This window comes from Curcuma longa, chromosome 3 (assembly GCF_044706935.1).
Source record: "Curcuma longa cultivar G26 ecotype Majalengka, Jawa Barat chromosome 3, ITB_CL_G26_1.1, whole genome shotgun sequence".
NCBI lineage: Eukaryota > Viridiplantae > Streptophyta > Magnoliopsida > Zingiberales > Zingiberaceae > Curcuma > Curcuma longa.
The window spans coordinates 375,423-433,531 of NC_133863.1; the positions used below are offsets into that span (position 1 = coordinate 375,423).

The 58,109-nt window shown below is 35.3% G+C and overlaps 8 protein-coding genes, 1 non-coding gene and 1 pseudogene across 9 annotated transcripts; 4 read left to right on the plus strand and 6 right to left on the minus strand.

The window, feature by feature from the left end:
• Window positions 1-344: 344 nt before the first annotated feature.
• On the minus strand, window positions 345-6,898 carry LOC141823352 (uncharacterized). Its single transcript, XM_074710625.1, has 6 exons — window positions 6,677-6,898; window positions 6,445-6,567; window positions 5,711-5,831; window positions 2,615-2,743; window positions 627-736; window positions 345-537 (listed from the first exon to the last, which is right to left on the minus strand). The coding sequence occupies exons 1-6, from the start codon at window positions 6,697-6,699 to the stop codon at window positions 345-347; spliced, it is 699 nt and encodes a 232-aa protein (XP_074566726.1). The 5' UTR covers window positions 6,700-6,898.
• A 53-nt stretch (window positions 6,899-6,951) lies between these two features.
• LOC141823351 (amino acid transporter AVT1C-like) lies at window positions 6,952-14,012 on the minus strand. Its single transcript, XM_074710624.1, has 13 exons — window positions 13,957-14,012; window positions 13,615-13,845; window positions 10,865-11,190; window positions 10,448-10,662; window positions 10,332-10,355; window positions 8,917-9,097; window positions 8,602-8,821; window positions 8,390-8,525; window positions 8,189-8,208; window positions 7,860-8,005; window positions 7,678-7,721; window positions 7,518-7,580; window positions 6,952-7,197 (listed from the first exon to the last, which is right to left on the minus strand). The coding sequence occupies exons 2-13, from the start codon at window positions 13,836-13,838 to the stop codon at window positions 7,099-7,101; spliced, it is 1,698 nt and encodes a 565-aa protein (XP_074566725.1). The 5' UTR covers window positions 13,839-13,845; window positions 13,957-14,012; the 3' UTR covers window positions 6,952-7,098.
• A 3,628-nt stretch (window positions 14,013-17,640) lies between these two features.
• LOC141823914 (uncharacterized) lies at window positions 17,641-21,775 on the plus strand. Its single transcript, XM_074711120.1, has 5 exons — window positions 17,641-17,773; window positions 19,868-20,061; window positions 20,850-20,934; window positions 21,335-21,400; window positions 21,489-21,775. Exons 1-5 carry the CDS (start codon window positions 17,690-17,692, stop codon window positions 21,579-21,581), a joined length of 522 nt encoding a protein of 173 aa, XP_074567221.1. The 5' UTR covers window positions 17,641-17,689; the 3' UTR covers window positions 21,582-21,775.
• A 321-nt stretch (window positions 21,776-22,096) lies between these two features.
• LOC141823915 (uncharacterized) lies at window positions 22,097-23,356 on the minus strand (annotated as a pseudogene).
• Window positions 23,357-28,228: 4,872 nt separating this feature from the next.
• Window positions 28,229-33,532, plus strand: LOC141825307 (uncharacterized). The gene is made up of 7 exons (XM_074712697.1): window positions 28,229-28,379; window positions 29,404-29,511; window positions 30,774-30,962; window positions 31,094-31,180; window positions 31,534-31,680; window positions 32,353-32,476; window positions 32,731-33,532. The coding sequence occupies exons 1-7, from the start codon at window positions 28,290-28,292 to the stop codon at window positions 33,396-33,398; spliced, it is 1,413 nt and encodes a 470-aa protein (XP_074568798.1). The 5' UTR covers window positions 28,229-28,289; the 3' UTR covers window positions 33,399-33,532.
• Window positions 33,533-38,469: 4,937 nt separating this feature from the next.
• On the plus strand, window positions 38,470-41,513 carry LOC141825308 (putative serine/threonine-protein kinase PBL21). The gene is made up of 5 exons (XM_074712698.1): window positions 38,470-38,994; window positions 39,078-39,244; window positions 39,325-39,514; window positions 40,453-40,841; window positions 40,934-41,513. Exons 1-5 carry the CDS (start codon window positions 38,886-38,888, stop codon window positions 41,243-41,245), a joined length of 1,167 nt encoding a protein of 388 aa, XP_074568799.1. The 5' UTR covers window positions 38,470-38,885; the 3' UTR covers window positions 41,246-41,513.
• A 185-nt stretch (window positions 41,514-41,698) lies between these two features.
• On the minus strand, window positions 41,699-43,709 carry LOC141825310 (chitin elicitor-binding protein-like). Its single transcript, XM_074712700.1, has 4 exons — window positions 43,030-43,709; window positions 42,846-42,963; window positions 42,567-42,763; window positions 41,699-42,048 (listed from the first exon to the last, which is right to left on the minus strand). The coding sequence occupies exons 1-4, from the start codon at window positions 43,673-43,675 to the stop codon at window positions 41,948-41,950; spliced, it is 1,062 nt and encodes a 353-aa protein (XP_074568801.1). The 5' UTR covers window positions 43,676-43,709; the 3' UTR covers window positions 41,699-41,947.
• Window positions 43,710-45,323: 1,614 nt separating this feature from the next.
• LOC141825309 (thiol-disulfide oxidoreductase LTO1) lies at window positions 45,324-49,031 on the minus strand. Its single transcript, XM_074712699.1, has 7 exons — window positions 48,900-49,031; window positions 48,564-48,810; window positions 48,025-48,281; window positions 47,829-47,941; window positions 46,353-46,500; window positions 45,667-45,804; window positions 45,324-45,568 (listed from the first exon to the last, which is right to left on the minus strand). The coding sequence occupies exons 1-7, from the start codon at window positions 48,978-48,980 to the stop codon at window positions 45,491-45,493; spliced, it is 1,062 nt and encodes a 353-aa protein (XP_074568800.1). The 5' UTR covers window positions 48,981-49,031; the 3' UTR covers window positions 45,324-45,490.
• A 3,984-nt stretch (window positions 49,032-53,015) lies between these two features.
• Window positions 53,016-53,119, plus strand: LOC141825772 (small nucleolar RNA snoR99). Its single transcript, XR_012601528.1, has one exon. It is a non-coding gene; the product is annotated as a small nucleolar RNA snoR99 (small nucleolar RNA).
• A 636-nt stretch (window positions 53,120-53,755) lies between these two features.
• On the minus strand, window positions 53,756-57,821 carry LOC141825327 (TOM1-like protein 6). The gene is given in 10 exon segments (XM_074712715.1): window positions 53,756-54,590; window positions 54,673-54,740; window positions 54,743-54,887; window positions 54,999-55,084; window positions 55,163-55,244; window positions 55,320-55,489; window positions 55,891-56,004; window positions 56,441-56,539; window positions 56,818-56,896; window positions 57,604-57,821. Coding segments are annotated over 10 exon segments (1,674 nt in total). The 5' UTR covers window positions 57,753-57,821; the 3' UTR covers window positions 53,756-53,908.
• Window positions 57,822-58,109: the final 288 nt, after the last annotated feature.

Genomic DNA, 58,109 nt, shown 5'->3' on the forward strand with positions numbered 1-58,109 from the left:
TCAGTTTAATATGTTAATTAATTCTAGAATATTTCCTAATTCCATTAGTAAGTTCTATTTTTGCTAAGACCATAATTTCCATTGATTCACTGCAGCATCTCAAACCGCTATCAATTCTGTGGTATGTATAGAACTTAAATCCCCAGTCAATTTGACGAGATCACATATGGACACAATATTGCAGTATGTTAACCAGTTATCCCTGACACATCAAACAGATTCTGGTCTCCCAATACTTCAACTTTTCCCAATATGATATCTTACACAACACCGTAGCAAATTGTTTATCACATTACCCAGATTTGTTTCACCACAGAAAATAGATAGAAGGTAGTAAGTAGTGTTTATCTAACCTCCATCTTTTGAAGCATGTCTTTCAATTTTTCACGTCTCCGTTTTCTAGCATTGTCATCGCCATCTCCCATTTCCTCTGCAGCAAGCTTGTCACTCTCAGCAACAAGTTCACCATTGCAGTTTTCACAGTGAAAATACTCATCGGTGAGGCTTACAAGTTGTAGTGCATCAAAAGCTGAATACCTGAATAAAAATCAACAATCCCACAGTAGAGCACCGAAAAACAGATTGATTTAGGGCGTTCTATACAGAGATAGTTGTTAACTAATTACCTTCTCCCGCAATTGGGGCATATGTATTCCTGAATGGTATTCCTGCTGTCTAATTCATCCTTTATCTTTTTCTTCATCCGATGCATTCGATATCTTACAACATCATAGATCTACATGTCATAGAAGCAGGAGATACAGATTTGAAAAACAGGAAAATCACCTTGACATACTGAGAAGTTACAGGAAAAATGAAACGTCTACAAATTGTACAGCAATATGAGGTCAAGCTTGAGGCACTGCAAAGTGCATGTGCAGCACACAGATGATTAGCCAAGCAATCTTGCTATCCATATTAAAAAGAAATTAAAATAATGCTACATATAAAAATACTCCAAAACAAGTACAATGGAATATTTAAGTTGACAGCAAATAATTAACAAAGTAATGCATTAAAAGAATTCAAATTATTCATTTTTATCCAATCATCAGAATGAAAATTTTACCTCTATCCCATAACATAGAAGATTTATAAGAAAATCATCCATATGTGAGAAATTTGGTGTCTAACAGATAATATATAGAACAATGGATATAAATGGTAGGGTTAATGGTCAAAACTCATGATTGTATATTGATTCTTAAAAGGAAATAACTTATGTAGCAAAATCCTAATATAATATACAATGTATTCTTCTTTACCAGAATCCTCAGCATTTCTTGCTATATCAGGGCTAGAGACTAGTTTGATCAAATAATCCTTTATGTAACTATACCTGACTCAATCAATTTAATATGGACTCACTTATGTATTCAATCTCATAACAGCTGCAAATATAAGGATTAATTTCAATTTGGCCCCTATATGTTTTACTTGATCTCAACTTGACACACAAAAAATTCTAACTGAGCCTCAGTTAATAAAAATGATCCAATTTGGCCCCTTTCAACCCTAAAATCAAAATGGGATCCAACCCTTAAATCCATCAAATATGTACACTTGAACCACATGTGTGCATAACCAGCACCATAAACAAGGATATTTTGGTCTTCTAATCAGAAATCATTTTTCCAACACTAGCTTGCTTTGTTGCGATTAGATGAAATTTCGTTGAGAAGGGAAGATTTTGCATTTGGTAGACCATAACAATGACAGTTTGTATGCCAATTAGGCACATACAGAATTTAGCATATTTAAAAAAAATTGATGGACATTGTTGATGAATATAATCACTGATATACATGTATTTAAAAAATAAATAAATATGGACATGCCAAAACATATAGAATATGAACAATCTGAATACATGTATTATATTCTATATATTTTTATATGTTTAAATTGAAAAGTAAAGAAATAAGATTATAATATATATATATATATATATATATATATATATATATATTATTGAATGAATATAAATGGCTCTTGGAGTATCGATCTTGTTCAGCAACATTATGCACATTCACAACCCAACATCTAATTCACATAAACCATATTCATTAGTGAACAACTATGGACCTAAACTGGAGTCTCGTATTAATGGCCAACCTAGACCCATATTTTACCACCTAGATAAGCTATTAATTTAATATAGTGCATAATGGAAAATAAGACATGCAATGTGCTCCTTCACTGGAGATGATTACAGGGTAGAATGGATGCCTTTTCTATAACAGGGGTCAGAAAAATGCCAATAAAAATTCCAAAATGAGAATCCTAAAGTTACTTGACACCTATCAAGAAACGCATTGTGTAATGTAGAAACACATGAAAAACCAACCCAATAGATGAATAAATTCAAAGGTAGAGAAAAGTTATATGAGGCAATGTTCATTAAAATAGCAAACTCATTTTTTCCATCCCAATGATGTGATCATAGACCATGGGCAGTTAGAATAGAACAAAGGAAGTAAAGGTTTGTAAAATACCTACATTTAGAAACCTAGCAATCTTAGACTAGCAAAGCAATTGGTAGACATTAGATGATTATATCCTATGGAATGAATCAATAATTGATACAAGAAGCAGCATAGATATCGCAAACAACCTGTGCATAATCCAAACAACAGTACGAATGAGTGTGCAACTTCGTCTTCTCTTCAACATCTTTAGCTATTTGTTGGCCATCACCTGTGGCAGCAACAGCTGAACTAAATATTTTCGCCCCTTTAGCTGACTGCAGAATTTGAATGCATAAGCCAAGTTTATTTGAATGGCAGAGTGTCAAAAATGTATCTCTAACATTGTAGATTTTTTTTTCTATGAAGCACAGAATCTTATGTCAAAATTCTTCAAAGAAAGAGAAGATCTTCTTAAGGTGAAAATTTGCCAGAAAATTATATTCATTGTTGTTAAAGCTGCTACAATAGCTTTGTACTCATCATATTGAGGTGGAATTAGTTTAAAAAAAACATTTCACGGACTAACCTTTCAGCTCCCACTGCTAAAACATAGTCATTATTATTAATTTCCACTGACTTGCATATGGCACATATATCGAAGTACATAGGTTCTCTGAACCTTTTGCTATGCATTAATCCCATATATCAAGATTAGCAATGCTCGTATTCAAAAAGAAACTGCCAACTGAGTAGTGACATCAAAACTTACAGATAAAACCTTGACATTAGATTGAAACAATATATAAAGATTTCCACGGTAAATATTTATGACAAAGAATAACACTGAACATAATTTAAGATTCCTTAAACATTGAACTAATTGACCTATTTTGTACATATGGATATACAAGAAATAAAATTGAGCTAAGATGACTTCATGATGACATGACAATATGTAGCAAAAATGGTAAGGGAATCACTGATAAAGCAATGATAATCCAGTACATCATCATGATAAATCAAGATAAAATTGAGGAGAATCAGACATACCAGGGGCACAATCTCCTTCATAACATCCTCACACAATCAAGGAGTTTCAGAAGATAGATGATCCAGGTTACATAAAAATTTTCAGAATGTCGCTTAACATCATATTGGATGATCCACTTAGTCCAATGGTGAAAAGTCTATGTTCTTTTAATATTGCAGCTATGTGTGACATGTCTATCAATACAAAAGTTTAGAATTACTGCCTCCCAAAAGATGGAACAAGACAACCCTATCAATGATTTACAAGCTCTTACAAGATTACAATTTGTTGGATATAATTTTCTGGATGATGAACATGGTTCAAAGTAAACCCAAAGTAATACATGCAGGCATCTAATGATCGCATGTGATGGCACAACATTATAGCAGGAAACACATCAATCAAACAATAGGAATCATGCAAAGGAATTTGACTACTAAAGGATGAAATAGTGGTAAGAAATTCATGGATAGAATGAGGAGTTATGACACAAGGGGTGATGAGCAATCAATGAAGCTCTATCCCTTAGCATCAACACAAACTTTGGTAATGAAATTGTTTCCACCAAATGTTGTGTGGAAGAAGGATGATGATGTCAGACAGAATAGCGATTATTCTGGAGGCGGAAGATTATAGGAGAATTGTAGAGAAAATAAGCACGAGAAGTTGGAAAAACGAAGAGAAGCCACGACAGCGCAATCTTTAAGTTTTTTTGCCAAAAAAGAAAATTTTATTAATAATCAAAAGTTAGCCGAAAATAATTAAACATGTGTATAAATAGACCCTAAACCAAACCCTAACTTGAAAAAGTCAAATATACCCTAAAACTCTAAAAATAAAAAATTAATATAAATAATAAAAAACATGTTTGAAACCTCTGAAAAGGCACTAAACGATGTCTGATGGGGCCGAAAGTGGGTTGGTATGGATTCCACCCAGTACCGAATAAAGGTATCTGAAAGAGCTTCGATTAGAAACTGACCGCACCTCATTCTGATACCCGAGTCAAAAGTTATAATCTATTGAAATTCGACTCCTCATACGTAACCCCTGGATCAAATGATACTCCTAAATCAAGTTGGATTCAAATCCTCATGTTGGTGTGGTGAGGATTTAGTTGAGTTGTTGATGGTAGTGGTGTTTCTACGGCATCCCTAACAAGTGATGCCTCAACTTGTAGAGACAAGCACCTGATCTATACAAGTGTGTGGGCTCTGATTGGGCCCTACATTGTCAAGATCAGGATTGAAAATTACTTCTGGGCAAGGTATTTTATGATCATTGTGCACGAAATGGAGAGACTTAAGGACTAAGGAAGAACCATTGTTGATGAGGCCTGCCTGAGACAAACAGAAAGAAAGCAGCAGTCTCTCATTTGGACAGCAGGTACTTTTGCTCTGTGTAGGCAGCCACAGCCAGAGTCTCATAATTAGTTTGCTTGCATGGGAGTGCAGCACCACAAACTTGGTTTGAGGCTTGGTGCTTGAGGATGTTGCATACTTGTATTAAAGGCACAGAAACTGATCCAGCCAGTAGCTCCAGTGTTTGAAGATGTCAAACACATGTAGAAGATGTAGAGGAAGATAACAGTATTAATGGGAATCAATTGAGAAGTGAAACAAAAGGCAAATAGCAGAACTGTGGCTTCGATGTACTTAAAGATTGGTATAGGAAACAAAACATAACTCTGAAATTCCATAAACATTCAGATAAAGGCCCTATTTATGCAGGTAGATTCGGTGCAACAATGGTATGGACTCACTCTACAGAGTAGTAATTTAAGATGCTAATTCAACAACCTATGATGATAAATAAACTAGAACCGAGGGAAATCAAAGAGGGGCATAATCTACTTAACATTCATAAGTTAAATACCGATATCATGTACTCCCTTTTGAATTGGAGGTAGAAAGAATGGTAGTATTTATAACAACCCACAATTAGACATTAAGATAGCTTTGCAATGAGAAAAAAAAGTACAATTAGTACCAAAATGGCTCGTAATTATTTAACCAAAAAATTAATGAGAGCATAAATTGGGATTTTATAGCAACAGTAAATTAAATGGTAAGAAGCACGTCGAAGCTAGCATGAACCATCCATTTGTAAGTGCTCCTTCATATGGTCATTCTTAGTATAAATTAACTCAGATTATATGTAACAGATAGTGTACAAGATAGTGAGCTATCTCCAGGGGAAGAGGAATGCAAAAACAACATAGATCAATTGTGACAATAAACCTAACCAATCGAGTTATTCAACAAAATGGAACCTCTTTCCGGTGATCTCTCATGACCAGCTTCTCCTCTTCAAAATATCGTAAAATACGTCGAAGCTGCTTTGCATGAAGCTTCAATGTTTTTGCTAAATCTTCTTCCCTCACCCACTGGCGTCTGGTAAATACAAGGGTGAATATATGCCAATCTACATTTTGATCATAATTATTAATCCATAAAGGAAATCAATGGAACAACATAGACATTTATATGTGCTAGAAAGAAAAAATTTTGAAATTTTCCATCTCGAGGTAATAAACTATTTTCCTAGCATGCTTATCTTTTTTCCACTGTCACCTAAATTATGTTTCAAACACAAATATCAAAGAAGAGCCTAACACGTATCCAACACGAGCTAAAAGTAGTTGTGGGCAATCATTGAGTTTGGGAAGCAACAATGGCACACCTCCCAAAAATCTATTTAGACCTTGCTTTTTATGGAAGAGAGGATTTTCTTTCGAGACAACTCACTAACTTGAATCTATTGAAACCCACTTAGTACTTAGTACAAAGACTTGGGTTCAGCTGAAGTCAGCTGGTAAAGGGGGCTTGGACATTTCCAGCCAGCGACAAGAGTTCACACGAAGAAACTCATGCAAGAGCACCTGTTTCTACAATTGGAAATTTCATAGCTATACGCATGGCGTATCCGAACTCAACGAAGGAAGACACCTCTACTTCATCTGGGAACTCAACGAAGGCCAAACTTTCGACTAAGGTGAGCTCGTACCTGGTAAGGGCGTCGAGGACTATAACGGCCATGCCTCGGTTGTCGCCTCTGCCGTTCTTGGGCTGGTTGTCTCCCTTGAGAGAGACGTCGTCGTAGAACGCCCTCGCCGCGAGCTTCACCAGCCTGAACCCAGAACGTGAGGACCGGCATGAAGAGAAAGGCAAAAATAAAACCCTAATCTGCCATGGGAGGAAAAGGAGGAGGAGGAGGTAGAAAAGGTGGAAGAAGTGACCTGGTGAAGGGATCCAAGCTCATGGTGGAAGAAGTGGAGGGAGCTCAACGCAACGCAACGCAGCGCAGAAGCAGTCAGTCCACTTTAAGGCGGTGTCGTGTGGAGAAGGATCTGGTGCTCTGGTTCTTTCGAGTAATAAGAAAGAGGACTTCCTTCCCGATCCAAGAAAGGAAGCGAAGGTGTCTCGGCAGTCAAAGCTTGCTGGTGTTTTGACTAATATACCCCCGTGCTTTAAGAAATTAAGAAGCAAATGGAAAATTTTTCATTTTGCAGTCTAAATAAACGGAGCTACCAGAATTTATTCATCTCAATCCAGAATTTTAGAAAAGAAAAAGAAAACAATTAACTCAAAACTAATTAAATCACTCTGAATCGAATATACAATAATAACGTAGAGATTTAAGAACTCCGATCGTTTCTTGTCATTGGTTCAACTTGTCTATGATCTTCGATAACGATGAGATTGTGCCGCAAACGGAAGAGCTCACTCCGATTGTGATGATCAGAATGCACAATAAACCCTACGAACCAAGATATATTTGATATATAACTTCTCGTAGATAATTAAACGTAAGATGATGAAAAATTAATAACATTAAATCCGTACGTATTATATGAGTAATAATGAGTTTAGCAAAAGGAATAAACAATTTATGGACAAAATTGTTTAAAAATTATTTAAGCCTTAATTATTATTTTAATTTTTATTTGTTGATATATTGGTTATGTATATTTATGATATTATTTGCATCTATTTCAATAAAATAAATAAATAAATGTGATCGGCTTTAATCTTATTTGATTTTCTTAACAGTGCTAGTCGATCAAACAATAAGATTACCTGGGTCCTTGTAACTTTTCTTCGAAGTATGCTCAAAAAGCAAACGCATGGGAGAATCAAAGACTGCAACAGTAAAATAAAAAATAGGAAAAGTAAATCATTTTTTATGAACATTGTAAGCAACATGTTTTTGCTTCTAATAGAAACATTTATAACTTACCACCAGCATTGTAAGGGAAGACCCAACCAAAGCCATCACCAATCCTGATGACAACAAGATTATAAGTTCGACCGAGTATTTGAAAATATAAAACAAAGTTGGAGGAGATGAATTCTCATTTAGCCATTGAAGCAAATTTGCAAGATTTATAGTAAATTTACAGTATTTGATTACAAACTTACCGAAAAATGGAACGGAAAGGGCCACACACAATGTAGAAAGAACAAGTGCCGTTCTTATCATAATGGGATATAAAAACGTCTTCATGCGGTTTGGTGGAATCAATTCCTCCAAACTCATTGCAAAAGGGATGATAGTCAACGCATACGTATTCTTGAGTCAAGGAAAATAAAGATTCTTGTACAATATCAAGATAGATAACGCATCATGGTACTATAACAAAGTTGTATATATACTTTAGTATGATATTTGAAATAAATTATGTGCGAGTAGTAAAGAACAACAGCTCATGTTGTTCATCAGGTTATATGGAGTAGTAGTTGAAGGATATTTAGTAATTGGATTCACCACCTGTGCAAAAAAAGCCAAAGAGATAGCATTAGTTTCTAGCTAATTGTTCAGTAGTAAGTAGAAGTTTTGAAACTAATTAAACTAAAAGGCATTATTAAATTGGAGTAGAGCTCGTTTCACCCTAAAATGATCGATAGTAATGGACTTTCGTAGTCCATTACCGTTAAGGTGTAAGCATTACCGTAGTCCAAACAGCGATTTTGGAGGCGACGAGATTCTGTGGCATATTCAGTGTGAATTGTGACATGGTCGATTCCCCAAACATAGTGTAGCCCAATGCAGCCGCCCCGGCAAATAAGAGAGTGCAAGCTCCAAAACTACATATACATTGTACATATGTTACTAGAAATATGAGTAACAGTAAGTTGACATATTGAATTATGATTCACTCACCATGTAAAGAGCACAATTGGGAACTGAGTAGGTTTCTTCAACGAAGAATATATGTTTGGGAAAACAGCATGACCGGAGAAGCAGTAGCCGTATATGCCAATAGCAATAGGAATACCTTGTAGGTTTAGGGGAGTTCCCTTATTTTCGAAACCAACTTTATCAATTGCACCCTCCCAAAATAAGCTCATGACTACTAGCACGGACGCAATGACTCCTCCAACTGCCAAATGTTGACAAAGAAATAAACTTGAAGCGATTTTACTTCATTTATTCTGAAAGTTCATATTTTTCCTCAAAATACAGAAACATAGTCACCTGATATATAACTAAGAAGACTTAGATCTCGGAGCCATGTTGTGGGAAGAACAACAAGAGTGGTAAATATAGCAAAGAGTAGATGAGAGTCCATATGTATTCCACCTAAATCCAGATGAGCATTTGGAAACAATGATGACAAGTTATCCCTCTCTAATAGAATGTATTCAATACAGCAAGCCTACAAAATTTATAAATGATAACTGATTAATAATTGGAAATATCAATTTATTTAATAAAAAGTAAAAAATTAATGAATAAAACCTAACAAGATGTTTCTAATGTAATAAGAAAGCCCTGTGTCGATGTTTTCTTCCCTTATTGAGAATTGGCTGCATTAATGTGACGGGTGGTTTAGGATTCGTGTTATGTTACTCCTTTTTCCTATTCTAGATGGTGAGTTTCTATAAAACCTTCTTGTAGTTTTGGTGATCATTCTAAGGTGCTATTAAACTCATAACTTCATGTGATTGTGATAGCAATTCCTAAAGAATGAAAGAAAGAATAAAGTAGTGAATATTGAATAACTATTCTTATAATTGGTTCATATGGATATTATAAAGAAAAGTAAAGGAATATTTTCACAATGAAAAAACATCCTAGCAAATTTTTTTCTCCAAATCGTTTACGCCACACAATCTACCTAGTCTAGTGCAATGATCTAGCTTGTCTCTCTAATCCAACTTATTTATTAGTTAGCCTTCCTGGTTAGCCTAGTTAATCCATTTGGCTCACTCGGCTTCCCCTGCCAAACCAACCCAATCATTTGACTTAATCAATTCTACTAGCTCATTCGGCCAATTTTATCTGTTCACCTCAACTAGTTACTTGACCTATTTAGCTAGACCAACTTGACCAACCCATCATCTGACTTAACTAGCCCACTTGGTGCCCTACCCAACCAACACGTGCATCGCCCCAATTGAATTGCTTGGTCCAACCAACTTGATTAGCATACTGGCACAATTGGCCTTACTATGGCCTAAACCCACTTAGGTCATTTGGCCCAACCCGCATACCCAGCACATTCATTCTCAACTCCTATGTCCAACCATCTTGACCAATTCGTCCAGCCCATTTGACATGGTTACCATGCTCAGTAATCAACCCAACCCAAACCACTTTAGAGGATAGAATAAAGTAAGAAGTATATATTATTTGAAGAATGAAATAGTTAAGAGATATTCCTAAGATGGATAATAAATAGTTGTTCTTTGTGAATAAGGATACAATTCCACTAAAATTGATATTTCGAATTTATTTCAAAACCAAATATTACTTATTCTATGAAAATTCATACAAAACAAATAGCTATTCCTATAAACCATACTGTGAAGAAAGTTGATGGGAACAAGACTGTGAGTTCAAACGATTTTTTTAAATTAAAAGACAGTTTGAATTCAAGTGTAACTTACGTACAACTCGAGGTAGAGGACTATCTGCAATTAACAAAAAAAAAAAAAAAACTTAAGTATTATTAGGTTTGTTAAAAGATAAAAGGACACGAGAAATTAATATGCTTTATACATACAGAAATGACAAGGCGACCAGTGGTGCCAAATGCAGCCTGACCAATGTCGGGATAAGTTTCAAGTCCTTCTTCACTATCCAAGCAACAGCGCAACAGAATGCCAGTGTACCAGGAAAGCACAGCAAATATGAGAAGTATGAACAGGCTGAGCCATCCTCCTTCTTTGACAGCATAAGGAGTTGAAAGAATTCCAACCCCACATAGCACATTAATTCCTGAACGTAAGTTATACATAATTTTAGCACAATTGGTAATCCAACAGAGGGAGAAAAAGAGTAAGGCTTTGTCCAGCAATCTAAAAATATAAGATATCTGATAAGTATTATATGTCTCGCAAACAAGTCCAACTTTATCGGTATTACATTAATAGGAAGGCAATTCAAATTAATATGAAATTTAGGTTGAGTACACACTGACCGTTGAGCACCGCCTGTCCGTAGGAACAATTTTTGGCGATGGAAAATTCATGAGAGACCTTCTCTTGTATCTTCTCCAAGGATGGCTTCCTCGATGGCAGTAACAGTGTATGTGAGCTCTGCCTTCTTTCAATTTCATCATGTTGTTCTTGATCGGCAACAGTGGTTGGCAACAAAGGCTTTATAAGTGATGTAATGATTTCTGGTGTGTGCTTGGTTGATCGAAACGAGGAAGAAATGAAGGAACCGGACAATCTGCTAAGCGTGGGAGTCCCCAGAAATCCTATGGTTGGTGATGCTAGACTACTATACATGTCCATTGATTGCCTGGAACATTAAAGGGAAAATGGGTAGTAAACGTTAAATCTGAGCATTATCACACCACACATTATACAGCATTAGAAACAATCAGACTATGTTTAACTAATGTACATATATATAACCACCATTGATTAGAACTCAAGTAGTTGCAGTGAGATGCTAACAATTTTTAACTAACTACAGTTTTTTTTATCAATCTATATATTCAGAAGAAGCTGAAGCTTGCAGAATTTTTTTTAAGAAAAGAACAACCTGCAATAGTCACCTGAATCATCTCCATTGACTACAATGCTCGAGAACAAATTTATCACGTTCCAGATTTTCTTATTTATTCAAGTACTGCATCTGAAAGTGATAAACTAACACCATAGTATATTACTGATACTATGATTTTCTTTTCCCTTCTTTTGTACTGCATATTGTATTCTAAATCAAACCACTGTAGAATTTTAAAAAATCAAATAATTAAACTTGCTAATTTATAATAGGGGCTCTATTACATTACCGCTTTTAATGAAAAATAAGATAAAAATAATCATGTTTATGTGTAGACCAGGATATTAACTATTTAAGCATGATTCACAAATTCAAATGGTAGCCATAGAAGGCATCAAAATTTGCCCACTATTAAGTCGACTTATGTGACAATCAAGTAGAATTTAATTTAGCTCCCAGGGCTTGGTGTAATGGTAAGAGGCAAATTTTATTTAGTTCTCATGGTTTGATGTAGTAGTAAGAGGCAGGGTGCATTCCCAAACAATTAGGGTTCAATTCCCATGCAGTCAAGAGCCACCATACTTCCTAGATTTACGTGGTGGATGGAATGTGAGGTCGGACAGTCCATCCCAAGACTAGTTAGCCCACAAGAACTAGATACCCATTTAAAAAAAAAAAAAGAATTTCATTTAATAATGACGGGTGAGGTTGTATTTTTGTTACGGTGCAATTACACTACATTGAAAGCAAATAGAAAAAACTCTAAAAAGATATATACATTTTTCACTCTCTGTAATGTTGTTTTTGAAAAGTGGAATAAAAAACATTAATTCTCTAGTGCATCTACAATTGATCAACCAAATGGATTAAAAATATAAATGGTCCACTTGAACACTCACGTATATGGGCTAATCATGAGCTAGGTTCAACCATGTCATTGAAACATGTGGTCAGTTCTAGTATGACTTGGTTAGAGTACAACATGCGAATCTTGTCTAACAAGGTTCACGTTCCTTTCTTTCAATTTTGGAAAATAATATTTTTAATTAAAAAAATAATTATAACTCCAACAATGCTTATTTACCATCATATAATTTAAATATAAAAATATATGAAGATAATTCCCAAATTTTTACTATTTTTCTAGTTGCAATTTTTTAATTGATAAATATTTAAAAGTTATAGAAATAAATTCTTCAATCAATATTATATTTTTATTAATTAAATGTTAAAAAACATTTAAATATTTTAATATTAGATAATACATGCTCAACAGGCCCATGTTACGCAGGTGTTGGCCCATGTTTTGGCCATTTAGCGCCAGCACGAGCATGGCGCCAAAAGATCCAATTCAGGAGAGAAATGATTGTCCATGCAGCCGATGGGTAGGTCTGTCTCTTCCCACTTCTGCCCTAGCTACCTTTCAAGCTGGTCCTAACAATTTTCATGGCTGGTATAGCATCACTTCGTTTGAGCAAATTGGTAGACCTTCAACGATCACCACATATTGTTGCTCATTCCATCCACCGTATTAGAATATTTCATGATAAAATAAGTACAACAAGCCAAACAAACTACTGCTACAAGGCATTCCCACGGTTTGGTTCAATTATTGCTAAGCTATGCCATCAAACACAAACTACGCTACTGCTTTGGTCTCTAGATTTCGTTGTGATGCTTAGAAGTGTAATTCTCGTACACCAACAAAGATGGTAGATCAAACAAAATCCAAGCGTATAACAAAAAGGCTAGACTAAATTCTAACAAAATTATTGAAATATATTTAACTTGAGAAACTTGTATCTCAGAGAACAGTGAGATACTGCAGCATAGGAGAGATTAATTAGTTAATCTTAGAGAAAATCAAGCTTCTAGAAAAACTTCCATGAAAGAAAAAGAGAAAGTTAATTTTGGTATTATCGAACATAGCGTTTTAATGATGGAAACTAACATCGAATAGGAATGACTGTCCCGCAATCGCATCAATTGCATCAACAAACGAAATAAATATTCCTTGCCAATTATCAGGAAAAAACATCCAGGCTGATGATCTGTCGTATTGAAGAAGAAATACCCCAAAATACTAGGTCTCCATAAAACCTTACCTCAGGCCCCAACTGGATCCAGATCGTACGGCCGGGAAACAGGATCTCCCTGCCGTCAGATCTCGATCATGGGGCGGGCATGGGGCTATCCAAAAGGTGTCAGTGGTACCTGTAACTTTGGGGCCAATTGGTGGAGTACGAACTGGGCCGGCTCCGGGGCGCACTGCCGCTATCGCCGTCGTCGTCGGGAGAAGAAGACGAATCGGAACTCTCGGAGTCCTCTTCGGCGGCGGATGGAGGCTCACTTCGCCCTCCCTCCTCATTGACGCCATCCTCCGCCTCCTCCTCATCGCTCTCGATGAAGAGACTGCGATCGGACGCCAAGTTGCTCATCTCTCCCCTTCAATCCCACAAAAAGCCACACGCGCATCAGCCGAAGGGTAGATCTAAAAGCTCGCAAGGCACAAAAAGGAAGTGAAAGAGAGAGAGAAAGAGAGAGGATCGAACTTACTTGAAGTGGAATGGAACCTCTAGAGCTGCGGCGATCTGAGACGAAGCAGAAAGAAGTGTGGCGAAGCGAGAGCGAAGAGGAGAATATCCGATGTGCATTTATAGTGGTAGACGATCAAATTACACTTTGATCCCTCGACTATCAAAATGTGCACCGCCTCCCCAAGTTACAAAAAGAAAGCGTTCTCCTCCCTAGAGTTCCTAAATTTATTTAATTCCACCCTTTATTTTTTATTAGTGACTATCATGAAATGTATATGAAATTTTATATAATGGGTGTTGAGTGAAATTTTGATTAATTCCAGAGGGCAAAAAATAAAATTTCTCCTCGTTTAAACACAAGCAATAAGCTAAAAAATAATCTATATATTGATAAAATAATATAAATGGCATTTTAATTGATAAAAATATTGATGTTAAATACTAATTATATATAAAAAGGATGTAAAATACTAAATTTTAAGTCTATATTAAAATTGTTTAGTATTAATACTCTCAAAAATATTAAATTATGGTGGTATATTTGAGGATAAGGCTCTGTACTTTTTTAAATGACAAATTTTCGTCTATGAATATTTTAATAAATTATTTCATAAAACAATAATTTTGATGTGCAAATGGATCTTATCCAAATGATCACCATATATAATATTTATGCCAATTATTGTTATTATAATTGTTATTATTATTATGTTTATGGGGAGCCCGTCATGTGCTTTCTTTCATCATAATCAAAGGCTAATTATTGGAGTTTAAAGTATATGATTTATGTTCTATATATAATTAATTAATTAGGGAGAAAATTAAGAAAATGTCTCTTATTAGTGTCTCATATCCTAAAAAATAATTTTATTTTTTTTAGCAATTTTAGCCAAGTTGCTGAATAAATAATTATAAACAAAGTTATTTTAATTCTTTTAACAGTTAAAAATAATAATTTAGTCAAAAACTGATCAAATGTTATTACAGTCACTTTAATCCAAACTGTAGAATAATTAATCAATTTGAGGTGACTTATCCCAAATAAATATTATGTGATGTCGATATTCCAAATTTGAGTCTTTTTAGTAATAATAAAATCCTCTTGAGAGGTCTGTTGTGAGGTACTAATAGTGGTATCTTTTAAAAATTTCTTAGGAGGTTTTCTACTATGGAACCGTTTTGACAGTAGTACCGATCACTATAAAAATTTACCTGAATAATTTTTGTTGATGTAATTTATTTTAAATGGTAAATATGGAGATATCTATTACCTGAATAGTCTTCTTAACAATAAATAAAATCTCTCTTAAAAATGATAATCCCAGTAGCCACATTTCTGGGGTAGTCGGCCCGGTCCCACGAAAGTTTCCCACCGACCACCAGGGTAAATCGGGAAGCGCATACGGCGGCCAATTCAGATGCCCAGCATCCTTTGATTGCGTTCCCCATTTGGAGGAAAATTCCTACAAATACGCCGTAGCTAGGGATCGAACTGCAGGTCCCTGAGTTACAATCCGGATGTCCTACCGTTGCACCATTGCCCCGGGGACAATAAAATCTCCCTTAAAGGATCTATCTATGGGGTCATTTTGACGGCACCTGTTAAATCAAGCTAAGTTTTTAATTGTTCAAATATATTATTGATAAAGCAATTAAATCAAGTATATTTCCTAAGACAATCGTCAGTAATCAAACTTAATTTAATTTTTTTTATAATTTTAAATTTGTTTCATTTAAATATTATCAAATTTTCAATTAACTTCTAATTTTTTTATATTTTTAAATTTATTTACTTTGTTATTGAATTTGATTTTAAGAGCTTGTTTATTTTGTTTATTATATTAATTTTTAATTGATGAGCATAATTCATAAATTATTTATGAATATTAATGAATATTAATAAGTTTAATAGGTATAGAATATTTAATTCATTTACAATCTTAATTGGGCAAGGATATTTTTTAAATATAAAGTGTTTTTTTATAATTTTTCAATTTTCAAAATAAAATCAAGGTGCTTTTTTGATATTTTTTCACCCAAATAATTAAGATAGCCATGTTGAATTATAATATATAGCGCCGTGTTTCACGCGATTTTGTCGGAGGCCTTAAATATAATTTGTTTTTGCCGGGGAATAAAAGTAATATTTAATTATGTTTGCTCAGGTGTCATATTAATTCCATAATTATAATATGCTAATTATCAATCGACTAAATTATAGATATCCATGAACTAATAGTTGCAGGTTGTATCATTATTCTTCATTCATTTTCATTTTGATATTTCATATCTTTTCATGCAGTATAAAACTGGGAAGATTCGGTTGGAAATGATATTCTTGGATTCGTCTCTAAACATCATGAGCTCACTCACATTGGCGGAGTGAATTCCACTGGCATGCAATTGTAAGGGCCACCACCTCCCAGCTTTTTGACTTTTATTAAGTTTTTGATTAAAATTAATAATTAATTATTAAATATTTAAAATATGATCCTCCTATATTCTTGGAAACCTGCCTAACCATCATGAGCTCACAGAGACATAATTGAAAGGCACTAATTATAGTGATGGTGTAAAGGAAAATATTTAATTTAAATTATAAAAATTAATCAAAATCAATTTATAAATAAATTATAAAAAGTCGAACTCTAGTGAGCTGCTAGAAACTTTAGTTGAATTGAAATTTGATTCGGCTCGACTCATGTGTTCTATTTTGTATCATAGAATCTTTTTTCATGCCTAAATAATATATTTATATTATTATATACAATATTTTTTGTTATAAATATAAAACTGATTCCGCATTCACATGGAATAAGATTATATTAAACCAGGGTTCCAGAATCAGATACATTGAATCTGGACGACATTAGAATTTAGAAACAATAAATCCAGGATTGTTGAAAATTAATAAGAGCAACACGATATTAATCATGTAGAAATTTCTAAAAAACAATTAATTATAGAATAAAATAAATATAACTCGTATTAACCAATTCAATAATAATGTAAAAATATGATCAATCATTAATCCATCCACGCGATGTTAATCCAAAAATAAATTTTCTCAACTCGTATGTTAATTCAAATCTGTGATAGGCCGACTCAAGTGGATCGTGGGCCTAAGTGGGTCAGATTATCTGATTTTATCTTAAAATAGATTGATAAAATTTTTAAATAAATAAATTGATTGCGAACGGATAATTATCAAAATTTGGATTAAAAAAAAAGAAAATAAATAACGAAATTAATAATTAGAAGGGGACAAAAACATCACTGGCTGGTCGTCCAGGGTGGTTTTGTTCGTTTGTGCAGCGCACAGTGTTTTAAAATGTCATCCGGTCGATCCTCGAGCGGTTCCCTTTCAAGATTTTATTCCTTTTTTGTTCATGATAAGGATGATGTTATTAATGAATTTTATTTATTTTATTTTAAAAAAGGAATCAATATTTATTTATTTAAAAAATGAACATAAATGATAATGTTGACGTGATGTAAATCAAGAATATATTATTTTTTAATGAATAAAAAATAAAATAAAATAGTTCATGTGAAAATAAATTCAAAATGGGCCTCAAAGGAAGCCCACTTGGCTCAAAAATTTGAGCAGGAAGACCAAACCGGTCGAGTTTGTCAACCGACAACGGTTCAGTAACATGCGCCGGTTTAGACCGTTCTCGAACCGAAACAGGCAGATCTTCGTTATAGCGAGCAGAGACGGACTCGAGGCGGGGAGAGAAGCGTCGGAAGCCATGGCGAACCAGGGAGCCAAGAAGAGGAAGGAGGAGAACAAGAAGCATATGGCCAACCTCTGTCGCCTCATCATCGCCTCCAACGTACGTCGATCGCCACTTGCCCTATTATGCTTCCCCCTTTGCCCTTCTTATTCGTTTCTAGATCTAATATTTTATATAGGGGGTAGCTTTAAAATCAATTATGAATACCGGAATAAATGCTACGATTAAAGTCAATTAGAATTTAATTAGATCTACAAGATCGAGAGCTTTGGCATTAGTGAATTTTCGTCAAACACTAGTTAGCATATGATGTTCGTTCTAAATTTGCGCTGCTTCGAAGTATATCCTACCTTGGACTAATGGCAAGTAATGGCTAACAAAAATTTGCAACTTTGACATGATTCTTAGCTTGATTGGCAAAAAAGAGGAGAAATTTCAAACATCATTTTCTAGCTTTGTCATGAACTTACGTCTGCAAGTTTAAATTTGATTCTTATGATTGATTGCTAACAGGAAGTGAAGTTTGAGATATTTGCAAAACTTGTCTAAATGAACTGTCAGATATAAAACCTATCTTGTGATGCTGCTTATGGTTCTAGTGTACACATCTGATTTTATTAATGCAGAGCACCATCTGGGATTATTGCTGAAGATAATTGTAAAATTCATGAAACATTCTCAATTTGGTTTTTGTAGTTAGACATCATAATTCATAACCGGATGAAGACTATATCAATCATTTCAATTCACAAGTTATAGGAAAGTATAACTTCATTTATGATTCAGAGTTAGTTTGAAAACGTTCCCTCTTATGTAAGTTTGATCTAGTTTTTTTACTAGCATTCATGCTTGCAATTTTGGATTTTCTCCAGGCACGTAGCAGTTTATATTTGCTTAGAGAACAATTACAATCTCTTCTATCTTTCATGTATATATTTGAAAAGAAGAAAGAAGAGCATACTGATAGTTTTTAGCTATATGGCTAGCAAGACTAGTCATGCTCTATAAAGGTCACAGTGTAGGCCATTAAAGAAACAGTACATACAGTTGACATTGCAAGAATGAAAATGAGAGATGGATGTATAAACTTGTTGGGAAATATAAGATAAAATAACTTATTGTCAGCGATTAGGTAACCCTTGATAGATGATAAAATAAGAGAAATATGCTAAAATCATATCAATATATTTGAAGGGGTCTGTTCATTTAGACAACATAAATAATAACCGCTAAGGTGATGAAGGGAAACCAAAATATTCTACTTACATTTAAATGACTGGCATAACTAGTGATGTTGTTTTGTATAGAGCTCAATGGTGGGATAATATCCATATAGCACGCTCAAATAGTTGTGATATGGGCTTTTGTTGTTCTTCATGAAGATGAAACATAAAGTGAAGAATGGTTGCTTATAAAAATTGCATTAATTCAAGTTTCAGTAATGAAATAATGGTGACTGGTCATATTCATAGTTGGTTGAGCTTGCGACTTAGCAATTGAAATCTGTATAAAATCTGTATGTTGTGTGCCCATGAAAGACATGTAAATTGTACAAACATAATAACGCACTATTTATAGCTTTCAAATGATATTTGCTTTGTTGTATTTATAGCTTTCAAACAATATATGTAGTCTTTTTTGAATTGATTTCTTTTCGCATTTCAAAATTGATTGTTGGTGACGGACCATATGAAATTAAGATGACGAAATGCAATGAACATTCTTTGTGTGATATGCATAATATGCTCTTGATTCTGGACCATATCTTTTAGTTTCTTTATTTGCAAGAACGTGAAGCCTAGATATTTGCTCAGTTTTATTTCTGTAGATTGTCAGTAAGTAAATCAACAACTAAGAAAAAGAACTCAAGATATTTAACTAAAAGCTATAACTCTTAATGAATTTACTTCCAAGGAAATGCTGATGCATACTGTGGTTGGTGCAACGTAATTCATAAAAACCTGCAAGGATACATTACCTACTGTTAGGAAAAGTGATGTAACTCATTAAGGTCATTGCTTACCTCTAAAAGAGTAGCTGATGGGATAAATAGAATTCATGGTGATCCAAGTTTATTGTGATTGATGACTAGTTATGAATAATATGCTGGATAGTTGGATCACGTTCTATACTGGTTTTGTACAAATACAGTAAGTAAAGAGACAATATGCTAATAAAATGACTAGTTTGCAGGTCATTTATGTTTTGGTGCGGCTGGTTATATTTCACTCCACTTTTACTTGGAAGCATTGGATTGGTCTTCTTGTGACATCTATCGCTTATGGACTTCCATATAAACAACTTGAAAGTATGGCAAGGCCAACATACTCTGATGACGGTGAACTCCTAGATGGTGGCTATGATATGACCACTGGTGGCATCTGTGGGTATGTATGAGTTCTTTTACTGTATTTTGCTTTGACATTGAAGCTTGACTATGCTTTCTGTACCAAAATAGGAGTATTTTACTTCTATTGTATATGTTCATTCCCTTTATTTCTGAGATCACATTGTTTTCTGACCTTATATTTGTGAGGATCAACATTTCTATTAATAAGCCTGTTATTTCACTTTCATGCATAAGGATTATCCTCGATTAACTATCTTTCATGTTCCAAAAATGAACTGTTGGGCTCTTTGGGGGTCTGATTCTAGGAAATACCGATAGATGAAATTTTCCAATCCTTAATGGACCATGATAAAGTCAAGAATAGCAAAGAAAATAATGATAGAAGGAAACAACTCATTGCTATGATAAAAAGGAAGCACAACAGAACAATAATGTGCTTCTGCGTGTAGGTTGACCAGCACCAGAACTAGGTGCCAACTTCCCTTGTTGGTAAAGACTTTGAAATTTGTTGTCATGGTTTTTGGTTCAAAACCCACCTTCACCAAGATTGAGGTTTGCTTCCTTATATATATTATATATAAAACGAGACTGGCTGACACCATGTGGCACAGAACACTTATATGCACAGCTTAGTCTCATTGTTTTGGCATTAAACAATATAATTTGTTGGGATACTCTTGCACAACATATTGCTTTTCACAAACCAGAGGAAGCATAGTTGTGTGCTGGTATTGTATGTATATGTCCAATTTGACTTCTATTTGTTCAAATATACACTTGAAACAACTTGAATACTTGATATTGACTATTGCTTTTTTGTTGCAGTTACTTGCATGATGTGATCTACATAACTAGCTTTGTGCAGATAATGTCCATATTATCTGGTAAATTTTGGTGGACTTACTTAGCGGTAAGATTTGGAGAAACTCATTTTGTTATGCTTTCATATGACTGGTGGACTTAGTGTATGGATATCTATGTCCTTAATTTTTGTGAACTCGACTACTCAAATAACTATATTTTTCAGGTAATTAAGAGTATGCTCACTTCACAGAATAGAATTAACAATAAATAGAATAGGAAAGTGTTTCAGAATAACAATTCTGTCAGAATTGATATTGAATGTTCATTTTGTAACCAAACTCAAGAATTGCTATTCCATCAAAATTGATGTTCGTGCCAGCCAAACATGCTATAATAATATATGTCATGTGTCCTATTGTGTTACTAGGATTAGCATGCCTTGATATTTCAGATGAGCCAAAGCTTCTTTGATCCAGTTTTCTCTGAGTATTCTTTGTGAATCACAGATACCGGCATTTGGTGCATACAAGTTATCTGGTTTTCTAAAAGGAATATTGCCAGGGGGTTCAGAGGTACACAGAAATGCCACATAAATTCTCAAAGTTTTCTTGCTTGGGCATTAACTTTGAGGATCATCTTCGTTTCACTCATTGGCTGCAGGGAGAAGTAGAGGACGAGAAGAGCCGTAAGAAGAGGGAAAAGATGGAGAGAAAAGCTTCAAGAGGTAGAATTATCAAGACCAGGAATAGATAATATCATGTCTATTTAACTTTTACATGTACCCTTAAACACCAATAGAACCTCCATGAATCACAGGGCACTTTGATAGATAATCTTTTCCCTCTTTTGTCAAACATTCAATTGATGATAGAGATTACTGCAATATGTAACGCAAATTAACAAGAATTTAGTTTTTATATTCTCCTATGTTGGAGATTCAGTACAAAGTTTAAAGTCTTCAACTTGTCATTTACCTTATTTAGGGTTATAGACTAATTTCGTTAGAAGTTTAATATTATTTGATTGTTGGTTAGTTCAATTGTATTTGTGTTGAAATAGAGGCATTCAGTTCATTAGTTTTTGTTTACTACTCTGTCTTTCATCTTGTTTATTTGGATGGAATCTGAAGTAGAGAAATAATCAAATCTCATTAATACATTTCTGGTGCAATGAAAGTGAAGTTTCATCTGTTGTTGTTATCTTATGAAAGTAGTACTCATTGAAACAGTGGAGCTAAATCTGAATTTGAAGGTGAAAGCAACATGTAATAATTGAAGCACAACACTGTAGTTGATAATGTTTGATTAAACACACAATAATCTTTTCAGAACCTACAAACAAATCACTTTTCACAAATTTCTGTTTTGTGTTCATGTAAACAGACAGTCAACACATTTTACACACACTGAAACCCCCAACCAAAACACCACACAACACACACAAGGCACAATAACAAATTAGGGTTTGAGCAACTTGAATTTCAGCCCGCGAAGAACGTCCAGATCTTCTTCGGTGTGAGCCCAGTCGACCGATACTTTGTAGCCTTTGCCTCGACCTTGCCCACTTCTTCACTGCACTTCGCCTCGGCGACCTTCTTCTTCTCTTCCGCCTCTTTTTGAATCGAGGCAAGTTTGCTCTTCACCTTCTCTTCATATTCTATCTTCTTTTTTTCAAGTTCTGCCTGAGCAAATACATTGATTTTCAAATCATTAATTTTCTTTCAAGTAAACAAACAAAGATTGAGAAGAAAGCTCAAATACTTGTTTCTTTTTCTGTTCTGCTTCCACTTCTTCCTTCTTGGAGTTCTCCCAGGCAACAATTTCTGCTATCTTCTTCACAGCTCTGTTCAAAATTTTCACAAATATTTATTCAACTTAAACCTGTAAAATAAAATAAAATAAAATAAAACAACAAATTATTGTGCTTATTATAACTCACTTATTTTCTGCTTTAACTTTCTCATTTTCCTCCCATGCTTGGATCAGTGACAATCTCTTCTCACTTGCAACCTTTGATAGAGCAGCATCTGGACACAGCTAGCAACATAAAATTAATTTTGTTCTTGCACAAAAATAAAAAAAATTATATAAAATTTTCAGAAAATTTTACCTTTATCAGCTGCTTCAGATTCTGCTGAAGGTTCCCCAATCTCTGTTGCAAACAAAACTCACTAACTAATGCTAAAATGATTATATATAAATTGCTGTAAAATAATTAATTAATTCAGGTAGATGAATTAATGAATTTGTCTGTGAATTTATGTATATATATATAAAAACTGAAGAAGATTATAATAAAGAAAAACTGACGTTCAACGACGGGGAGAGAGCGTCGGGCTGCTCCTCCTCCGGCGCCGGGACGATGGCGGATTTCTCCTCCTCGACGTCCTTGACCAGTTCAGGCGGCGCCGCCTCCGCCTCGGCCGGCGGCGGCGGCGGTGGCGCCTGCTCCTCCTCCGCCATCTCTCGAACGACTTCTGCTGCGGATGCGACGAGAGTTGGTTGGCCTAAAAATTCCAGCAACGCAACAGAAGAGCAAGCATCAAGCCGCGATTTATAAAAATGGAGCTTGGAAATAGGAATTATTCTGATTTTTTTTATTATTTATTAATGGTATTAACGTACAAGAAAGTGCTACCGATTTCAGTGGCTCAACCGTTAGAATATTCAAAGGATGGATGCTATTAAATTGAAAAAAAATTAATAATTCAATTTTGATAAACTTTTAGTTTATTATTAAAGCCGTAAATAAATTAAGTCCAGCTTCGATAATATTTAAATTTATTTAATAAGATAATCAAATTAAATTTAAAATAAAAATTTATTTAATAAGATAAAATCAAATTTAAAATGATCAAATTATTAAAATAATCATTTAAGTTTATTTTATTTTATTTTTTTATGAATTTGAGCTCCTTTAGATACTATCAATATTGTTTAAAATTTTTATATTTTAAATTTATTTAGTTGGTTATTTAATTTAATAATATAAATTTATTTATTTATTTAATTTTTTGATAAAAATTTTATTAATGAATGTAATTTATAAATGTTATTTATGAATATTATAATGAATTGAACACATATATATTTAATATTATTTATTTTATTTAATAAATTATTTAAATTTATTTTTTTATTTAATTTTATATATATTAAATGAAGATAAATAAAGTTTTATTAAGTTAAATATTAAAATTTATTTATTTACTATTTTATTAATATATATATATATTATTATTATCTGTGATCTAAATTCTAACCGAACAAGGAAAAAATGATCTGGACCACACAAAGCGTGGACCCCACTCCTGGTGGAATCCGCCTACCAGTCGTATCGATAGCAGAACGTGGCCCCCGCTCCTGGTGTAAGCAGTCTACCAATCGCGTCGATAACTTCTACGCGCCGCAGTTATGCGTGGAATTGGATTCGGTTTAAGGATTTCACTCTAAGCAATAAATAAATAAATAAAATGAATAATTAATTTGTGTGTATTAATTAATAGAGTTTAAAGGTGGTTATTGAAATTTTAAAATTAAATAAAACATGCTTGCGTGGAGTGAACTCAGACTATGTCTTTGATGACTCAATCAACTTAGGATCAATTCAGTCCATTTTAATTTGTGAATCCGTCATAAGATATATCTCTAAAATTATTTTGGTACCAATTATTATAGGATCCTCTTGCAGATAAAATAATGAGAATAAATATTAGGAGTCCAGATATACGACTATTTTATATTTTGGACGATATCTTGAGGAGTAAGTTGTATGAATTAATTTATCGAGTTTATTCCTACTTGAGCTTAATTATATTTTATATTTTAAATTTGACTTTTTCAATAACTTATTTGAAAATTGTTAATTGCTAATCATTGTATCACTAAGTTTGTTTTGACTTCTTATTATTTAATTAATCCTTTAAAAATTATTTTAATCTTTTAATATCATGTGATCTATTTTCTCACAATTATAATTTTAATTATCTCATTCTAGCTTTGACACAAACCTTACCTTCTTCATTGTTGATTGGTTGGTTTAAATGAAGGGCGGGGCCCACACTTTGAGCCAATTGAATCTTTCATACATATTTATATTTATAGATAAACAAATAGAGTGACGAAGATTAAGGTTTTAGTTTATATAGAAAAATATATTTTTCTATATGTTTTTAAAGCTCATATAAAATTATACAACTATCTTTTAGTATTATTCTCATTATTTTTCTGTTATCTTTATATCATTTGCCTAAATTCAACGAGTTGTAGCTATGGAACTGTAGCTGTTACACAATTGTAGTAGTTACGAAATAATAATTGGTACAATATGAATTTTTTTAAGACTAAAATTGTTTCTCCGAAAATGATTTAAATAAAATTTTTAGGGCTAAAATTGAGCTATTATGGATTTCACTTAACAATTAATTGTAGATCTCTAAACATGTTTTGATTTAATATATTATATGCTATGTGGTTTAACTCGAGTTAAAAATTATGATTTTTCAAAATTTAAGATTTATCATTTACATTATAAAAACTACGATTTTGTAGCTACTATAACTGAGCTGTTATGTAGTCATAACAGCTACGGTTTCATAGCTGCTAGCTACAATGTGAATATTAAATCCTCACAAAATGCATAATATATCAAATCAGAAATTTATTTAGAGATCTACAATTAGTTATGAGGTGAAACTCAAATCAGCTCGATTTTATACTAAAAAAATATTATTTAAATCATTTTCAAAGGCTTTGAACAATATTAGTTTAAAATTTTTTTCTCTTTTTATATGACAGTTCACTAGTTTAGTTGTAATAATTATAAAATCGTAACTGTTACGACGCATCCAATTTAAACAAAAGATAGGATAATCATAACAATAATAATGAAGATGAGTTGTTATTTTAGAGGGATGAGATATTCTTTTGATGATAAAAAATTAATACATCTCATCCGATTTGATAAAAAAGGACGTCCTTTGACTTTAACCCCTCAACCCTTGAGCCCTCTTCTTCTCTCTTCGATAAACTCCTCCGTTCTTTACTTATAAATTCTTTGTCTTAGTTAATAAATCTTCTTCCTCTTCTTCTTCCTCTTGGAACCGGAGCTGCCTCACTTAGTAGTTTATCCGTTCCACCAACTCATATATATATCATCATAATCTTCTTTATAAAAAGACTCATAATCGTCTAGTAAGCAACCTTGTGGGTTGTTCACCTCTTCCCTCCCTCGAATACGCACTTCAACAAGCAACATATGCATCTACTTGCCCGGAAATACGATGTAACAGCAGAACGCCTTCGTAGTTTCTTAGATGATCAAATCCTAACTACGGTGAATTATCGGATAAATTTCTCTCAATGGACGCATGGTGGATATCTAAGAATGTTGACTTGTTTGATCATCCGTTGTGAAAATTTTTTTTTATGAGATCAGATCGATCACCTTGAGACTAATCAATCCGAAGAGCTGAATATTTGATGCCTAACTTTAAAACAGGCACACCTACTTAACCGATGGATATCCAAATTTAATAAAAAATTAAACACACTAAATGTAAAAATGAGTATCTATGATCTTGTGGTTACATCTATCTAATCGTATCTACTTCCGCTTTTGGTTGCTCGCCACTGTCTACTTTGTCGTTTAAAGTTAGGTTTAAGATTCTCACTCGACTAATTAATTAATCATTATTGATTAGAGTTCTTAAAGCTATGATTTAATTAAAGCTATTAATTATGGGGAAGAATTTTTTAGTAAAAGATTTAGATTCCAAGTGCATGATTTTAAGTATCCTGCTCTTAATTATGATTCGATTAATTCTAGAGGTTGATCGATTCTGATTTCACAAAATTTTTTCACTAACTATCAAGGTAAATTGAAAAGCGTAGGTGAGTTCGAACGAACGATCTAGTGTCACGAGATTTAAAATGCATGACTTTTTTTAACATCAGATATCCAACTCTTAGAATCGATTAATCCTAGAGTTGCTAGTCTGGTCTTACAGTAGTTTTCCTTGGCTACCATAATAAATCGAGAAATGCTCACGAAGACATATCTAGGCAGTCAACATTCTTAGGTTCACGTCTCATTTGAGGTAAAATTTCCTATAGTGTGCCGCAATTGAGACTCAAATTTAATTAAGATGCCTAATTATCTGTTGGAGGGTCTAACCACTGCACTGTAGTCATGAGGATATGATTGAGTGAATTAATAATTGAGTATTTTATTTCATTATTTGCGAGCCACTCGCAAACTGAATTCGAATTGAATTCTAATTATTTTTATAATTTTAATTTAAGTGGATTTAAATTAAAGTCTCAATAATTCAAACTAAATTTAAATTTAAATTATTTTAAATTATAATTTGATTCAACTCGAATATTTTTAATAAATGATTTAGATTCCAAGTGCATGATTTTATATATCCTATAAAATCTGATTAATCCTAGATATAACTAATTTGGTCTGATGAAAATTTTTCATTGACTATCAGAATAAATTAAGAAGCAATTTCGAGAGAACAATCTAGCATCACAAGATTCGAAGTGTATGATGTTTTTAAAATCAAGTAGCCATATCTTAGAAACAAGTAATCCTAGGATGATTAATCTAGTCTTACGAATATTTTTTTTAATCACCAGAGTAAATTAGAAAGGGCTCACGAAGACCTATCCACTACTCTAGACGGTCAATGTTCTTATGCCCACTTCTAATGAGAGGTAAAAGATCCAATACTATCACAGTTGAGGCTCAAATTTGAGATGAATAATTTTTACATGATTTTAATTTAAATATGTTTAAATTAAGATCTGAATAATTTAAATTAAATTAGAATTTAAATTATAATTTAATTTTACTAGAATCAAGATAATTCGAATAATCAAATTCAATTCTATTAGCGGTCCTATATGATCGGTCCCATGATCATTTGTGAGGAGATAAATCGAGAAATTACAAATCAAACTTGGATTTAAATTTTTATCTCTTCTAAAATTTTCGTCAAATTTAAATATCACATATATTTTTAAATTTATAATTCAAATATTAACTCCTAATGGACAAGGGAGCCAATCGATACGTGTGAGCTCTTTTGGGGTTACGTTGGGGGCGTTCTTGTAATAAAGTTTAACTGTAGTGGCAAAAGGGTCATTTCGTGCTGCCCTAGCCACCATCCACATTGTACGGCGCCACGTTGAGGACGATGAGATCGGGAGATTCTCTTCCTCGAGAAGGAAAAGGTGCGATTTTTGGCCCGTTCGATCTCCCACGGGAACGAATCTAAAGGAAATTGCTGCAGTGCCATGTGGAGCTTGGTGGCTACCTTGGGCTCGTGCTTCTCGCTTACACTCCACTGTCTGTCCCACCTCGCACCGCAAGGAGGAGAGAGAGAGGGGGAGACCGAGGGAAGGGAGGAGAGGACGACGGCGAGCGGCTGCCGGAAAGGGTATTTATCCCGGAATGGAGTCAGAGGAGCCTCCGGAGCTCGCGCTGGGAGAGGGAGGGACGTCTCAGGCGGAGATGGCGGAGGAAGAAGGAGAAAAGAACTTGGTAGATCAAGCTCGCCTTCTTTCCCCCCTTTTGATGTCTTCCCTTTGCGATTCCTTCCGTTATTTCTTGGAGTTAGTTGCTTCCGGAAAAAGATTGTTTTTTGCTCGATCTCCTGGTCGCTAATGAAGATTACGAAGCTTGTGGAGCTCTTTCCTAGCCCTAGTATTAATTTGGCGTATTAGTTTCGGAATGCGGGATTTGTTCCTTTATTTGGTACGAGATTACTTCGTTTTGACAAAGGCATGAAAAAAGGGATTTTGCTAGCTTTCAGGGTTAGCTTCCAGGGATTCCTTCCGTTTGGTATTAGCTTTTAAGGAAGTATGACGGTGTAAAGGCAATTTTGGGTTTTTGGAGATGGATATTTGAAAGCGTCTTGGAGATTTCTTTGAATTGTTTTTTTCCTTATCTTGTACTTGTATTATGGCACTGAGGTTGAAATCAGCCAATGTAGTATAGTTTTATCCCGAAATGGTTCTTAGTGATTTGGAATTACAGTAGAGTTGGTTCGAGTGGGGATCTTTGGGAGAAGAGTGTTGTATCTCTTTGCATTGAGCAGGGTAAGCCTTGATTCAATCTGTGCTCAAGCGTCTGTGTATAGACTTGGTAGGAAATTCTATGAAATAGCCTAGCTCTGGGTATGAAAATGTCTATCCTGCTATATTTGAATTTTTTTTTAGGTTAGTGCATCAGTGAAATAAGCAACCTGATCTCACATAGCCTATTGTACATTTGAGGTATTTGTTTTTCAGGCATCCTGACTTAGTAACTGCATCTATACCAGATTTTCTTTGCTATTTTTTTCTTATCCAATTATACAATTTCCCATTTGTTACAACTGTCACATCAGGTTCCAAAATGAAGTGTGATTGTGAGGTTGTAGAGTTTTCAAGTGCAAAATATGTCATCAGCGAACCTTTAGTTTATTTGTCTCTTTTTCAGACAACAGAAAACGATATGAAGCTTTAAGATGAGGTTTGTAATTTCAGTTATAAGACATATTATCACATGTTTTACGTGTATACAGAGTCAAAATGAAAAAGAGGAAAAGGATGATCCTGATTTGTTGCCTTCAGGTTGGGTTCTGGTGCTCAGAACTCAAAATGGTGGAAAGTGCGATGGGAAGCAGATAAAGGTATCTGATTTGAGTTTCATAAATGGTTACAGTACTGAATATTTATAACTTCACATCGATATTAGATCACTCCTGGAAGTTATTGCTAGTATCTGATTTGAGTTTCATAAATGGTTATATTACTGAATATTTTCAACCTCACATAGATATTAGATCACTTCTAGAACTTATTGCTATTCTAAATTACAATTTGCTAGGACCAAAGCATCCATTGAGGTTTTATGCAAATGCAACAAATTAATCCATGAAAACATTTTACTTGTTTTCCCCTTCTTAGCCACACAACTTAGCAAAAATGGAAGGTGATTGGAACTTAAAAGGGTGCACTTGATTGACAACTTTTAAGGGAAAGGAGACCTATCTTAGTCCGATATTTTGATAAGGAAACTTATCAAATAAAATATAAATGGAAAGAGTTTCTCAGTATTCATTCTTCTACTATTTTTATTCTACAGCGCAGGTCTATAAACAGAGAGAAAGATACTTTATTCTGATAATGAGAGAATGAAATATATTTTTATTTTTTACATTATGTGAGTAGTGAAATGTCTTATTTTCCAGTGTGTGATATCTATGTCATAGGTTGGCCTTGTACAGGGGCTAGTCTTTAGGTCACAAGTAGTGCTCGCTTTTAAAACAAAGATCCATTTGCTTCCTAAACTAATTCAATATGATGTAATGTTAAATGATGCTTTCTAGCTCAAGTTTTCAGTTATGACTATACTTTTGTCTATAAAAATTTAGATGGTATGAGCAGATTAGTTGGAGCTTCATACACAAGACTGCCCTTTATTGCTTTCAATTTTCCATTTTTTCCTATGGAGCAACTCAAATATAATATTCAACATTTAGTGAATGCTGACACCAAAATCCAATTCAACTGCATATATTGTTTGTCCTATTGACTTTGACACATTGAAAAATGAAACATACTTGAAAACCAAAAGCACTTTATTTATTTTTTTAATCAAAATTTTCGAAGACTGAATGCATGTCTCTGAGTGTCCAAATTGTGAGTATGCTAGTGAGTTGATATTAGAATCAATCAAAGATTTAATCGACATTTATTGAAGATGTGAGTGCTTCTTCATTTCTACTAACTCTATTTTGTGGAATAATGAGTATTTACATAAGAATTCCTTCTCTGTAGTTCTGCCATTACTTAAATGTGATAGTAAGATGGCAGATAGAATGGTTTTGTATTTAGGCAATGCTTTGTCTTTTTGCAGTATCTATAATCAGATTTCTCGTTCCTCTTGTAGAGCTATTACAATCCATCCACTGGATCAAGATTTTATTCAAAGAAAAAGTTATTTCAGCATCTTGGTGCATCAAAGATTTCAATTCCTACAACCAGAGAGACAAGGAGTACCACTTCTAGCTACAATAACAAAGTTAGCTCTCCAATCAATCAGGAGAAGAGTACCATCGAGGACAGCACCTTTGACAATGTTTGTGCTTTTTAATTTTATTGTACAATAGCTAATATGTTTGCATTGAAGTTGAATTTTCAAAGACAAGTTTGTCAAATTAGCATGGAAAAAAGTTATGCAACAGAAGCTTAACTTGCATCATATTGCAGGTTCTAACTGAATCTGATTTCAAAAGTTTGCCTAAAGGATGGATTACTGAGATCAGAACAACAAAACTTGGTAATTTGGAATACAAGGTACTAAATTGAAGTGAATGGTTGATGTGTTTAATCAAGTACGTTTCCTACTTGGATTAACCTTCAATATGTAGTTGAAAATGCTGGAGATCTTTTCACTGGTTTCTTCCTCTTTTTGAACTCATTTTTGTACTTTGAAAATTTCATCTTCTCCAATTTCTTTTCCCCGTTTCATATTTTGTAATTAGAAGTCAAAAGACTTCCTGAGGTGATGAAATTTTGTTTTTATTGCCTCTTTAGTGTTTGGCCATTCAGTTTTGTTATGTTTTAATTGCATTAAATCAGTTGGGATGGTTGTCTTATTATTACTATCATTTCATTTGTATCTTTGTTTCTATGCTGTACTTTTACAGGTCCACATTGATCCAGACAGTGGATATGAGTTTCGGTCCATGAAGGATGCTCATCGATATATACTAACTGGAGATATTCGAAAATGTATCCTGAAACCACAAAAAAGAAACTCAAATGAGCCACACACTGTAGAAAGGGACATACATGTAAGTTCAGTTCATTCCATATTTCTTTGACATATATCTGCACCTTAAGTTCTTGAAACTTTTATAAAAACATTTTGAACTAGGTCTCTTTCTTCATGTCAATCTAGTAAAAGAAAAGAAGAAAAAAAGTTGTCAATATTCCTTTTCTATACTTCATTGACAATGATGTGGAACTCACTATCTTAGTGGCGAACCTTATCAACTACTGATGTCCAGCTAACTATTTGTATTGTATGCTACCTTCGGCACACATTTCTTCTCCAATATGAGTGCATTTTCGTGTAGGAACTTAGTAGCGCGCAATTAGCTTCCTCCAATTATGCAAGAAAGTGGTTAAGTCAGACGATTTCCAAATGTGGGAAAAAGCGGACAGAGATTGTGAACTTTTGACTTTCACTGTCTGGTACACGCAGATTTGCTATGAAACTCTTGCCACAGTTAAACTTGGTAATTAGTCACCTAGATTTGGGACTAGCTTATACTTATACTACTTGTTAATGGCTACGCACTTTAGTTTTCAACTAGCTTCGAACAACCTACAAGAAATGATTAACCATCTTCCTGAGATTCTCTTAATTTTACAATTTATCTACATTAATGATTTAAGGTATTAGTAGATCCTTTGGGAGTTATTTTTGTTGTGTATCATGGTCTAATCTTTCTTCTTTGCAGTTTCCTACATCCAAAAGATTAGAATGGCAAAGCAATGGCACGAAAAGATGTCTCTTTTCAACTAAAAGTCCTGATTCCGGTGTGAAGATAAATACAGATATAGGCGAATCGCTTCATATTTCAGGTTTGGAAATTTTCCTTAAAACTAATAGGAAAAACTTTTGATAAATTTGTGTGATATTAACTCATCATGTAGTGCCGCTGTGCATGGCCAAAACCTTTCGGCCAAGTGGAATAAGTAACTCTTCAAAATTCCACACACTATTGTCAATTCAATGATGATTTTCTAAATTCTACCAGCAGGTGGGATTCTTTATACTGCAAATTTGTCGACTTTTTGAGTTTTTTTTTGTTTCTCTTTTGGCCTTCTTGTTGCAGGTGCTAGTTTACCACATCACAATTGCTTGGATGGAGAGAATTCAGAGGTAGAACACTCTCCTTCTCTCCAACAACAGAATGAAAACCTTCCAGTTTCAGTAAAATCAGAGCTGAAGAAACAAGCACAATCTCGCTCTACAAAGCGTAGACGAGCAAACGAGTTGCAGCCCACAATCTCAAAGGCATACGACCGAATCAAGAAACCACTCCGGGCATCTGTTAAACCTATCAAGAAGCCACTCCGAGCATCTAAACGATTGGCTGTTCTTAGAAACAATCAAATGACAAATCCTACTACAGCTGGAAAGTCTCGTAAAGCAAAACCAGATTGTTTCAGTCAGCTACATGAAAAACCAGCTACTACTATTTTCGATCAACCACCTCAACCGGATCAAAAAAAGCCGCAATCCATAGACCTCGCAGCAGCAAATGATACATCTACTATGCAACAGCTTCAGCTAGGAAGAAGCAGTGATGAAAAACCATATGGATCGACATTTTGCAGCTCCTGGTCGGATCCATGTCTCGAGTTTGCTTTCAAGATGCTTACAAGTGATGTTCCAATTTTTGAGGATACCGATACGGTTCAGGAATATTTTTCGCAGCTCACCACTACTAACAACTCAATTTCTAGTGATCCAACTTCCTTCAGTGAGTGTCCACCATGAAACTCTCTGATACTAGCTAGGTGTAGTTTTATGCCATCTCGACAAACCTATCTTGCAGTGCTAATCTTGTGTATTCTGTGATCTTTCCTGACCATTCTGTAAAACCTTTCTAGCCAGTAATTTATCGGCTTTCACTCGCCCATTTTTCGAGTTCTCGACTGTTTTGTTAGTGTATTTAAACCTATTTTACACAATTATTTACTTGAGATGATGAGTTTTTGTTTGTGTTCTTAAGTAGCTCTTTTGTAGAACAAGCCAAAAGCTGGTGGCACTTTTCATGTTCAGTCGACTCAAGTAGGGGTCCTATGTGGTTATTGTAAACACATAGGGTTAGCATTTGGTTAAAATCGAATCGAATTAAACTGAATAAATTGAAAATTGAATAAATTAATTTTTTTTGAATCAATCGAACCGATCAAATTTTTCAATAAAAATCGAACAAATTGAATTGATATTTTATCGGTTAATTCGATTTTTAATCGAATTAACTGAATTTTTTAAATATTATAAAAATTTTATTAATTAATTAGGGATTTATAAATTTGTTTACTTAAAATTTATAGAGTTATTTTTGATAATCTTGATTATTTGTCAAAGGTTATCAATGATAATCTTATTTGATTTATGTTATCAATGATTCTTGAGTAATATAGTATTACTGTCACGTTAGCAAAATGGGTTATAATTTTGGATTCTGATTATTTTGGTAGGATAAGATTTTTCATAATTCTAAAGTTAACAATAAATTTATCTAAAAAATATCCTTTAATATTTATCTTTTAAGACAAACCTATTCTTAAATGTGTATTAAATATCAAACTGTCTTCAACCCATTTTTGTTGATAAAGTTTAGTTCATCGTCCTCAAGTTTAAATTTTATTTCAAATAAAGTTTGAATCAAAATTATTTATATTTTCATTTTTTAAACTTTTATTTTTTTAATTCAAACTCAAATATTAATATTTTCATTGCACTCTTTCTTTAAGAAAGCATATTTTTAGAAAAGTTATTTCAAATAAAGTTTGAATTAAAATTATTTATATTTTTATTGTTTAAATTTTTATTTTTAAAATTCAAATTTAAATATTAATATTTTCATTGCACTTTTTGACGAAGTATATTTTTAAGTTCTATTTGGATGGGGTGAAAAAAGATTTATTAATGGAAGAGGAAATGAGGAGAAGAAAGGGAAAGAGAGAGGAAGAGAAGTATTTATGTTCTCTTCAATTGGAAGGAGTAAAAGGTTTATTAATATAACATGTGTTATCTTATTTGAGAAGAAAGAAAAGAGAATAAATATTAAATATATAAAATTATAAAAATATCCTTATTTCTTAAAATAAATTATGTGAAAAAAATATATATAGCTCATTAAACTTAATATAAAATTTTTCTGGCCAAAATTATCTTGTGAGACATACAATAATTTATTGATGTAAAAAAAGAATGAAAAAATCGTGCTCAATGAGAGAACAAACAAGGTAGGGTTGATTATCTTATAAATCACACAATTTATAAATTACCATGTGCAATTGAGAGCATAGAGGACCTACACAATTTAAGAAAATCTCTCTTTTTATAAATAAGAAAGATTAAAACTTACATTTCCCACCTTTTCTCTCACTCCTGTCCAAATAAGATTCATTATTCTCTTCCCCTTATTTAACTTTCCTTTCCTTTCCCTTTCCTCACATCTTCCCAAACAAAATATTAGAAAAGAGAAAAGGCAAGAACTGAAAAAGAAATATTTAAAGAAAATGATTTTTTTTTAAAAAAACTGAAGATAATATTACAATTTAATGAATCAAAAATTCAAGAAAAAAAAAACGAAGGAAATATCTGTTTTCGTCCCATAGTTTTGCAAAATTTCACGACGGTGTGAAATCAAAGAACTGCGAGTTAAAGGAAGAAACTCACCGCCGACAGACGCATCCCGGACGGCGGCGGAGGGCGGGAGAAATCAATGGCGGCGAGCGTCCGCCATTGATTCGTCGTCGATGCGGCCGACGGAAACTTCAGCGGAGGCGGAGGAGTTTTGAGGAGGACTCGACCCGGTGTTGGAGGAGTTGGTCGGGGAGTCACAGGACTGCTCCTCGATGGCGGCGACGACTTGCTGGAGGAGTTGCGGAGGGAGAGTGGCGGCGACGGCGGCGCGTGTCTTCGGGCTTCCTGTGAGCGCCTGCACGACGGCCTTGAAGTGCTCCTCATTGGCTTCGACGACCGACGGCAACTTCTCGTGGACGACGCGGGGGCCCGGAGGATTGACGGAGGCGGCAGCGCCGGACGGAGATTCACCGTCGAGCCGAGTTCGCTTCCTCGTATCGCCTAACATGATCGACAAAACGATGGACTCGCCGACGTCGATTCCTCTGGAAAGAACGCTAGCTGTTAATTAAGGCAAAAACACAAAATTTATCCTTTTCCGAATATTAAATTTTTTTGGGGGGATTTTATAAATATATAGAATTGCCTCGCATAACTATTCAAATCAAATTTAAAATAATAATAATAATAAATTTATTTATTGAAAAATTAAAGTAATATTAATTTTAGATTTTAAGTAATATCAAATGAATGGATGTAGTTTGACTTAGTCAGCTCAACTTTATATTTGTGTTATTATATATATATATATATATAATATTTTAGTTTGAAAAATCAATATAATTAATTGTAATAATAATATAAATATGGGACCTATCTGCATGCAATGTGTCATGTTGAATTTCATGCTACATTTTTTATGTAGTGTATCATTGCTCAAAAAATAATTTGGATGAGGTTGAATATGTCCTAGTTTCTTTAGGAAAGTAACAGATCGCGGATCAAATTTGGATCAAATTTTATATTTTTCATCTCCTAATCATTTATTATATCTATTATATATTATTATCTTCAACTCGTTATTTGGGAGGAGATGAGGGAAGGAGAGGAGAGGGTAAATAAGGTGAAGAAGCATTTTGATCTTTATCTGAGATGGAATGAGTTAAAAAAGGAGAAGGAGAAAAGGATAAACTTTACCCTTCTTTGCTCATGAATTGTTAAAATTTCTTATACTCCGATTTAAGAAATATAAAGAAGTAGAGGAGGAACTGTAAAATATTTTATTTCAATTTTATCTATATTTTAAAATATTAATTCTTAAATTAACTCATCTATTTAAATATTTCATCTTTGCGCCGTCACTTCCTCACACAATGCAAGTCATCACCGTCCAATGTCTAACCGCTCACACTCCATGATGTTGGTGTCAGCCCTCATCACCGCTAAATCTTTTCAAAAATAAGACTCAAGAGGATAAAGACAGATATCTCTAATCTTCTTCTTCTTTTTCTCCTATAAAGATATAGAGACTTATTTAAAAAACGTGCGTTGTCTATTTTTTATATGCAATACAGATAAAAATTTTTATATCTCAATTGTTTTTTAAGAAGTGAGAGTATTTGTATAACTTTACCTATTTAATCTTCATTCTCCTTTTTTTCTTAAAAAAAAAAGATAACACATACTATGTTAATGAATTTTTCATCCTTTCGAATAAGCAAAACATAAATATTTTATTTTATTTTATTTTTTATTAATGAACCTTTTCTTACCTTATTCAAATAAAATGTAAGACATGATACAATGACGTATAAAAAAAAATGATAAATCTATTTCCTTCAAATAGGGACTCAATTAAAGGATGGGGTGGTCGGTCCGGATTGACCGCCGTAAGTTTCCCGATTTAACCTGGTGGTCGATGGGAAACTTCGGGACCGCAAAACGACGGTACAATCCAGATGCCTACAATGATGTATAATATTCTAATATAAGAGTCAGGGTCGAATTTTTTTTTCATCTAATTGTTATTTTATTTCGATAATTAATTTTGAATTACAATCAGTACCCATTCAGTGCTGTTATTTAAAATTAACTTTAATGAAAAAATGTATATATTGTAAGGAATTTTTATATTATATTATATTTTATATAATAATGAAAAATAAAAATATTATATATTTTTTATGGACTTGAATAAGACACGAGCGAAGTGAAGCGAAGTCTTGGACACTGCCACGTCATCATATTAATTTCTTCCACGCGCATTCGCACGTCACGCAGGCCAAAGTGCATCGCTTTTTATGGTCCCCGACACCAGGCCCATTCGCACCCACGCCCACTAGGCGCAATAACCAGCCGTCCTTCCGGGTCCCGCGTAGGTCAAAGGGTGGGTGTGTTCGGAGTAGAAATTTTCGGTACCTGAAGCCAGAGAGTGAGAGGACGGGAAGGAGGTAGCCGTAAAAAGGTCAAGAAAAGGGAAAATAAATAATCATTTTATTAAGAAATGTCACTTTGCCCCATCATTTTGTATGTTTTTCAATTGACTTCCCAGAGTTTGAAAAATAACGAACCACATGCCTTTAAAGTTTGACCCTTTTGTTTCCATCTATGGTATCACTGTTTCTTATATTAGAGTAGAGGTGTGTTTCGATTTACTTTCTTATAGATGATCATGAGATCGATCATGTGGAATAGCTGAGGTGATAGATTTCATCTTTTTACAGAAGAGATGTGTAAATTCGTATGGATCGAATGAGTTCGGATCGGATCGAATCAAGAATATTATAAAAAAATTTCAATTCAAACCCGACTTAAATCCAAATTTGGATTATCTGACCAACTCAAATAATCCGATCGATCCGATTAAAATTTTTTTATATATACATAAAATATCTTAATTTTAAAAATAAAATTTAATTTAATCTCAAAAAATCCTTCAACTCTAAATTCATATCAACCCGTATCAATCCAGATCGATCCAAACCCAATCTAATCCAAAAATCCCCATTCAAATTTGAAAATCTCCTATCCTAATTCAATATTTTTTGAATCGACTCGGATCGGATTGACCGATCGACCTGGAAAATATCATATAGAAGGTTAATAACCAAAATTTATGGAGTAGAATGTAATTTTCTAAACTTTAGGGATTACGAAGTGAATTTTCTCTCAAAAATAGCGAAGAAAAAAAAGCGCTTCATTCAATGCACCGTGTCGCCTCTCTCACTTCGCCTCCAGTGCGGCTGCTTCTCTCCTCTGCGACGGAGAGGAAGAAGACAAGAAGAAGAGAAGATAAGTCTTCTCTGTCGTTGTTCGCAGCCTCCATCAGCGTCTCCGCCGCGTTCCCCCCTCTCCTCCATTCTCGGGATCGCCTCCCTTGTCGTTTTTCCCCCCAAACCCTTGTCGTTGTTTCCATGCGCTTTCTGCGGAACCCCTCGTTTCCACAGATGGAATTTCGCACCAATCCCAGATTTCGTTTCTGAATGTTCGTCCGTCCGGATTTGGAGTCTTCCCTGGTTAAGCAAAAAGTGATCTTTTGTTTGATACTGCGGCAAAGGAGGGGTTTTGGGGGATGGCAATGTGGGTTTTGTGATGGATTGTTATCTGCCTTGAGGGATCTTGTTAGTGCGGATCGAATCTAGGGATTTTGAATTTTGGGAGTAGATGAGTTGCTTCCCTTGTTTATGTCGTCGCAAGAGGGAGTCGAGCCGCTCCAGGATAGATAACAGCGACGGCGTCCGATCCAGTTCGGGACTGCATGGAGATTCCTCAGGTTGGTTGCTGCTACGCTTACGCTTCCATTGATGTTTTTCATATGGGGGTCTTTGGCGAAATTTGGTTTCTTTTGGGGTTTAGAGAGTAGGAACAGGGTGCAGCCATCGATGGGCGAGGAGAAGAGCAACTCTGCTCGGAGCTTCACTTTCCGAGAGCTCGCCGTCGCCACACAGAATTTCAAAGAAGTCAATTTGCTCGGTGAAGGGGGTTTCGGAAAAGTCTACAAGGGGCGGCTCCATTCCAACCAGGCAAATCTTCTCATACCCATTGTTCAAAGTAAATCTTTTTCTTGTTCCTGTGGTAAAGTACTCTTCTTGTTGATGAGCAGGTGGTAGCCATTAAGCAGCTAAACAGGGATGGAGTTCAGGGGAACAAAGAGTTCCTGGTGGAGGTTCTCATGCTCATTGTTCTTCGCCATCCCAACCTTGTGAGTTTGATTGGATACTGCGCCGATGGCGATGAAAGGCTCTTGATTTATGAGTACATGCCAAAAGGCAGCTTGGAAGATCATTTGTTTGGTAAGTCCCTCCATCCATAGAGTATATGTTTATTGCTATATAACTAATCTTAGGACAATTAGGATTGAATCGAAGCACAAAGCATTCAATATGTTAGATAAACATATAAGATATAATCTTAGGCTTATGTTGAGTCTATCAATACATGTAGTGATTCGAAATACAAAACGAGATAAGATTTTCCTCTGTAAAGTAATGGCATTGATGGTCTTAGGGCAAAAGGACTACAACAATTTGAAACAAGATGATTTCAAAATTTGGGGGTAAACTAAATGAAATTGCCCCTTAATTTATTGCTACTTTGCAATGTCTTGTTAACCGGCGTAAAAAGGATGTTACTAAATAACTAAGCAGATGCTCTCATGAGGATAACTAGGAAGGTTGTAGATATTGTGCAACTATCAGAAAATATGCACACTTTGACGAAAAAATGTTGAGGTTTCCATAAACTAGAGATTTAGCAAACTTGCATAGTTCATAATATGTTGCAGAGAGCTGCCAAAATGTTTCAGGAGCCCTTCTCTTTCAACAGAAAAGAGCTTTTGTGTGGTCTCTTAGTCATTCGACCTGATACCTCTCGATTCAGAGAGGAAATGCTTGTATCATTTTGAGCCTCCCCTTCTTGATCTCTACTAATTGGATATGGGGCTAGGTGAAGGGGAGCTTTATGGAGAAGGGATAAAAAGGTCGGATTAGTAACTAAAGGCTTTACTAAAATATATGTGATAGAATAGATTATGAGGAAGCCTTTGCCCTGGTAGCCAAGTGTTCCAGTTAGATGTTCCATGATGTCTTGTACCATAATGCAAATAGATGATCGATATATTTGTTCTATTTTGGAATTGTAGTTAGTTACTTTCTCCTTGTGAGTTTGTGACTGATACTTCACTCTTTGTGCATTACTATTGTTTCCATTCATTTTGAATGTTACATCCCAGATCCTCCTGGCAAGCCACCTCTCGACTGGAACACACGGATAAAGATCGCTGTAGGAGTTGCCAAAGGCTTGACATATTTACATGATGTCGTAAATCCACCTGTCATTTACCGCGACATGAAGGCTGCAAATGTGTTATTAGACGATGACTTTAACCCGAAACTCTCTGATTTTGGACTTGCAAAACTGGGACCTGTTGGGGACAACACACATGTTTCCACAAGGGTGATGGGGACATATGGCTATTGCGCTCCTGATTATGCGATGAGCGGTAAATTGACTCTTAAATCTGATGTCTATAGCTTCGGGGTGCTTCTATTGGAGCTTATCACCGGACGACGTGTTTATGATTCATCAAAATCTTCTTTTGAACAAAAACTATTGACTTGGGTATGTATGTGTTTTCTGTTGGAGATCATCTTTCCTATTGGTTAGTATTCATGATTTTTATGATAATGATTTGTTTATTGTGTTTCTTTCAGTCGAGACCTTTCCTCAGCGACCGAAGGAAATTCCACCGGTTGGCTGATCCCTTGCTCCAAGGCTGCTATCCTCCGCGATCCTTCCACCAATTGGTGGTCATCACCTCAATGTGTCTTCAAGAGCAGCCGCACTTTCGACCCATAATTGCCGATGTGGTTGTCGCTCTCAATCATGTCGCGTCTCAACCATACATAACCGAGTCCGTGTCCACAAGGACTAGCTCCCCGCCACCACCATCATCACCTTCGCCTTCAGTTACACCATCGAGAGACCGCAATGGCAGAAGAGGCTTAGGGTTCAGGCATGTATAGCTGAGTCCCAACATTGCAAGATGAGCTACTGGGCTATCCACACGACATCGAACGAACACCAAAAGCATCTCGTTCGGCATGGTCCTCACCTTCCCGTATGAGTTTTCGCTGACTGTTTCGCACCGATAATAAGATCATCATGTAACTAGTAGCTAGTCTTTGTATTAGCTAAGTAGTTAAAGCAAGATGGGCATTGCTTCTGTTCTATTCAGGGCTTTGTAGCAAATTCTATCTCAATGAGTATATTTGAGTGGATTCTTGCTAGTTATTTTCTTAAGAATCTCTTCACTTGTCGATATTGACGAGTAAAGAAGAGAGAAACGAAATGAGAAGCCTATTGCTTTCTCAACGAGAAATAGTCGTCGTCTCGTAAACTCAATGCTACTTCGTGAAGGAGCCTCTACGACGAACTCAAAGTTTATTCATGCAACTAAAAGAAAAGGCACTTATCAATGTGACAAAGCACTTGCTACCCTAACTTACCAACAAGAACTCACACATCTCATCGCAACTAAACATAAACAAAAACGATACAATACGTAGCGCGAGAAATAGTCATCTCGTAAACTCAATGCTACTTCGTCAACCGCAAGATGACGATACATTGAAGGTCCTCAATTTATTCATTTAACTAAAAGAAAAGGCACTCGTTAATGCGACCGAGCACTTATTACCCTAAGTACCAACAAGAACTCACACATCTCATTGGAAGTAAACATAAACGATATGTAGCACAAGAAGAGCAACTCCACTCCAGTTGATTCCTTTCATGCTTGCTCCTCCTCCTGCATCAGTTCCTCCATCTGCATCAATTTAGATCGAATGTTCAATAAGCTCTATATGTTTCGTAACCTATTCGATACCACAAACCATTAGGGTTTCGTAACGATGAAAATTTGGATAGTGAGAGAGTATTGGTGCAACAGTAATGTTGTTGGAGGTCACAGGTAAGACTGCGTATAATAGATCATTCTCTAAGATTTCGTATTGACTAGAACTTCGTACACTGGATTGTCCTTAAAGATGTCTAGGGAGAGTAGATAAGCTAAAAACTCAATTTTGGACGAAAGGGTAGGGTATTTTAAGAAAGAAATGCGTAATTTAATAAATAGCAATATGGTATAGGTGTTTTAAGTAGTTCAATTTGCCCAGAGGACGTAACAGACGGTGGACGCATGATATTACTGATGTAATAGTCATGTGTCTAACGTCTGTGTATCTAAATGAATTTCTCTTCATATCCATAGGACCGACTCTAAGGGCTCAGCGGATCTATTTTTTTGTTTTTTTAAAATAGTTCAATTTGGTAAATAACCGTTACCGTTGCAGTCTGTTCTAGTGACGGTGGCATTGACGGCCGAGATGGTGACGACGCCGGAGGAGCTGTTGGTGTATCCGGCGTAGGCGCAAGTGTTGGCGGCGCAGCCGGAGGTTGGGGTGGTGTCGCCGATGAAAACGTTGGGTCCGCACGTCACCGGCGACGGGCACAAGGATCTTTCTAATTGAGCGCACTCCAATCTGTGTATGGAGGCTGAATTAGTTAAACAGAGCACGATGTACGTGTGTGATCGATCGAGGAGATTATGGTGAAGAAAGTGACCGGTAGGTGGCGGCGCTGCAGGAGCAGGTGACGCAGCCGCCGGCGGTGAGGGCGTAGCTGTGGTTGGCGAGGCGGAGGCCGTAGTCGAGGGAGGAGTTGAAGATGGAAGAAGAGCAAGCTGCGAGCGGTTTGAAAGTGAGAAGAAGGGAAACTCTGAGGGGGCAAAATGAAATTTTCTACTGACCGCGGAGAGGCACGTCGAGGACCTGATAGGCCTGCAGCAGCGACGGGTCGAGGTTTCCGTTGAGCGCGATGATCGTCTCCGGCGTCGTCCCGAACTCCGCCGCGATCGCGTCCACCGAGCTCCCCGGCGCCACCACGTGCGCCAGGTGCACCGTCTCCTCCCCGCCCACCTCGTCGCAGCTGCACGGCAGCGGGATCCACAGGCTCTGCCCCACCTGGATGACGTTCGCGTCCGGAAGCCGGTTCACCTCGGCGATCTCCTGGTACGTCGTCAGGTTCCCGAACCACGCCACCGTGATGTTTAGCAGCCCCACGTCCCCGTCCTGGACCGTGTAGATCGGAGTCCCGTCCGACCTGCCTGTCCCGTTCGAGCACCGACAGCGGATCGGGATGAGGACTCGCGCTCCGGACTGGACGGCGCCGACGGAGGGCGTGTCGGCGGGGAGGTCGTTGGCGCCGAGGAGGGAAGGGAGGTCGACCTGGAAGAGGCCGGCGACGGCGCCGTAGGTGGTGGTGGTCGAGGGGTGGAAGGCAACGAGGGAGCGGCAAGTGGCGCTGGTGGTGGCGTTGCAGATGAAGGCGGCTGTGGCAGTGGAGGCCGCCGCGAGGCCGACGACGACGAGGAGCAGAGCCGTCGTCCTCGTCATCGTTTCTTTACTCTTCTCTCTCTCTCTCTCTCTCTCTCTCTCTCTCTCTAGCTCGTCAGCGTTCGGGCATTTGTACTGCTTGTGGAAGAACCAAAGCCGTGGATTCACGCACTTGTCGTGATGGATTCAATATGGTCCGTCGGATGAAATGGGAGAAAAAAGACCGACAGTGACGGCGACTTGTCTGTTTGACTTCCAATGTGAAGCGTTGACTGAAAAGTCAGTTTGACTTTGAATAGTATTTATAGAAACGAATGGAAGTGATTTCCTAAATTAGTCTCATCTCAATATATTTTCTGAAACATAACTGAGTTGGTTACGATGCAACAGATATTATAAAGAAGACAAGAGTTCGAAAGGTGACGAATTTTTTTTTTTTTTACAGAAGAGAGCCCCTTTATATTATTATTTTTGTTAAAAAGATGCTATTTTTTATTCCAAAATTACTTTTATTATAATTTATTAAAATAAAACAATTCAACTAATTAAAATTATTACATATAAAATATTTTATATCAAAGTACCTTATTCAAATAAAATTACTTTCATTTTATCTAAATTGTTTTAAAATTATAATAATAATTATTATATATCTGTTATAATAATTTTAAATAATATTGAGTTAATATATTTTAATATAATAATATTTTATATATAGTAATTTTAACAATTAGAGTAATAATAAAATGAAACGTCCTTTTTTATTAAAATTGTCAAAATAAAATATATTTCTTTTTTATTTATTATTAAACAGTATTTCATCTAACCCTCAGTACAATTTTTTATTTCTAAAAATATTCTTATTTTTAATCGTATATTTTAATTAATGCTTAACTCTAATCAATATTAATAATACTATATTATAATTATTATAATATAAATATTTTATCTAATGATGAATATTGAATGATATTGTATTATAAAAATTATAAATCATAATTACTATTATTTAAATAATTTATTTATTATCAATATTAATTAATATTATATTATAATGATTATAAAATCATAATTATTACATAATTATAATAATTATTTTGTACTGTTACAAATCATAATACCATTATCCGCGGAGACAATTGCAACGGTAGGACAAGGTTGTGATAACAATTATTTGCAAGAATTTTCTTTCAAACGGGAAACGCAATCAAGGGATTAGACATCTGATTACCGCCGTATGTGCTTCCCGATTTACCCATCAAAAATGAGAAGAACCACCCCAGAAATTGAGTCCATGAGACTGATTGAAATTTATCATTTTTTACTATAAAATCATCAAAAATAATACTATTTTCAAAAATAAAAATAAATTAGGATGGAATGAAATATTATTTTAATAATAAATAAAAACATATATAATCTTTTAATTTTTACCCAACACTATTTAATTTTTTAAAAAGTTAATTGATATAAAACAATATATAATTAAGATTACCCTTTAAATTTTTGCCCTCGATTCTTCGAGGGAAGTCTTGGTCGTTGAATTCAAAACCACCATGGAAGAAGTGGAATAGTCTTCAAACTAATTGGGCTTTGCGGTCAAAGCAAGTTGCCAATCTGCTGAAGCAACTGGAGAAGAATTCTGCGTGTTGGCGTGGAAGAAAGTGTTTCTTTTTTTGTGCTTGAACCACTTTGAGTGGGGACAAACTGAACACAAAATTTCTTTCTTCCATTCCAATCATCAAAATCTTCGACCATCAAGTTATTCAACAGATAATTTATATGATCATTTCTATAATAAAATGATTTTTAGATGATCTCAGAAGATTACAAATCATAAGATTATCATTTGGCTATCTAACTTTTCGACAAGGATTAAGATGGACTTACCTCTTCTGCAACAAATCCTGATGCCTCTGCGAGGGCTTGCAAATCCTGCTCCCCACTAAGCATCTGTAGGTTTGTTTGTTTGAAAGAAAAATATATCAAAGAAATTATTTACTCAATCTCTTAGGAGATATAATATGCAATCCTTAAGTGATATTTCTCACCTTGCCTTTGATAACCCAAGTAGGAAAGCCTTGGATTCCGACGGCTGAACATTCGGAAGCCATGGTTCTTCCCTTGCCAGCACCATTAGGGAAGCACTCAACATAGTCCAACACTTTTGTAGCTTCGCGTCCGAACATCTGCAATAGATGACAGTGACTGTATAGATTCGCAGATAGGAAGGAGTTTAAAGTAAGAATTCTTCTTTTTTTTTTCGAGCTGGAGTTACAGTCTCTGACTATTGGCATCGTGTCGGTGTAGCAACATAGTGCTGGTGGTGTGTAGACTTTGAATGATAGGAATAAAAAAGTTCAATGAGTCTCATGCTTGTTCACTACAGCCTTGACGCGAGACAACAGAAAGTGATGGAGTCCTGGGATGTGTCACTCGTAAATAATATGTAACAAGATTTAGAACTTCGTGAAGAACTAACTCTGTTTCAGTCGTAAATAATATGTGCAAACTTTTTCTTGCAAACAACAGGGAAGGAAAAGTCATGCGTGAGTTTAGTTGACTATCGAATCGACCATCATTGTGCATGATGATCCTGCATATACAGGGATTAGGAAAACTTAATTTGTGCCTGGATGGCTTTACTACTTTACCACTACACCATTCTATTGCGCATTCTCAATTTTTTCATGTAAAATAAGTATTTTTGAGAAAAAATATTGCAATACAAAGTTACCTGCTTTTGTTCGTTACAGTGGGAACACCAGAAAGCCCCATACATCTTTGCCCCTATCGAATGGAGGTGTTTTGCGAGAGAGAGAGACAACGGTGTTGACTGATTTGTTATCTCAGTTTCATACAGCTCCAAAGTAATGTCACTTGATCTGCCAAAAAAAAAGGAAAAGAAAGAAAGAGCATATAAAGCAGTATCTGCATATCCAACGAGTCTAATCATAGATAAGTTAAAGTGAAATATTAACTCACAAAAGACCCAAAAACTTGTAGATGAAAAGTGAGGTGTGGCATCTGGCACGGTCAAGGGGCGGTTCTATCTAGGCAACTAGGTGAATGTAATTATATTCATATGACACTCATGTTATTTGTGCCATATCATACCATTGTTGCATGGACTTATCGTTGTAAAATTCTCAGTGCGAATATGTGCACCAATTTTTTCTAGATTTTAAGGCTTCTATAACTAGGTAGGATTAGGAAGGGCAGTAATTCAGATAGTGTTCAACACAGAGCAATCTGCATAGTAAAGATAATAGTATTCTTCTGAACAAGGATTCAGACCCTTTGGATCTAGAAGTATTTTCTATGGATTTAATTCTACTTGTGTGTTCTACTGGACTCAAAAAATACTAAGCTACCATTGGAATTCAAAGGTAGGCAGTTGAAGAAGTGTAAAAGGGAAGTTTTGGCATATGAATCATGATTTTGGGTATTCCATTGATGTTTTGGACAATATATGTACCTCATGCTTAAGAAAATACATATTTCAACAGATGGAATAGTCAAAATCCTATGTTTCAAGAGTAATCATGAGGTACAGCATACAGTCAGACAACATATATCCACAATGGTATCCATATTTTTGAGACAAACATGACATTTCTCGTAATTGCATTGGCATCTAAATCAAGTTGCTACTTGTTGAACTGAAAGCCAAAATGTGCTTCAAATTCACAATCTGTTGCTCTGCTGATTGCAGAATGGACAATTGGATAACACATGTGGCCTTCCCAATGGATCCATAGATGCATCCAATGCATAAGAACTATAAAGTTTTAATATGTACCTAGTTTCATTATTTGGAGCTTGAGCCAGCATTTTCTCTGCCACATTAAATTTCCAATTGTGAGGTTAACCATAGTTGGCTCCTACCAGATCATTAGTCATCAATCATCAGTCCACAGTAGGGCTGATATTTTAGTGATGCAGCAGATGAATTCCTATTGGGAATTCATTAAACAGTACATAAACATAATGCTCTTCATCGGGATGATGAGTCCTATGACTAAATCAACCTTAGAAATGTTTATTGAAGTTTACTTTGCAAAAAACTATGTCGATGATTGCAAAGACCTAACAGGCCAATACAAAAAAAAGTTTCAAAAATTAAATATGCAAACAGAAGGGCATTAAATAAGAGAATACCAGAAATTTTGAAAAGAATACAGATAATAGTTCTAAAATGGTCCAAACTCACGCAGGTTGTGGAGTATCAGCCAAACTGTATGTATTTGTTAAAGCCACAACCACGACACTAGCAATGGCCAACTGTAGGCCGATCCCATTTCTGACCTCTTCGAAGCCAATGTCCTAGGAGAGAGCAATACAGAACTCATCATTTTAGATATTTAGGATTGATGATTTTTCATCGAAGAACACTGCTTAAACCAAACCTTTAAAGTGATGAAAAATAAGCTGAAAGATAGAAGGGCTGAGAGTAGACAATAAGAACAGGTTGTTCCAGCAAACTTTGTGCTTAGAATATAAAGAAAATAGGCACTTGCTGTTGCCATTGAAGTAGTGGTCACAAGCAAAATGAAGCGAGTATCGTTTTCACCTAGTCCAGAAATTAAATTCTTTCCAGACTGTTGCAAGGAAAGTAATGCAACTGATCCATATGCCAACATGCCAAGCAAGGGAAGAGGCAAACCTGGCGTATGAAAAGGAAGAAATAGTGAATTCTAGTTGAATCAAGTAGACAGAAAAAATGTTTAGAAATAACTCAAAAGTAGTTTCTGAACAGAAATAAAAAAAAATGTTATTCAATTATGATGATAACCTAAAGACATAGTGGCAGATCAAAATAGGATTGAGCACGCATAATCCAGTCCTTCAATTTCATCTAGTTTTTGCCTTCGATCAAACACTACAAGTAGAAATATTCAACGAGCAACCAAAAAATGCAACCGAATTTATCAGCAAAAAAGCCTACCGAAAATGAAGGAGTAATCACTGTCGAGAACACCTCCGCATCTTCCCCCTCCGACAGGACAGAAGGCCTCGGCGCCGGTGAACTTCACGTAGGTGAGATACGCGGTCTCCAGAAACCCTAAGGCCCCGAGTCCAGCTCTCAAAGTGCTCGTCGGAAAGCCCAAAGCAGAAGGCTTCGGCGGAGGCTCAGGTTCCTCCTGAGGGGAAAGCTCCGCCCGGAACCTAACCTGCCCTGGCATTCCCGATCTCTGCATCGTGATCAGTGCGCACAAAACCAAATTTGTGAAGCTCCCAGATTGGTGGATGGGATAGTCAAGAAGGAAGGAGGTAGAGAGACCTGGAGGCGCGTCGAGAAGCGGCCGGCGGGGCGGCGAAGCGGCGGGCGGAAGACGACGAGGGCGGCGGATGTACTCGCCATCGGAATCGTTCTGATGCGGAAACCTCAGTAATCTCCTCCCGGTGGCCGTGAACTCTCTCCACTTTTTCTGAAATTCCCCTTGTACTTCTGAAAATTAATAATGCCGCCTTTATTTTTGTAATCATTAAAAAAACATTTTATTTTTTAAAAAATTATATATATATCAACCAGACGCTTGATATCCCAAATAATTTTATAGTAATTTTAATTAAAATTATTTTATTTAATAACTACAATTAAATCTATTTTAATATTAATTAAACTTTAAAATTGTTAAATAATTATAATTAAAATTATTTTAATATGAGTAAGCTAAATTTGTTACTTTTATAATAATTTTGGATAAAAGTTAAAATGACATCCCAAATTAAGAAAATATGGTATAGACATCATTTTTTTAAGAATATCAAAGGATGTCCCTCTCATAATTTTATTTTAAAAATACTCTTACATTCAACATTGTTATAAAAGCTATTGAGTATCTTAGTAGTTATTAGATAACTTCTACAATGTGTAAAAGCTATCAGTAGCTATTACAAAGTGTCTATAGTGAGTTTAAGATTTAACATCCAGTATTATTATAGATTATCAGATAGTTGTTATAATGTGTAAAAATTACTCAGTAGTTATTATAAAATATTTAAAGTAAATTTAGGAATTAGGATTAAACGTTGTTGTAAAAGTTATCGAGTAACTGCTACAATATATTTAAAGTGAGTTTAGAATTTAAGATTTACACTGAGTAGCTGCTATAATGTATAAAAACTATCAATGACTATTATAATTAGGTGTTACAATTTATTTAGGATGAGTTTAAGATTGTAATAATTATATATAACTTCTACAACTTAGTTTAAAATGATTTTGATGAAAGTTAAATAATTTTTACCAAATTGGTAAATAATATTTTGATATAATAGTATTCAGAGATCTTAAATTTTAAATTATAAACTTTAAACTCACACTAAATAGAATATTTTACGTTGTATCAGTTATCGAATAGTTTTTACGCATTATAATAGCTATTAGGTAACTTTTATATGATATAAATCATCAATCCTAAACTCACTCTAAACACTTTATAACAGCTACTGCCTACTGAATAGCTTTTTTATGTTGTAGTAGCTATTTGATAACTGCTACAACAATGTTAGATTAATGAGTATTTTCGAGATAAAATCATAAGAGCATCTCCAACGCTAGTTAATAGCGTGTTAATAACACCTCTTTATTCTCTCATCACATGACGTGGAAGAGAAATCATGAACAACGTTTTGAACGCGTTCATGTGACAAGGGTGAATCCCACATGTTTTTTTTTAGGTATTATAACTCTTCTGCATTGCAGATGTTCTAAGAGGATTGCCCATTTAATTTTTTTCAAAAAAAATATCTTTTTTGATGGTTTGTAAATTTTAGTACGCCTTTTATTTTTTTTACAATATAGATGAATCTATTATACTTTTTTTAAAAAAATAAAGTATACTTTAAATATTTTTAAAATAAAATACTATTAAAAATTAAATAAATTCACAATTATTTAAAGAATAAACCACTAAACAAAATAAGGGAATTCATTTATTTAATATAAAATCAGGAAAAGAATAATAATTACAATAATTCATTATTGAGAACTAGTCAATTATTTTTTACTAAAAAAGATCAAATCTCCTAAACCTAAGGATCATAGATTTCACTAGATCAAACAAATCTCAGGCGAAAGCGGCGAGTAGGCCACGTCACTAATTTTTCCCAATTTCTTGGAAGCTATAGATTCGATGTCGTCGTTTCTTGGCCACCAATAAATACCCCCTTAACCACAAACTTAACGTCACATGCTAATTAATTAATTGATTAATCCGCCAGTGTTAACTCGATGTTGAAGCAAGAGATGATGAACGCCGGCCAACTGCACCGCCGTGCCGGCGCGGCGGAGAACGGGGCGCTGCCGTGGTGCCCCACCCCGCGCCGCCCTTGCGCCGCCGCGAAGGAGTTACTGTTTCACAGGTTTATAATTTTAGAATTTTTGAACTTTCATCCTTTTTATTTTTGATGTATAAATCTAGAAATTAATATTTAGATGAATTTGAATTTAATATAAATTATATATATATAATTAAAAATCATTATATTACTATATAATTAACCTCATGATTATTAAAAAAATATAAATAAATTCTTACAAATTAAATTATAAATTTATATAAATGTTTAATTCATTCACAGCCCTAGCAATACAAGCCATCAATGGAGTGGAGCCTTGGACACAAAAGCAAAAAAGGTACTCAAAAAATTTAAAATTTCAATTTGGCCCCTCATTTTTTCACTAATGAAGGATTAGAGTTAAGCATGATTTTAATTACTGTTTTAATTGTGATTAGGGTGATTCATTAGGAGAATCCAATAGCACAGGGTGTGGATCTCCTCCAAGAAGATTGGAGAATCCATTGATTCATGATGCCCAATTTGTCAAGCAAGGGGAGAGGCTTTCACCATGGATCTTCCCCAAATTGTCCAATTAATTTTATAATTTTTTTGTTAATTATCTATTAATTTTACATTTTAATTAATGTATCATTATGTTGTATTTTTTTATGTATATATTTTAATCACATAATAAAACGTTTTGACCATTTGTTTATTTAAAATATGCCACGTCAGCGGATCAGGGCCGATGGGTTTTTGATGGGCCTCCATAGAGAAATTAGGCCCAGGTTTTGTGTCACGTGACAAGCACGTGATTTACTCTGCATGCTGGTGCTTTAAATACGCGGCCGACCCGCCGTCGCTCGAACCCTAGAAATTCTACTGCTGCCCTCTTTGTCGCCTCGCAGGTTCGTGATCTTGGTTGCTGACTTGCGGTTGGTCCTCTTCTTCCCTCGCAGGTTCGTTCATTGTGTTTGTGGTTTTGATAATCGCTTTCGAAGGCGTTGCATTCGTTGCGGGCGCATTTGACAACGGATGTGTCGAGGAAAGCGTAAAATGATGATTTTTTTTACTAGCACGAGCAAGACTTCCTACGTCGCAACTGCAGATTTCTCTGTAGTGATTAAGTTCCTGCTGGTGCACATTACCTTGTGTACAATTTGCTGGCGTTCTTATTCTTAAAGATCATTCTTTTCATATTCCTTTTTGCTCTTTTAATGTTTGCCCTTCTAGATTCAGATTTATAAGGAAGTGGAAATGGCATTAGAAGCTAATGTACTAGAGTGGATGCTGTCTTCCGCCGGTAGTTATATAGTCTATGGTTTATTATCCAGTGTTCTGATTCACACTAATGCATATTATCCACCATCCATTTTAATAGTTTGCCCCCTCATCTTGTCATGTGAGTTTTTGTTGGATGATATGCTGTCTAATGGACTTAGTTCTGCAGACCCACCCTTTAGTTCTTATCAGGGCTGGTTAATCCTTACAGCATATTCATAATCTAATTGTTTCACTAGCTGTGTGTCATTTTCTTTCTTTTACCAATCATTGATTCCTCTGAAAACTTCCATTATTCAGTACTGTCAATTTTCCAATGGATGTCCAATGGAAGGTATAATTTTGACATTATTTGTTGGCTCAATTATGATTAGTATGATGACTATTTGATAGTTACTAACATCTTGTTAGTGGACACATTACCTCTCGATATCATGGGCAACAGTTTTTACTAGCAATATCTAGTTTATATATATGATTCCACGTAAGAGATACTTCCATCTAAATCAACAAGTTACCTTTTGTTCTTTTATTCTAGGGGCCAGTGATTGGAGTATTAGCCTTGTACTCAGTTGCGACTTGCTTATTTTATGATTAAGGTGCTTAGCAACAAATGTATGTTGCTGAGATACTTCTATCCAATTCAACAAATTATCTTTTTTCATAGGTATTAGTGATTGGAGTATTAACTATGTTTACTCAATCACTGCTCAGCCTATTTTGTGATTAAGGCTCTAGGTAAAATTTTCTTGTCCTCATTTTTTTGATTATATATTAGGCCTTCAGTAGTTGGTATGGGACTGACGTCTGCCCCATTGATTATCCATATGTACTCTGGGATGAGTCCGTCCCTACATTCAATCATCATCTGTTTCACTTTGTCAGCTAAATTTATTTATTTTTCTTTAGCTGATCATTAAAGATGCAACATTTATTTGAAAGCAAACTTGTAAGTATCGATAGTTCATCATAATAATGTAAATTGTGTAGTAAAAGATTTTGTCTTGTTTTCAAGATTTTGGAACGGTTCTTGTTAGTCACTAGTCATTACTGTGTGCTAGAGGTTCAAAGTGATGTGTGAGTTCCATTTTCTCACTTTGAGAAAAAGCTTATGATTAAAAACTGAAAAGATGTCACTTGAATTAACAAACTTGTGCTGCAGGTGATGCAATGCAACTGCTGGTTATCAACCAACAAGGTAGTTCTTATATGGTTCTCTTCCAGTATCAGTTGAATTCTATTTAATGCACACTCACAGTGGCTTGAGCTTTGTCTGACTGAATTGTAGCACTGTTTGCTTACAGGTGTGTTGTTCTTGGATTTGAAGCTTCCATCAGATATTAATTAGATTCACATTCAATTGTTATGATAGTATGATACATAATGCAACTGGCAAATGGTATGAAAATAAATTTGTCTGCAAGTTTTGTGAGAAAGAGCTCTATCCTATCTCTTGAACAAGTAGGATTTTGTCTCGGCTGCTCGATCTCGTTCAGCCGAGATTAAGTCTTGCCGGATAGGTAGAGTTCTTTCGCGCAAAACTTATGCCATTCAGCAAAACAGGGTTCATGAAGCTAACATACAAATCCTTTTTCATCACCATCCATTTATTACTGTGCATACATAAAATGTTGGCATTCAAGAAGTGAGATCAAACTAACTGTATATGAAACCACAAAAAATCATCCAAAATATAGTCTACAGAATAATGAAATGGCACTGCTATTTCTTCCCACTGATCATTGGCTGTTGTGATCTAACACTTGTTTTTGTTCCACCAGTGAAGCTTCTCAAATCTATCAAATCCTCGAACAATCGGTTAGGAAGAACATATGACGGAGAGCTGTTCGTATTTGTGGGTGTTTCTCCGGCAAAACCACCAGCAGCGGCTGTTGAACCATTTGCTCTAGACCCAAAGGAGTTCTGCTGCTCCAGAGGCCTAGAAGAATAAGCAGGCATATTAATGGCACGAGGAGAGCTAGCATGTGCTGCAGTCCATGACGAGGAATACTGCGGCATCTGAGATTGTATTGTTGGTGCAGGAAGCGCCTGCTGGGCCCAAGGTGCAATGTAACTGTTATAGGGAGCATATCCAGTTGAAGTTGCAGGAGTTCCATTTTGATCGCTCGAAGCTGATGGAGGTGTTGCTGGTGTGCCAGGTGAAGAAGGGAAGGTTGACAAAGTGATGCTCAGGAGGTCAATCATGTCTTGCTCTTCCTTTCGGACATTAACAGGAGGCGGTGGATCGAGCGGGTAGTCGATTGGAACCAACGCATTGCTCATAGTAGATGATGAAGTGCTCGATTCAGTCGCAGTGGTTATATCACTCCTATTGGATGTTAGAGAGTCTGAACTGTTGCCTGATGCACTACTCCTTGAAGTTACCTGCTTAAGTTTCGAGTTCCTGCAGTAGCAAAACATGTTTGCATAGTAACAGAATGATCATAAAAACACAGAGAATCAAGTGTAACTGTACAATCCTAGACCTGTGAGCTAATTGATCGAAGTCATCCTCAAATTCGTCGTCTTCAGTTGGATTGCTTATGACCGGGGGGGCGGCTCGATAGGCTTCTTAGACTGTGGTAGTGGTTTTGCTGCTTCAGGAAGCAGCGGGGTTCCAGCAGCTATGGCGTCGTGTCTTGCAAGCAAACTTTGCAACTCATCATTCAGTTCCAGACCTTCCCCTAGCAGCTTTTCATCCCTGCATTTGCAATGGACAACGCAATTCTTAGCACAAACTGAAAATTCAGTGACAGCTGCTCGCTGTACTTGTTCTTTGCATCGTCTTATAACGATAGAGAAAACTGATTACCCAGTAGATCCGATCAATTCCATGAGCTTTGTTTGGTTAGAGCGACACTGATTCACTAGCTCAACAATCAATTCATCTTTCACAGCCTGCTTAAACATGCAATTTTAGATCTTAAAGCAAGAAGAGGATTGAAGATTCTTGAACGCCATTACAAGAACACCCACCCCATGATCATTTGGGTTCACAGCCTGCAACATTTCCCGTAATAACTCTAGTGCATCCCGGATGCGTCTGAAGTCCGAGAAACTAAACAGAAGACGATACAAAACAAGAGAATCAGTATCAGAAGTTGCCCTGAAATACTTGTTGCCAAACACATACCTTAGGTTTCCCATGTCAGACGTCATTGCCGCATCGAATCCTACGGAAGTGGCACTTGGCGCTCCGTAGCCTGATTGGGGATATGCCGGTGTTAATTCAGATTGTGCGATAGGAGGAGTGAATATCGGCGGAGCATTCGCTGTTCTCTGTGGGAAAGCTATTCCAGATCTCTACAACATAGACATCAGAGAAAGCCAGGGGTGAAGTTGGCAGAGTTCAATTCAAGGGAATTGTCATTAAAGTGCATAAAAGAGAGATTACTTTGATGGTGGAGTCTCAAAATTTATCTGTTGGAACTACACTTGATCTCTCTTAAATATTGGCATTACAATGTTTATCCTTTCTAGCAACTCTACACATTCATCTTTTTCTTATCTATGTTACAATGAATCGACACTTGCCGAATCTATGGAATACATCCTCATATCACAATGTATCGATTGGCATATAATTGTATCAATGTATGCATTCAGCGAAAGCGAATGGATATAACAACGAACCGAGGATTGCGATCTCAGGAACAAAAATAATTTCCAACAACCTTAGCATCACAAGTAGTTACGGCTCGTACCTTCAATTCGATGTATGCTAAATAATACTGAGGATACTTGCCACCAGGCCCCCCAAATGCTTCTTGCCAAGAGTCCAGAAGTATCAAAATTTTATCCCTTACTTGCATGTCTGCCTGAGTAGCATCCAAGGCATCAAGTGCAGTTAAAATAACAAAGAGACATACAAAATTATCCAAATCTTTTGAAAAATATAGTCGATATGATTTAACTATGCCAAGAATAAGTGTGAGATATAGACAAAATGATTGAATAAAAAGAAGTGGGACAATGAAAGTTCTCATTCTGAAAATGAGTTGGAGAAAAAGGTTCAGTTTATGTATCTTAGAATATATTAGGAATGGGACTTCTTATAACTAGCATAACAAGCATTTTGACCTGCAAGAGCCTTCGAGCTTGTTCATTTACACATATGAAACCCGATACAAATCCAAAATCCTTTTATTCTAGTAAATATCTAGGCATTTCTAAATTATGGGGTGTGCATTCACGGTACAAAAGTATGAACCTTTGATTAGCCATACAATAGTGTCCAAAGTAAGATATACTAACCTTTTTCTTAACAATTTTGATCATTTCCTCGAGAATTTTCCGTTCGGCAACTTGAAAATGCACATATTCGCCACAATTTTTTACCATTGTTTCCAATAGCTGCAAAGGAGAAAAAAATTGCTAATGATATTTCAAAATCAAATTTACAATAGATGCCCAGCCATCCAAAATACATTAGTCCTGTGTCTCTTTCATCGTAATACTTCTTGGCAAAATGAAGAGACCATGAGCATTAGACATTGTTGCCATTTTGTTTAAGTTTTTGATTGTAGGATTACTTAGAGCCAAGTTCAATAGAGTCACATAGATAACCAAATTCATACCGGCAAATAGGACTTTTGCACATTTTCATTAGTCCTAGAGAACTTAGCACCTACCGTCAAAGCGAGAAACTGAACCTTTGGATTCTTGTTCTGTAAACGCTTTTTAATTGCTTTAAGCACTTCTTTGGCCTGCCTGATTCAGGGAGAAAAAAAAAAAACATGAGTTTTAGAAATATTTACAGAGATACAAGGAGAGAATAAATATCAAGTAAGTTTGTGCCCCTTTAACTTTGCTGTATCAATAGAAGAATGAGGAAAACATCAATTATGATACTTATGTTTTAGAATAAGCCTATTCATCTGAAACCCTTTTCAATCTCTCTCAGTTGGTTGCGTAAGCTATGATCAGTTTACCCCTTTTCTTGAAGATCATTATATTTTGGACAAAACATCCACTTGTCTATAATAGTGAGAAACATCAAAACAATTTTATCATTGAGTTGTTTATCCAAAACTTTATCTGTAGTCTTAGGGATGGAACCTAAAATTCATGGGGAAGCATCAAACAATAGCTCTTGTGCATAACTAGTCCCTTGCTCGTGAAGACATTACAACGATTAGGTCATGAAAACAGGCCCTATTGACCTTCCTTGTGCCATCAAATTGCAGCAGAACAAGAGAAACTCATAATTATTTCTCAGCAAGTCAGCCGTAACACCTCCAAAAATCATATTTTTTAAGCTTCGCCAGGGTATAAACCCTCTTAAAGCAAAAAACAAGGAAAATAAACAAGGATAAGCCTAGAATTTCAGATGCTCAGGATCGTAACCAACAAGAAATAGCGATTGGAAGAGGGATTTATTGACGCAGATAAATCAAAAGATGAGTTTGTTCGCTCACCACTGATCGTTGTTGATGGTGTCGCAGATGTCCATATTCATGGTCCAATCAGGGCCGATCAAGAGGCGACTGGTGGCCTTCTCGACTCGGACCGCGGGCTTCTCGGCCCGGACGGTCGCCGCCGCCGGAGACGACGAGGACGACATCATCTCAGCCCGCAAATTACCCGGCGAATCGCGCAACGAGAGGATCAAAAGTCCGGTAGAAGAGCCCGAACGGAAGAACGCCGAAGAATAAGAGGAAATATTCCACCAAAACGGAGACCGAGGACCCGGAAGAGCTAAGGCAAAAAAACTTCATTTTAGCCCCTCGAGTTCGTACTATTGCATTTTAACTCCCATAATTTACAAAATACGAAAACAAAATATTTTCTCCACCGTCCACAACAATATAAAAGGATAAAATTTTGATTTTATCTGAAAAAAATAAAAAAACACCGATGAAATTGTTGACATTAAGAAAAAGTCAACAAAAGGCAACGCATCACTCCAATGGGAATCATCGTT

Bases quoted from the DNA above. Each gene is read 5' to 3' on its own strand.
- LOC141825307 (XM_074712697.1), top strand. From the start codon at position 28,290: ATGGAGTCAGAGGAGCCTCCGGAGCTCGCGCTGGGAGAGGGAGGGACG. The intron at 29,512-30,773 runs GTATCTGATTTG...TTCCTCTTGTAG, and splicing joins GCGATGGGAAGCAGATAAAG to AGCTATTACAATCCATCCAC. The intron at 32,477-32,730 runs GTTTGGAAATTT...TTCTTGTTGCAG, and splicing joins CGAATCGCTTCATATTTCAG to GTGCTAGTTTACCACATCAC.
- LOC141825309 (XM_074712699.1), bottom strand. From the start codon at position 48,980: ATGGCGAGTACATCCGCCGCCCTCGTCGTCTTCCGCCCGCCGCTTCGC. The intron at 48,811-48,899 runs GTCTCTCTACCT...ATCACGATGCAG, and splicing joins GCTTCTCGACGCGCCTCCAG to AGATCGGGAATGCCAGGGCA. The intron at 48,282-48,563 runs GTAGGCTTTTTT...TTCATACGCCAG, and splicing joins TGATTACTCCTTCATTTTCG to GTTTGCCTCTTCCCTTGCTT.
- LOC141825308 (XM_074712698.1), top strand. From the start codon at position 38,886: ATGAGTTGCTTCCCTTGTTTATGTCGTCGCAAGAGGGAGTCGAGCCGC. The intron at 38,995-39,077 runs GTTGGTTGCTGC...TTTGGGGTTTAG, and splicing joins ACTGCATGGAGATTCCTCAG to AGAGTAGGAACAGGGTGCAG. The intron at 40,842-40,933 runs GTATGTATGTGT...TGTTTCTTTCAG, and splicing joins AACAAAAACTATTGACTTGG to TCGAGACCTTTCCTCAGCGA.
- LOC141823352 (XM_074710625.1), bottom strand. From the start codon at position 6,699: ATGAGCTTGGATCCCTTCACCAG. The intron at 5,832-6,444 runs GTACGAGCTCAC...TGTATTTACCAG, and splicing joins GTCCTCGACGCCCTTACCAG to ACGCCAGTGGGTGAGGGAAG. The intron at 538-626 runs GTAATTAGTTAA...ATTTTTATTCAG, and splicing joins TGCCCCAATTGCGGGAGAAG to GTATTCAGCTTTTGATGCAC.
- LOC141825310 (XM_074712700.1), bottom strand. From the start codon at position 43,675: ATGACGAGGACGACGGCTCTGCTCCTCGTCGTCGTCGGCCTCGCGGCG. The intron at 42,764-42,845 runs GTCACTTTCTTC...CTCCATACACAG, and splicing joins TGCAGCGCCGCCACCTACCG to ATTGGAGTGCGCTCAATTAG. The intron at 42,049-42,566 runs GTAACGGTTATT...AAATTGATGCAG, and splicing joins CACTAGAACAGACTGCAACG to ATGGAGGAACTGATGCAGGA.
- LOC141823914 (XM_074711120.1), top strand. From the start codon at position 17,690: ATGGCGAACCAGGGAGCCAAGAAGAGGAAGGAGGAGAACAAGAAGCAT. The intron at 17,774-19,867 runs GTACGTCGATCG...ACTAGTTTGCAG, and splicing joins GCCTCATCATCGCCTCCAAC to GTCATTTATGTTTTGGTGCG. The intron at 21,401-21,488 runs GTACACAGAAAT...CATTGGCTGCAG, and splicing joins TATTGCCAGGGGGTTCAGAG to GGAGAAGTAGAGGACGAGAA.
- LOC141823351 (XM_074710624.1), bottom strand. From the start codon at position 13,838: ATGAGCAACTTGGCGTCCGATCGCAGTCTCTTCATCGAGAGCGATGAG. The intron at 7,581-7,677 runs GTAAGTTATAAA...TTACTGTTGCAG, and splicing joins CTTCCCTTACAATGCTGGTG to TCTTTGATTCTCCCATGCGT. The intron at 7,198-7,517 runs GTAATCTTATTG...CTTGGTTCGTAG, and splicing joins GAAAAGTTACAAGGACCCAG to GGTTTATTGTGCATTCTGAT.